Here is a 67585-nt window from a genome sequence, read left to right as displayed (position 1 = left end):
GACGTCTCCCTTCCCCCCCCTACCCCAAGTCCCCTTCGTTTAACTCTTCTTCCCTCTCTCTTATCACTAAAATGGTGCAAGTCCCACACTTTTTTTTTCCAACTTCTGTCTTAAAACAACTTGGAGGGAAATGGTCATATTTTATCTGTATTTTATTAGTGTTTGATTCTTCTATTAAAGTTTTAATCGAGTTGTAGCATGTCTTCTTGTCTATAAATTAAGTTAAATCATATAAGAAAATATCTATTTGATGACATCTTTCAATTGCCACTTATCTCTTGTTTGTCATATTATAGCTTTATATATTAATGCTTGTCTTACTATCATTTAATTTATCCCCTAATTACATATTAAATAAGCACAGTTGACTCGCATTTAATTAACCTTCTATTAAAGGCCAACAATTGTCAAAAAAACCAAAAATAGAACTATTAAAACCGACAATACCTTTTCCTTGTGTGGTGGAAACAGAGAATTATATCAATGAGATCTTAAATAAGCTAGCTATTTAATTAACTAGCATGCTGTCTATTTAATTGCTTTCACTCTGAATTTTCTGTCATCTAGAGGGAGGAAACTGATCCGCTTCCTCATCATAGCTAGTTAGATTATAGACAAACCCGAGTATAGAGTATATATATCCGTATCTTATATAATTGGATTGAATACCTATTATCATTTTTAAGCAATAAAAGCAAATATAATTGGCAATTTTAATGCTAAAGTACGTATCAATCACTAGCATTATTAATTGAACTGACTCGGATTTCGGCTAGTCACCATAACAATATGTCTTATGAGAGTATCAGCACAAAAGTATGAACAAGGAAGAGAAAGAGGAGGTCAGCAAATATTTATAACAGGGACGTCAGGAACCGTTGGATTTTGTCCCCAAGTTGCGATGCTTTTTTCACGTAAGCTGCCAACTCATGGCTGCACGTGCATAACCCCGACACGCACTCTCATGCCTACCCTTCCCCCTCCTCGCGGTTGAAAAGGGTTTCACAGGATGGAATATTCCCTTCCCCCCCCCCGACTCCCCCCGGTGGCCATATCTATCTTCTGCCATTCCTCTTCCTTTCTCTGGCCTTTTAATTCAAGCACAGACTTGCACAGTTCCTCTACAATTCCCCATTGTGCAAGGAAAGCACTGTAGCCTTGCAGCTGAAGCGAAGTGATCCAATGCTTCAACATTCACGTTTCTCTCCCTGCTGCATTCCCACATGCAACCTTAGAAAGTTATTAAACTTTTAATCATTGGATTTCATCTCCTTATGTTGAAAAATGTATCTCAACGACCCTAAGTAAATAAATGGATTATATTGATTATATCAACTAATGTAGATTTGAAAACAAAATATATATTTGAGAATTACTTTGAGAAAAAAAAAAAGAAACTGACTAGTTGATTTGTCTATTAATTGATCGAGTGAATATAAAATTAAATAACTTTTTATATTATATAAATAATTAATAAATTGGCGTGTCACATGCCTACCGATGATTTTCAATTAAATTAAAATGAATCTAATAATGCAACCAAAATTAATAAAAATAAGTTGGAACATATATGTCACACAAAGGGTTCTTTCAAACCTTTTTAGATCTTGACGTACTCATCTTGACTTATCCTGCCATATTGCCAACAAGTAGTGGAATTAGCCATGGAAAATTTAGTTAAGCATGAAATTGGCATGATATTTTATTCTCAATATTCTACTGTTTAATTTCATTTAGAATAAGAAGATGATGATCACTTGGTAAGTGGTCCTTTCCTACATCACTTCACTGAAAATATTGTCACTTGTTACAAAAGTTTCATCCTTATATATATATATATATATATATATGTATGTATGTATAGTGTAATTTAGTGATGACGATGCCTCATCAACTAAATTGATTCCATATTGATTCAATTGGTGAAGCTGTAGTTAAATAAAAAATAAAACCTAACCGTGATGAGAACAGAACGAATTTTCATTATGTAATTAGCAAAGAATAAGGTGCTTAATCTCTTATTTTTGGACTGTTTGAACACCTAGGTAATCAATAATAAACTACCCTTCATTAATAGGAAAACGGAATGATTAGAATTAAAATGTTTGCGATCTGGTGCTGATTGAATGTGTTAGCTTTTGAAATTATTTATTGATAAATTGAAATCAAATTTAGTATTGTATGTATTCTATAATTTACATGTTTTTAGATACTTCGGTTACTATTGTGTACCAACAGGTGAATACTTATACGGTTATTTGTGAGCAGTTTAAATTTTTATCAAATTTTGTACTGTTATTCATTTCAATATATCTATTTAGTTTTTTTTTTAGAAAAAAAACTCTCTTGGGGAGTATACTTATTATGAATGTTACTATTTAATTACAAATTTCATATGTGCTTTTTTTTTGTTGAAAAGCATTCATATTTTCTGTTTAATCAGTGAAAATTATTTGTGAGAATGAATTAAGGGGCTGTTTAAATCACTTTTTTAATCATAATAATGGTAAAATATATGTAAATTATACATCAGCTGTGGTGGCAGGTAAGAAATTAGAATGAAACTGCAAAGAAGAGGGTAGCTCTAGGTAAAGAAATCGAAAAGGGTAGCTAGGGAGGGTGTTTAGGAGTGGAAACAAATCAATCATTTGAAACCGACAATGGGATTGGACTGCATCGTCCATGGTGCTGTATGTTGAATCAGAAACCAGGGCGTGTGGGCGTGAATGAGATGAAAGAGGAGAGAAAGCTAGCGTGGGTGGCGCTGACAATGCCCAGATGCCACCAACAAAGACCGACTCCCACAACTCACACCCTCAGAAAAGAAAGTTGCAAATGAATCACCCCAAAACCAAAACCAAAATAAAAAAAAAAAGCTAGCTGCACAGGCGGTCCTTCCTCCATTCGCTCTACTCGGGTCCAGTGGGAAGCAGGAGTCTGTATTTATGGCTAATGGGAAGAGATATTAGGTGTTTCTTTGTCCCTACGCCACACCACTACTCTAAGACTCTATTCACTTACATCCTACATAGCCCACACCCCAAATCCCATGAACCCATTTGATGCTTTTCTGTCGGGTTTTCCAATTTCTCTTTTTGCCATGTTTCGTTCCAACAGAACCTGTCTGGTTCCAAGACAAACTGGATAATCTAAACCATGGTTTTGATGATTAATGTCACTCTAATTTACATTCTTGTCTTAATTTTTCCATGGAACAGAGTCCTTGACACATTTATTTATGGTCACTTGGATCATAAATTTGGAAAAGGTTTCCATTATTGTTGTAGTAATAGATTAGAAGTATCCTTGAATAATTCTGATTTAATAAAAGCTTAGTTATATCTAATCTTATGGAAGCCGCACTTAGATATTGGAATAACTTACATGTGCTATACTATTATTAGTTGGTATCTACTGCTAAAAGGTCTTTTATTGACTTATCATAAGCTAAAATTTTGCTCAGATACTAATAAATTATTTCTTTAATTTTGCTTCTTTAAAATAAGTATTGGATTTGGAGATTCAGAGAGATTAAACGAGTCTTGAACTCATCACTATAGAAGAAGTCTTGATCTCAAAACCAAGCATGAATTTGGAGGTAAAAAGAACAAAGACGATAAGTAGCAAGAAAGAATTCGATGAGATTTTGGATATGAATATATATATATATATATATAACATTGCAAACTATATAAACAACTTTCCCTACTTGTGTTTATATATATAATATTTGTAATTAATACATTATTAATATATAAATTCAATATATTATCAATAAATTAAATGTTACCATCTCGCTACGAATAAATTTAAATATTCAAAATCTTGATAAATAAATATTCATAATTTTGTATATACATTGTCTTAAATAGCGTTTACTATGATTTGACAGGCCAGGAATTGAATCTTCAAGCTATACCCAAACTCATTTGAAATTTTGATAATACCACACATAGATCTATAGCTAGTAAATTAATCCATTTGGTGCAAAGAAAGATGTCTAAACCCAGTCTAATCCCTTTAGCTTATCATGTTAGTGAGGATTTAAATTAAGCTATTTCATATACAAAGTAATTAATTTATAGGAACAGAATTAAAAGGGTTGGTGATTGGACGAAGGAGAATCTAAATGAGAATGGTCCTCTCCGGAAGGACCGGTCCGCCTTATCCTCCTCTTCACGTTACTTTCGTCCCTCTCATCGAAATTAGCCAAACCCTTCTCTCTCTCTCTCTCTCTCTCTTACAAACAACCCAACAGATGAAAACTACCTTAATATTAAAAACATGTGGTTCATTGTCCCCCCCTTCAATCAATATAAGCCAGCAAACTAAGATATATATATATATATATATATAACTAGAAAATTTGTACGGTTATAGTAAAACAAACCATCGTTTTCTTAAGCGGTCATCGTGCCCTTTGATCATCTCCTTCACCTAGGTAAGGAAATCCAGGTTTTGTTCAACAACAACAGCTTTTGTTTGTGATATCTAAGCATTTTTACCACCTCTTCATTCCATCAAATTTTCAATCATATATAGTTCATTTCATATTGTGCTTTTACATGTGTGTATGTAATAATTTAAAATTGTATTGACATAAATTTAATTGATATAATGTTTGATGATTTTGATTAACTGATTTATATTTTAAATTGTCGGTAACATTTGATTGATTTGTGATTCATGTCAATGGTTTTATGATTAATTTTTTATAAAATTTTAAATTAATTTATTTGGAATAATTTTACCGTCAAGTTTACCAAATCCAAAACAGCATAGAGTTCACGGGATTTATGGAGGCAATTTCATTTAAAAAAATGAACCAACCAGTTGAATCTTGTGAAGAGAAGAAGAAGTTTAAGTCTTCAAAAAATTGAGACATAGTCTTCCCTTTAGAAAGAAGATGAAACGAATGAAAGAACCTAGAAAAACTAAGGGAGCTTTGGTCTAAATGCAACACTAATATTATTTTAATCAAACCCCCTTTTATTAAACAAATCAAAACCCATTATCTTGTCCAAAATTAACAATTATTTAAGTAAAGCTAATCCATCAAGAGAATGGACCACCTCAACGGGAGAAAAAAAAATGGGGGCTTTCACTTCCATGTGAGGGGCACCTATTGCTTCGAATCTAGCATTTGTGTTTGCATGTTCTCACTCTCTAAGAAGCCGCTTTATAGCCAAAGTGGCTTGAGATTGTTGCACCCATTTTCTTTGTCCTCCATGGGAAGGCCAATTGAAAGCTCTCATTCTTTAGTTAATTAATCGAACCACATCGAGCACTGGGAATTTTTTAGGGGCTAATCAGCCGACCAAAACTGAGGTCGCCATGTGATTTTGATGGCGATTGTTTTGGAATCATTGTTGTCATCTCTTTACCTGCTCGTATGACCTCTTTCAATTCAATCAACTAAGTGCATATGGTATAGCATAATGTCAACGGTTTCATTTCCACATTGATTGCCAAATCCAGGGTTTTTTCATTTCAACCTATTGCTTCGCTTTGAGCAATGATTTTCATATGAAATTTTTGTTCAAGGCTGGAAGTGACCCTTTTTCAGAATTCATTCTCTTTCCATTTCTCCATCTTAAATCTTGAGTTTTTCAAACCTTTTTAACATGGTTTTCTAGGATCTAGCTACCTTCGGAACCCATAAAAAATGGGTAGGGCAATCAATTAATTATGATTTTAGCATCCTAGAAACCTTTTTGGTCTTAATAATTTCTGCTAGGACAAGGTATCTGAAGTTCCTTTTGATTAATTTACAGAACAATAGGTTTGCAAGTGAGCCTTTTTAAATCACCAAAATGGTAATAAAAACATTATCCATATCTAGAAAATCAACTCTTTTATAAGGCAATGAAGTACAACTGAGAGGGGGGTCGGGATCCTTATATAAAATTTGGTTCCAACATATAGGGGAGTGCTGATTACTGTTAATTAGGAACCTTCTGCAAATAATATTTTGATTTCGATTGGAACAATTTTGGTAGATGGGCACTTGGAAAAATGTAGTTTTAATATTAAGAAAAAGATGGTTATAGCATGCACATTGATGTGTGATGCTCACGCTAAGAGAAAAATTGTCTCTCCAACGACAAAGTTTAATGATAACTTTGAGAGAAGTTATCTTCTTTTTTTTTTTTCTGCTGTCTTTTGCATTCTTAAAAGGCTATAGAGAGAGCATTTCTTTTGCATTCTATCGCTGTTTGACAAGGAAACTGAATATTTTAACAAAAGAGAAACAGCATGATTGCTTTCAACATGGCTATTGCTAAAACAGTGGAGAAAAAATACAGTTTTCGTGCCATGGCTTTCGACAACTCATTAAAATATGGGTTGAAACCAGCTTGGAGGACACTGAAATGATGGGCAATTTTAAGGAAGCAAATCTACCCATAAAGAGGGCTTTTGCCTAATGTTCTCAAAACAATACCTAATCTCTCAACTATGTACCTTGGGTTTGAACAAGACTTCACGGGGGTAGAGCAAAATTAATTGGCAGCAAAGTCTGAAAGGGTTCCTATGGGTTTTAGCAGAAATGCTTAATTAGTTAAGCATTGAAAAGTCTACTTGGAAAGTACAACTAGTCAAGGGTAGGCCGGTTTAGCCCAAATGTTCATGTTAGGCTTTAAGGCCAGGCCTAGTTGGCTATGAGCCACAACTAGGAATAAACTTTTTAGCTCTGTGATTGCAAAACCTATGTCCATAAAGCACATCTTACAAAATTTTTATTTTTTAACCAAATCCATCGAGCTCAGACTTGGAACTCTCTTAAAACCTAGCTGAGTCCAATCTCTTAAAACCTTTTTGGGCTTATGGAGTCTGGCCGTTGGCTCAATTGGATTGGGCTAATGGCATCGGACCCTTGCTCAAGAGCTAGCCAAGGTGTTTCGAGTCACGCCTACAGCATAGGATATATAGGTCAAGCGTTGAGCTCCAAATTCAAAGCTTTAACCCACAAGCAACATTCATGCAAAAATATCTAGTTGGCATTTTTGAATTGGAATGGATAAGATGTTGAATTTGGTTGATAGAAGGTTCCAATTTCCAACTGTTTATGAGCTTAGAAAGGACAGCGAAGTGGGGTGATGAGAAAACCAATCAATATATTAACAAATGGAAATAGAAAACGTGAACATTTCAAACTCATTTCTTTGTATTTTTGCCAAGGATAGTGTCAAGAATTCTTGGGGTTGTCACAAAAGTTGCTGTTTCTCGTGGCATTGCTACTGTGCAGTGTAGCTTTGCAAATTAACCCAATGACAAAACTTCCGGAGAGGCTATGTATGGACGAGACAAAGGATGGAGGACCCATACCCAAAAACTTGTCTTAAGCTTCTTGTGAGCAGTGTGGGCGTCGATGTTGATGTGAGGATGACAGAAAGGAAGGAAGACAAGGAGCACCATTGATACCGGTAGAAGGAACAATCCAACAAAACTTCTTACAAACTTGAAATTTAAGGGTCTACTTCAGTTAAAATTCTGCCCCCTTTGCTCACACAATCTGCTTCAATTCTACTTTAATCATATGGCTATGGTGTTATAGACAGCTCTATCAGGGACCAAAGCTAAATTACAGAGCTCTACTTTCAACTCATTACGTTTAGACCAAGCTTCAAATGATAAGGTCGTAGTTCTAGACAGAACATTAAAGAAAAAGAATTATAGGTACCTGGAGAATTTTCATGATTAAGCTTTATTGGCTTTTCTTCAGCTTCAAGTTGTACCTGCGGCCATCATTGATCGAAATTCTTTGAAGTCCACAAACCCATCTCCATCCTTATCAACACCTCTGATCATGCGTTTGCACTCTTGAAGGCTACACTTTCTGAATCCAAGGCTAATCAGAACCTTACGCAACTCTTTGGCAGAGATTAACCCGTTCTTGTCAGTATCAAAGATGTGAAAAGCATCCATGAGGTAATCTTCCTCGCTATTGCTACAGATTGCTCCATCCGTGTTAACTGCATGCATAAACTCATCCAGGTCGATGAAACCATCTCCATTGAAATCCATTTCTCTGATCATTCCTTCGGCTGCTTTGAAGGCTGTAGACTTTTCATGTCCAAGGCACAAAAGCACTTCACGGAGCTCTAAGGAAGATATCTTCCCATCCCCATTTGCGTCGATGACTTTGAATACTTGTCTAAACTGACCAGACAGTTCCATGGCCCCAAATGACGATGTTATCAAATCAAAACTTGACGATAACCGGCGAAGGTTTCTTCTCTTGCATCGTTTGACATGAAGAAACAGTTTCGCTCTCTTGTACAGAGAGATCCAACAGGTTTTGCAAGAACTTAGCATAATCCAAAGAGAGAAACAAAGAAAATAACTGGTAAAAAATGAAATGCAAGTTATGTTGGAGCTGAAAGCTATGGCTGTTTCAAGAAGCTTAGTAATTTGTCACATAGCAATCATTTTATGGGGTACAATACCATGCACAAAGACCAAATGATCCCCTTCTGGAAAGGATATTCTCTTTACCTTTTATCTTGAAAATTCGATAGAGAGCAAGGGCATGGATGGAGGATCAAGGATTATGACAGTCTTCCTTTTAACTTTGCGTTGATCAAGTCTTGTCCTGGTGGATGCCAGCTGAATTCATAATATAGCACAACCGAAAGGGGCCGGCATATTTCGTTTTCAACTACCCTTGTGTTTGTTTTTACACGTCGTGGCCTCCGCAGCAAGGGGAGCGATTGGCTCCAGTTCTTTTTTGGAAGGCAGCCTGTTATGAGTTCCTGTTTTTGTCCCAAAACTCCTATCCATTTCTAATGCATTTGGTGAGGAGAAATGATAGTAACTGCTGCTTCTCTCTTTTCCTGATGATTTGGGATTTCACTAATCCCAAATAAAGCAAAGACAAAGCTCAGATTACCCCAAGTTTCTGCACAACACTAGGCAAGCAATCTTGGAGAAATTTTGTTTGTTCGATTTGTAAAGAAGCTGGGATCATCGATTCCCAAACAGAACTCCTAATTCTGTTCCCTAGTACCAACAACGGACGACAGCATTTCTAAAAGTACATTTCCTTTTCCTAGTCTCTATCTGTCCAAAAGAAAAAATCTAGAAAGTTTAAGTTAAACAGAAATCACCTTTTTTACCTGTCTCCCTCATTCAAGATAAGACTTGTCTAGAACGGCAGAAACTGCCTAATAGTTTGCTGACCTTTCGGGGCTACCAACCTCAAAATTGAAACAAGAGGTGGTCTTCAATCTCACGTATTTAATAAGATAACTTTTCTTACAGAAAAATTAATGTTCTCAAACTCATTTAAAAGGAAAAAAAAAAATATTGTTTGACTACCATACAACACAAAATTCCCTCGATGATGATATCTATAAAATTCTGAAGAGTATGGCTGTTCTCTCACATAAACTACAGCATGTTCAGAAGCACTAGCCAATTCAAAAGCAACTCTAAACTCTTCATACACTGACAACTATATTTCCGGTGAACAATTATTATAAACTAAAGAAGAAAATGGAAAACTATGGAGTTAGATAAGAGGAAAAGAGAAACATATATATCATACATCCAAAACAGAGTCAATATTTCGCCAAGATCAACATGATCGAAGCAAAACAGGACCCACTGTGGAGCTCAGCATATCACTGAGAGCTACCTGGACCTCATTCGAACCATGCTCACAACTTATCAAGCTCGAAAGAAGTGGGAAGAACAGAGGTAAGTTCTTCTCGAACAAAGTGTCTCCCAAGCTACAAATGGCCTGGAGAGTCGCCACAATAAGAGGTGCGCGGGCAGCCAATTCCCTTCGTTTTCCAGAACCTAAAGGAACCATCCATTGGGTTTGCCCATTGAGAGATGTTTCAGAAGTCTGTCCAGAGCAAGCAGTTTCTATATAAAACAGTAACACCTCCTGGCAAAGATCAACAAGATGTGACTCGACTTCAGCCTCCTCATACCTAGGAGGCCTATCCAATATCAGATTCTGCAAGAAAGTTAGGCAAAATTGATACGACTCATTCTCAAGACGCAATAGTGGAGGATCCTGCATTTGGGTCATGGGACCAAACTCTTGAAGCTTGGAACGTAGTATAGTACTGTTGTTGATCCTGTGAGCATGGGATGCAACATCATGCATTGCATCAAAGAGGACTAAGGTGTTCTTAGCTGAAAGGTGAGTTCGATACATGTTGTAAATTTCCATCACCGCCTGTCAAGAGAATAAGAACAGCAAAATCACACCCAAGAGTCACAGTTAGACCATTTCAAACTCAAAATAAACATATTTTTTAGTTAGATATTCAGGCAAATATAAAGGAAATGAAAAAATGTAGGGTCAATTAACACTTGCTTATTTTGAAAATTTGCAATTTCAAATACAATCCTCAGAAAAATCAGCCTATGTTCTATTACTCAGACAATTTGATTAAACCTTTATATAAGTCCAAACGCTGGGGAGGAGGAGGCTTACATCCAGGAAGTTAAATCGGATAAATCATACTAGATCCAAAGCCATAGTCCAAGATATGGAAAGCAATCCATAGTTGCACTACTTCTCTTTCCATCAGCATAGGATACACCCGTAAATTAATTCCAACAGCAAATTGTCTTAAAAGGACTAAAAAGATTTAATTTCAGACAGTTTCAAATATCTTTACACAATAACTTTAGCACTCTAATTTTAAAAATCCAAAGAAAGAAAGAAAGACAAATACCATTCCCAGCACATCCATTTTTACTGACCATGAAAAAACCTCGTCTAAGTCCAGAAGGAGTCAAAAAGCACTAGAAGAGACAAGTGCTCAAAGGCTTGTTGTTTATATCACAAATGCCATTAAGCATTAGCAATACCTTTTGCAAGTCTGAATACTCCCTCAACTCCAAAATGATATTAAATTAATTAAAGAAACAAAGAAATGAGAGACTGTATTTCCATTCTATTTCTTTACTACTTTATGATATGAGAAAAGGCTTTCTAATCATTATTCAAAATTAAGATGAACAGTCTACCTGTATCAATAAAAGCTGAACAGCAGCTCGGCACTTAGCATCAGATAAAGAAGAATAAAGACGCTGTGTTCTCAGGCTCTCTGAATCACCATGAGGTGTGTCAGAACTAGTAGACACCTCATTACTTTCGCCATTCAAAGCATGTTCTTTGCTTCCAACCATGCTATCTCCACTAACAACGTAGGAAAAATCGGGAAGTGTTGCCTTAGCTGCTTCTTTTAAAGAAGAAACTACTTCCAGCCACTTTTCCTCAGAAAAAAGATCACCAGCATTGCTCATCAAACGGACAAATGCAGCAATACCAATACCAGCTAGGCTTTGGTGGGGACGCTTGATGAAACTTACAAGTAAAGAGAGAACCTTTCTCAAAAGTGGATTGACAGTATTATAAAAATTCACAAAAAGATCTACAACTAATTGGAGTGCCAATGTACATGTCTCATAGAGCCATGCATCCTGATCAAGTTCACCCTCATCATTAACAATTCCCTGCTCAGGTGAGTCACCACCTGATGGATCAATAGCATGACGCACATAGTCAAATATTGGAAAAAGGACAGATTCGAACACCCTTTCCCACAAAGGCAGTGAGAAGAGGTGACCATGGTTGCGCAAAGTTTCAAACAGCACTTGCAAAGCACTCTTCCTAATTTCTGGCCTAGGGTCAAAGCTAAGTTCTGATAAACCTGCACAGCAAAATGTGATGTAAGTTAAGAACAGAATGCATTTCTAAAGTTTGAAGATATGAAACTCAAGCAAATTCAAATGCCTTGTAACATTAAAACAACTAGTTCATTTTTCCTTACCAGCCAACAAAGGAAACCAGAAATAGAGATGACCATCCTTATCCATTAGCTCTCCATTATCTTGTCTTCCATCTTTTCCCTTGTGAGGTGAAGATGGAGAAATCTTCCCAGATTCCTTATCCTTATTCTTTGATGAAGAGCCAAGATCCCCTTCTGCAAGTTTGGTCGCACAGAAACGTAGAAAAGCAATTGCATTGAGACTAATGTCTTTGTTGAATCTACTATTGGTGAATGCAATTAAGCAGTTCACACAATCTGTGAATGTGGTTGTTTCAGTTTCAGTAATGTATGGGAAATAGTCTCGAATAATCTTCTCCATTATTTCAAAGGCTAGCAGTACAATGTTTTTGTGGTCGTCATAAGCTGCAGTAGTGAAAACCTGAAAAAGATTCAGCTCAGTAATAAATTGATTAAAGATTAAGGTGTCCAAAGCTAGGATCAATATGATAGTTATTAAAAATTCAATACCATGAACATGCTCTTCCATCCTGACTTGACATGATTGACACGAGATAATACCATCTGTGAGACACATCTGATGATTAATTCTCGGATTTCAACAGCACTACTCTTACGCATAACAATGACAAAAGGCTTCATAAATTCATTCTGAAAATTGTAATTAGCCAACTCTTCTCGCTCCAAAAATTTCATCGATAGCTGCCGTAAAGAGTCCATTGCAAAAATTGCAATTGACAGGTTTTCAGAACAGCCAATGGTCACAAAGAAATCAGAAAGTACAAGCCAGATGCTTGACCATACAAGCCTGATCCGGTTCATGTTATAGTGCCTGTCAATTGATCACAAAATTTACAGTTAGAAACAATAAACAAATATACTGCACTAAGATACACCAATGAAAGAGAAGTGGAATGATTCTTACGCAATCTCAACAATCTTTGTAAGGCTAAAAACCCGAGGATCAGATGTAGATCGCAACTCCTCCATGGACACCTTGCATAGAGCCTTAACAAAATCTATGATAGCCTCACTATTCAATTTTTGACTACGTGTGAATATACGATTCATTTCAGAGCTTCCAACTTGTTCTAGCATGTTGAGATTAGAGACTAAATTGTTCATCTGTTCAGATGTGACAGCCCCAGCAGTATTGCCTCCAATACCAGCACTATCATATGAGCCCCTCATCACAGCAGCAGCAGCATACTGAATTCTTCCTGGTCCCTTCTTCTTTAAAACAGGAAGGACAGCTGACTTAGCTTGCTTAGATTTTTCTGACTCATTCTGAGGAAAGGCAAAGAAAGTGGCATCTGGAGGAGCGCCCTCTCCCAAGAGATGCAAATGCTCAAACCGGGACACACATGTCAAAATATGCTCCCAAGCTTCTTGTAAATAATTTCCATCTTCATCTGCAATTGTAACTATTGCCTATTAACAATGTAAATAGCAAATTCCATGTTAGATCCACAAGCAAATGGAAAGTTGTTTAGAGTTCAAAAATAAACTGTTCAGAAATTTTAAAGTAAATGGATCTCGTTAACGAGTGCATTAAGGCCACTTTTTAAATTCTCTATTCAAAGAATAACTTCATTTAATACATGAAGAATAATCACATTCAGTCTGGGCAAGCCGACCATTCATTTTCATCTCTATACCAAAGGTTACAATGAACATCAGCAATGGCTAAAACAAAATAAATTGTTCTTGCTGATGTGAATATACTGTGTCACATAGTTTGCCAGATTACAAGCATTTGAAAGGGGTATAGTAAAAAAGAAAAAATCACACAAATTAAAACAATATAGACTTTCTTGGAATACAAATAAAAAAAGATTACTACAACATATGCAGTGCAGATGAGCAAAATACCAACCTTGATTGCATCTATATTTTTCTGCTTAATATCTGCAGGAGAGTGCAGCGAAGTAAACTTTGCTAATGAAGTCACAAAAGCATCTCTATGAGTTTTCATGGACATCACAGCAGTGACGTGGATTGCATAACGGAAGCCTTCAAGACACAATGCTATCACTACTTCATCATCACTTTGGTCAAGAGGCACACTGAAGGCAGCTAACATAGGAGCCCAGCATGCCTCAACCATGAATCTGAGAATCACCACATCTGTGGCTGCATAATAAACAGACCTACATATTGCCAATAGAATGGAAATCAAGGGGTTATCAAAAACAAAGTTTCTTCTTCAAACAGGAAAGGCCACATTTCAGGAAATGTGTTGCTAACTGAGGGGGGAGAAATCCCATTAAAGTACCACAAGGTAAAAGTGAAAAATATCTAAATTAGAATAGAATATAATACTTGTAACATCTCAACACAGTAATAAAGCTTAAACCATTAAAATATTGAATGACAATACCATCAAAATTTCAGCCTATTCTAGAGACATAGATAGGATGGGTTAGTAGAGCATCAATATAAAAGCTTAAAAACCAGTTGATCTTACTCAGATTTGCGAGCTTTCTCTTTAAATTGTTCTTGCATGTGCCTGATAAGATCATCACTGGTCTCCATATGCTGGTCTTCATCACGTTTACGTATTACAATGTTCAAGATACTGTCCAAACCTAATATTTTGTTGGAGTTCACTGACTGCTTCTGTTGCACAGACAAATCATCTTCTTTCATTTTGATCTCATTTCTTGATATCCGTTCAAATAATGATCTCAAGTACTCTTCCGGCAAATCTTTTCCATCATCTATGCCACGATTGTTTCTTATGAAATCATCAGCTGACATCTGCATATTTCAATTTAGGAAAAGGGGGAACTTCATCAATATTCTTGCACTAATTGTCAATAGGATCAGATAGAGAATATATATGCACCTTGTTCTTGACCATAGGGTTATGAGCATCGGTATTGAGCATTATGACAGAGTAAGCAAGAACATAAGCTGTATCAGCACTGATGAAAGCCTTTGGGTTACATTTGCAGTACCGTTCAGCAAACTTTTCCATGATTCGATCAATCTTTTGTGCCTCACCAGGCAATCTAAAACCTTGCAAAAAGGCTCGGATTGCCTCATCAAACTCCATGCCTTGAAAGTCAAAGGAGTCAACATAGGCATGCATCACTTTAAGTGATAAATCCTCCCTTTCTCCAAGATAATCACCAATCAATGTTTTGTTCAGACCAGATGCATTTTTTAGAAAAGCAGCTATCTCCTCTGGGGAGTCACCAACCTTATTAGCTTTAATTAGAAATTCAATTCCTTTCTTAGGTTTCCGATTAAATAGCGATATACCTTCCTGCCACAAATTTTAAATTGGATGTCATGAATGATGATCAGCTAAAATGATGACAAAGTTAGACCAGTTTACCATACATCATCTATGCAACATACCTGAAGTTCAAGCTTGTAAGCTCGACGTTGCTCAATTGTCAAAACATCAGAAGCTTCACTAGAGGCTTCAGAATGAGAATCTGATCCTTCAACAGGCTCATCCCCATTCCCATTCGCCATGGGGACATTTCCAGGTTCAGGACTGTTCTCAACTGCTTCAGATCTCTTGGTAGAATGAGAATCTGGAATGCGCAACTGTTTGTTCATCCAGTCTCCCATTGATTTTAAAATAGCCACTAAACACTTCATAGCTTCGAGTTTCATGGTTGCTTCCTGGGGTGGCAACAGTGTTGTAGCTGTGCCAGGAGGAACACCTTGAGCTGTTTTCAGAAGTCCATTGACCATTCTGGAAAGAACCATAATGACAAAATGGGAAATATGCAAACGTTATTAACTTCTACCCAAAAAATATGTTGTTATTGTTGATAACATAATAAGAGTAGGGAACATTACCTCTCAAATATGTTTGATGAATTGACATCACAATCATAGTTGATAAAGATATCTACCAAGATCTGTGAATCGACACAAAGCTTGTCGAGAAAACGAAGAACTATCATCTTTTGCTGAAAATTAGGTTGAGCAACATTTTCCAAGACCCGGAGAACAATCATAGGAAAAAATACTCCAATCTCTGCTTTCAATCCAGCTCGAAACCTTGACACCAGACTAATAAAAATGGAGCAAGAAAGCTGGAAAACAATCATAAGAGTCGAAGCACTGTTTTTCAATAGTGACAGACACAAGTATTGCTTTATGGCACCTAAAAACCTGTACCACCACAAGCATATCCACAAGAAAAAAATTTCAATATCAGGACAGGTACTGAGCAAACAAAAAACTGAAATGTGTAAAAAGCAATAAAATATTACGTCATTTTTAAACAAGGAAATTGAAAATATTATATGTACTCCCCCCATGTTAAGGCATGGAATTTATCATTCAAAAATCAAAATAAAAATAAATAAAAGCAATCTCAGTATAAAAATACAATTAAATCTTCCACAGGAATCAAGAACTAAAGGTGCTGCTGCAATACGAATGCAAACAAAAATGTAAATGAAATAATGCCAACAGACAAATGCACCACAACTCTCCAAAGTAAACAGAGGTGAGGAAACTAAATTGGTGAATAAAAAGACACATCAATAAAACACCCAGAGCAATCAGCCAAATGTTCAAGGGTCCATGACCACAAAGATTACCTCATAAGAGGGTTTAAAATATCCAGTGAAATTCTACACCAGAAAGATTTACTTCAATGTCACCTTCTCAGTAAAAGCCATCTCAGATGTTTTAAAATGCTATTATGTTTTTGCCAATCCTCCAAGATCCTAACTAAGTGCCTACACCTTACTATTGTTTCTGGATGTAAAGTATATCCAGCACATATTTATCCTCTAGTGCATACTAAATACCTACATATGTAGCAAACTAATATTAAGAGGGCATATCAGGAGTTACATATCACATTTTCCATGCACTTAAAGTAAAGCAAATGAACAATTAAAGCCCTAACCTGAAGGAACTTTTCAAAATGCAAATTAGTATAATCAAATAAAATCAGAGAAATCTATGCAAAAAGGGCTCACTAAGATACCTTTCACTTGTTCTGAAAACAGCTCCAGCATTCTCCAACAAAATCTTCAACAACTCAAGCGCCACAATCTTCCCTCTCATCAACTGGGGATCTGCCAGAGCCTCTTTAGGCGGTGTCTTCATCGACAACTTGCAAAGTGCTCTAAACACCAAAAACGCATCCCTTCTCAACTTATTCCCAATCTGAACCTCCAAATCATCATCTCTCTCTACTTCCCCATCTGCCAACTCTCCTTTCCTCCCTTCCAGTGCTGTCTTATACATACTAATCTCCCAATATTTCGCATCCAACATATCCTTATCAGTCGAATCCAACAAATCAGCCGGATTTGTGGTTTCAACAGTGGTTGTTTCAAATGCACCATCGTGGCCACCTAAAGAAACCTTACTTGGCGCCACTGGATTCAACACTCCGTCAATGTCCTGCATAATTTTAGTTATAAAACCTTGAACAAACTGAGTCATTGATCCATCAGCATCTGATTTCTCAACTGGCTCCATCAATTCAGCCACTACAATAGGCTGAATTGGGACTGTTGATGAATCAGCCTCCATCCTCCTAAAAACAATCACTAACATTTGAATCAAAGAGGCTTTTGCCGTAGTTTGATTAACCACATTTTTACTCCCTAAGTAAATATCATAGCAAGTCCTCACAATTTGCAACAAACAGTCACCGTGAATTCGCAGTGAGATGGAAGTTACCGCGGATAAAAGCGTTTTCAAAACCAATAATTCAACGGCATCGTCGCCTAAATCGTGGCATTTACAGACGGATTCAATCAATTTGGATAAGAGCTGAGCCTCAGGGCCTCCAGTGGGGTCCGCTTCGCCGCGTAGGTAGCCATAGGCGATTAACTTCTGGATGCAATCAACGGCTGGATCGACGATCTTATTGAAGGCAGTGGCGCAAGCGTTGATCAGAGGGCTGAGAATGGTCTCTGATTCAGCGAGGGAATATTCTACTGGGCCGCCGTCGTGTAGTGGTCCAGGGATCGAGCTGTCGGGCTCCGAATCTGACGGAGAGACAGGCGACTTCGTCGGAGAAGTGAGTCTTTCGAGAAGAGATTTGCATTGGTGAGCGAGTTTCGAGTGCTTCCGCCACGAAGCGTTCTTGATGATCTTCTCTAGGGCTGGGGCTACCACTTGGCTCATGCGGGAATCGGCTTCCGCAGAAGCCATTCCCGAGTGGGATATAACACCTCACTCACCAACTCAGATCTAGGAAATGGACAACGAAATGCTAGGGTTCGTTTTATCTCTCTTTACTTGGGAGCTGAGCGAATTATCTGAGTCAGAAATGGAGTCAAGTCGACTCGGTGAGTCTACACGGTTGCTGGGGTTCGAATTGCATAAGAATTGGAAACGAAGAGTAAAAGGAATGAGGAGGAGATGAAAGGAGAAGAGTGAATTGTTTTGATACACGGGCAGAGGGCTTGAGATTCAGATCGAGCTTTGGTTTGTTTGTATTTTATCAAAGTCCAAGTTTGAAAGCCAAAAGACTTAAACGCCCTTTCTTCGCAACGGGCATGAGCTGCAATAAGTGGAGTTAACTTAAACATGTTCAATGGTGAACAGTGATATTACGACATGAAGGAGGGCAATTCGGGTATTAAAGGATTGAGTATATCATAATCTTTCTGATCATCGGCGGGCGACTCTTGGACTAGCTTCCCGGCTATTTCCTATGAACAAATGTCAATTAAACTCATAAAACAATATAAATAATAGCAATTAAAGTAATGAATAATTAATTAAACTGTAACATTAATCGTATTGTAATTCAATGTATTTATATAAAAGTAAAATATATTTTATTATTTAAAAAACTTATTACAATTATTTAAAAATATTGTTTCCTTTAATGTTAAAATATGTTTGTTTATTTAGTATTATTTTAATTATTTTTAGTATTTTTACATTAATATATATGTTAAATAATAAATTATTCTTCTTGTAGTTAGTTAATTTTTGTTATTAGTTATTCACTCTAACATTTATTAAGTTTGTTATTATATTACATAATTCAAACCTAATAAACCTTCTAATAATCATTACATTTAAATATAATTTCAACTTAACAAATTATTTTGAATCAAACCACTCCTCAAACTCATACAACCTACCACAATCCAACGTAAATAAAAAATAATAATTAATGAAAATAATAAAGACTCCCTTTTGTTGAATTCATGGCTTTGGGCAAAGTCTTTTCCTTGAAAGGTTACAATAATAATTTTCTATGACTTGAGGGTTTTTCCGTGGAATAGTATATTGTCATGTCACTTTGCATTTACTTTTCATTGCAATATATATGCTTTGCTTCAACAAATTGGATAAGCATATGCCTTATGAATATGATGACATTTTTATGAAATTGGGAAGAGGTTCCCGTCTTTTCAACCTGTTGTCTTAACCATGAGTTTCTCTTTTTTCTCTCTTTTCCCTGTGGAATGATAACAAAATGGATAGCGATAGCTTTAATTGCCACCTTGTCCAATCCATTGAAAATCCAATGCTCAATGTTGAAGGAGCCTTTGGGTTTTACTCTGGGCTTTAGCCCATTGTGTTGTTCTTCCCTGAAAATCCCAGAACTTGAAAGACATCCGTTCGTCCCATTTACTTTTATTTGTTTTTTCAGGAAACTGTGAAGCCTTCTATTAGGTATTTGCTTTTGAACTTTCTTTAGTTTTGGTTGTAATGATGGTCACCTCTGCTCGTAATATGCCTTCTTGTTCTTTCTCAACATACCCATTTATCAACAAAATCCAGAAGCAAATTCACCCACAATCTTGGGGAAACAGAAACCCGTTATTATTCCAGGAACGACCAGCAAAATTCAGTTCTTGCAAGGTCAAAAACCAGCTAGAAATGGCCTCCAGCAATGTAGAAGAAAGGGGAAAACCAGAAACAAACGAAGAAAAGAGAAGGTATAACTGGGTTGAGATTGGTCCCGATATTGCAGAAGAACAGAAACAAGCAATTACCAAACTTCCATTTAAGATGACCAAGCGATGTAAGGCTTTGATGAAACAGATTATTTGTTTTTGTCCTGAAAAAGGGAGCTTGGCGGATTTGTTGGCTGCTTGGGTTAAGATTATGAAGCCCAGGAGAGCTGACTGGCTTGTGGTTCTTAAAGAATTGAAGATAATGGAACATCCTCTTTATTTTGAGGTATGGATGACATCTATTAATCAGTTACTTCATTTTCTTTTAGTTTAGTATGATATTAGTGAGAACAATTGCTTGAGATTCATGTGAATTAGTTGAATTGTACTGATTTATCAGCTTCCTTGAAGTAATAAGAAGTATAATGTTAGAAAAGTGTACTTTCCATCGAAATTGTCAGTCCCAACTCTATTCATTACATAATTCTGAAATGAAATGGTTGTCCCCTTCGCCTTACTTGCTTGTTGCTTTGCTCAATCCTCAATTGAGGAGAGTGGAGAAGAGGGCATTAGGAGAGCATTTGCAAGTGTAATGTTTCTATGCATGTATGGTTAGTGGACTGGAATAATCTCTTGTGTATACAGTACTAGGACTGGTTATTGGTCTTTAGCGGTACATTGACCTCTATATGATGATGGTAGTATCAGCCGGTTAACTTAATTAGATATTATAAATTCGAATTGAATCTCAATGGCATGTTTATGAGAAATAAAAACTACTTGTTTTCCATTACTGGTTTGTTACTTCCTTGGGTTCTGAATTCAAAGATCCATATGTGCACATGCCAGTTAGAAGAAGGAAATGATGTTTGTACAGCCTATGTTTAATCCATGTCTCTTTGTTCTTTATCTAGGTGGCTGAGCTTGCCCTACTTGAAGAATCTTTTGAAGCCAACATTAGGGATTTCACTAAGATAATCCATGGTTATGGGAAGCAAAAACGGCTGCAAGAAGCTGGAAACATTCTTGTTGCCATGAAGAGAAGAGGTTTCATCTGTGATCAGGTAACTCTAACAACCATGGTTCACATGTACAGCAAGGCTGGAAATCTTAAGTTGGCTGAAGAAACCTTTGAAGAGATTAAGCTGCTTGGCCAACAACTGGATAAAAGATCATATGGCTCAATGATCATGGCTTACATCAGAGCTGGCATGCCTGAACAAGGAGAGGTTTTGCTTAGAGAAATGGATTCTGAAGAAATTTATGCTGGAAGTGAGGTTTACAAGGCACTACTGAGAGCATACTCCATGCTTGGTGATGCCAATGGTGCACAAAGAGTGTTTGACGCCATTCAGCTTGCAGGTATTTCTCCTGATGCTAGGCTGTGTGGACTCCTAATAAATGCCTATCAATTGGCGGGTCAAAGTGACAAGGCACATATTGCTTTTGAGAATATGAGGAGAGCTGGTCTTGAGCCTAGTGATAAATGTGTAGCTCTGGTGTTAGCTGCTTATGAAAAGCAGAACAAGCTTAATAAGGCCTGGGACTTCCTGATGGAATTGGAGAGAAATGGAATTGTGGTTGGGAAAGAAGCTTCGGGTATACTTGCTCAATGGTTTAAAAAGCTTGGGGTAGTCGAACAGGTTGAACTTGTCTTGAGAGAATTTGCTGCCGAAGAAACCGATAGCAAAGTTCCTGCCTCCTAATTATCTTGTTGCCAAGTTCTAAGAACTGGATACATCCTGAAATTTTCCTGACCCTTGGCATCTTTTAACGGTGATGGTTTATTGCCTGATTTTAGCTAAAGAGATTTGCCTGTGTACATATTACTCTTAACAACTTGGTTAATGTCTCGGTCCGAAACATCTGGATTGTTGTGATCACTATTAAGAACTTGGGCCTAATCTGCATAGCATTTTCTGTCGATTGTTCTGGACATTTGGGTCCGGTTAAAACTCTTCATGGGTTCGCACGTCTCTATCTACTTAGACCGACTGGCTGGAGAGCTGAAATGGGTTCGGTCTAGTTTGGGCTCATGTTTCTGTGTTTAAAGCTTTAAACCTAAGATCAAAATTATGTCACTTATAATTATAACATTATTCAATCACAATCCCGAAGTTTCTACTTATAAATGTGAATTTTAATATTTTTTGTTGTCATTATGTGATTATCATGCTATAATTAAAAGAATTGCTGTTGAAATATTTTCGTAATTGATATAATTTAGGCCTCCATAAATAAGACTAAAATTTGAATTTCACTGATATCTCAAAAAAGGGAGAAAAGGAGGAGGGAAAAAAAATATGGCCAGATTAGTTATTAAGGTTACTTGCCCAGTGAAATATAACAGGAAAATGAAAGCTCCCTTGCTAGCTAGTTTGGGTCAAGAGAGATTTTTCAAGGCAAGTAGACACTAGGGGAAAGGGTCAGTCTTCACTTTGAGAGAGATTGTGATGGTGAAGCATCGGTGCATGGCAAACAACCATGTTGAGGAGACCCTTGTCTGTGGAGGAGTTCACGAGCCAACGCATGAAGATCGCCGCTACCGGTTAATGATGATGAGCCGCTCCCTCCAAATTGGCGTGGATCGATTTGCCTCTGCTGCATGCCCCATGAATGTTGCACCACGGGATCAAAAAGTGACGATAAGTCGTACGTGGCAGGCACGGTCGAGACTGATGGGAGGTCCGATATGGAGAGAGGAGGTGGTGCCATCAGCGTTGTTGAAGGCGGAGGAGGCGGCGGCGGTGATGGAAGCTCTAGCGTAGCTAAGTGGGCTTGTAAGTACGATAGCTCTGCTTGCAAATTCACCACCTGCCAAAACAGTCACCAAAAAAAAAAAGGAAAATGAAATAATGGGAATTAAACAATAAATTCGAGATAAATTAAATCAAGGCTTGGAGTCTTTGTTTACACTAAAAGGATGCTCGGGTTATGTGCAGGAGAACATGGGGTTGCGAACAAACAAAGCTTTCTCATGGCAAAGGAACAAGAATGCTGACTGCACAGAATTTCAATGGCATAATTGCCAAGCTAGTCAGCAAGATGATGATTAGTCATTGCTAATCCACCATTAATTACACACTTAATATTTTATCGGTCCAATTAAGATATTAAATAAGATTTGGAAACAATATGCTTCGTACGTGACAAATTATAATAGAAGTTTTTATGAACAGTTTCATCTATATATTAATTAATTAAACAAATAAGCTACAGCATCCAAGTCATTCCCTTTTTTTTTTGGTCATCGGTCGCTGTTGAAGAAAGAAGCAACTCCATCTTTTCAGGGAAGCGAGAGGTTTATATTTGCATTAATTGATCTATTTACTGTACTGGAGTTGGGAAGATAACAAATTCTTTAATGGGGAAGAGCAAACAACTTTTTGGCCCTTGACATAAACCCAAGCTTTCAAGAACAAGAAACTGTAGCTATGAAATGAACCCCAAACAAAATAAAAAGGAAAAGGAAAAGAAAACCGACCATTTCCTTAATACCTGCAAAATCCAGAATTTGCACAAAAACAAAAGGAAAAAATATATATGACTGGCTATATTACTTTGAGGTAACCGCCGACCAAATGATTTGTTAATGAGGAAACGTATCTTGATTTCAGCAAAGTGTGCAAAAAACCTGTACCCGAAGCAGCATGCCCCCCATACATTTTTTCTTCTTCACCGTAAGTAGGATTTCTTATCCCATCAAGTCCTTCTGAGATGGTGTGAAAAGGATAAGGGGTGTTTGGAGACTCCCTTACGATGGTTTATATGCTTCCTCGTTTAGGTCATGTCGAAGCCAATGCTATGCTAAAGCTATGTATAAACTGAGTCAACCTGATCATCCTTTGGGAAGATACATTACAAGAAGAGGCTTAAACTAGATTGATTCTAATCAAAACGAAGAGAGTCAATGCCCATTTCACTACAAAGACAAAGTTTTAACTTGAAAATGGAAGTTCTCAAAGGAAGAAAAGGTTCCGGGATTTACTTGAAAAAGCAGAGGGTAAAATTAGAAAGAAGACAAATAAGAGCAACAAACAAAACTAAACTGCCCTGCTAAAGGTGCCAAAGATGACAATCCTTATCAAAAGATTAAAAAAGAGAAACAAGACTGGTATTTACCTGTTGTTGAAGAGCAAAGATGTGAGCAACACAGCCATAAACAGGATCTCTAAGCCGAGCCTGAGCCTCGTAACATATGGTAACCACCGCATCAAGCCGTTTGTGAACAGGGATATGAAGAAGCAGCTTCGACACATTGCTCGCCCCAAAAACCTTATGAACAGCTGCAAAATGGGCTGCACCTTGCTCCGAGTCAAAATAAGGGGCAAAGATACAACCAGGCACACATTTCCTTCTCAAAAACTTGCACGCGCCACAAGGTCCACCACCAGCACTACTGCAACTGCCAGCACCACTCCCTACACTACCACCGCTGCTGCTAGGGTTTGCACTCATGATTTGGAACTCTTTTAATTTGTTCTTCCTTTCCTTTTTAAAGTAGTATAGGTCCCATCATTAGGGTTTGTGGGGTTCTTCTAGAAGTCGAAATAGGTGAAGAAGAAGAAGGAGAAGGAGAGGAGATGTTTTTTGTAGGGTTTGGTTTGGTGGGTGTTGGTTTTTTGGGTATTTGGGGGTGGTGATGGGTATTTTAATGGGGGATTTAAAACGCTAGAAGAAGTCTTTAAAGCCACGCGAGAGAGCAAACCCTCCTCCCATTTAGCTGCTTGCGTGAAGCAAACATGCGATAAGCCTAGCTATATTCTCAACTGTCCTTTTTTATTTTTATCTTTTTTTTCTCCATATATCTTCCTTTATCTCGTGAATTTTCTAACAAAACACATGCTCTTCTTCCTCTTCTCTTTTAAAAGCTCCCTCCCTCCCTCCCTCTCTCTCTCTCTCTAGTTTCATTTCATTTTATATATATATATAGATATATATATATATGTATAAACTATTATCTTTTTTTACAACTGTGCTTTCGCCTACATCTGAATCTGTCTTGCAATCAAAAGAGAATAGATTTTAGATGTCGAAACGTGTCATTGGGGTCTGTCTATTTTTGCCACTGCGTGTTTTAAGCTGCGTAGAGGGCAAAAGACGCCAACTCTCTTCCCCCCCTTCTCTCTCTCTCTACGTTGAAAATGACTCAGCCATTGCTTTCCTTTTCCATATAATAAGCCAAAAAAAATCCATTGGATTTTTTAGAATGACCCACAGGTTTATTTTTCATTTAATTTCGTCTTAACTATTTATAGCAGTTCCTAATAAATGATGGGAGGGGTGTTTTTTCCAACTCAAAAAGAATATAGAACTTTTTCTTTAATGGATGAGGAAAATAACCAGTAAAGTGATTAAACTTGGGGAACTGGATTTGTCTAATCGATTATATCCCTGTCAATTCTGAATTGGCTTGTGTTGTGGTTACTTTTACAAAGGGAAAGACATGATCACCCATCTCAAGCTAGCAAATTTCTTACGGCATAGATTTCAGTATCTTTGGCTTTCGATGTCAGGTAAGCTCGCATCAGGAAAACCTCGAAATGGAAGTGTTGATGAGAGCGTAATGAGTTTGATGATGACAAACAACAACAACAGTGATTTTGTGGTGGTGGCGATCATCATTCTCTTCTTTTTCACCCTTTATATTATACGGCTAAAAGGAACCAAAGAAAATGGAAAATAAAAAGCCTCCTATTTTTGTTTAATTAAATTTAATTAGCATTATTTACTTAAAATAGAAGATGCAAATTTAAAGTTTTTAAATCACGTATTACTTTCTTTGTTTTCCAAACTTTACCAATTAAGTTCGATTGACACTTTTGTAGATAACATTTATGCGTATTTCTTAAATAATTCCTTCTTGTTTGTATATATAATTTTTTAAAATCAAAACATAATTGATCAATAACTGATCTCATCTTGTAATTTAAAGTATATATAATATATTAATAATGCATAAATCATCTAACGTCATTGATATTCAATTTGATATTTTTTTTACAATTTAATGTCACATGTTTAATTATATACTATTTAACTCATTTCAAAAGATTGGATAGGTGGTGTAAAATTATGTAAAAAAAAAAAATTACCTTCCAAATAAAAAGTTGTAGTAACTTTTTTTTCAGTCTTGGTATCTCAATTGATGCTTAGTTTGACTCAATAACTTTATTTTCTTTTTAAAAAGGTGTATATGTAGCAGTAAATTATATGGTCTTTGGGTGATATTAAACCTTTGATAACTTATGCTTAGTAAACAGGATAAAAAAGAAAAATGAAAATTTATGTTTGTGGTGATCCTGGTTGATGAAAGGGATGGGAGCCAAAAAGCCCATGAAAAGGTCAAAACTCAATTTCGGCGTTCAAAGCAGCAGCATGAGCCATTCGAATGTGTGACCGCCACGTGTGAGTCCATGACAAAGAACGTAACGGCTTGGTAAAAGCATGAGCTCATTTTTTTTCAAGTGGGACCCATCCGCCGTTCACTTGAATGTAAAGTAACGTTCGTCTTTCTTCCCCTGTCTCTCAAATTCTAATTTAAAAATAAAATATAAACAGATTTTTTTTTGGACCTTTGAAAGTATTTCAATTGACTGAAAATTCAAAAAATATAGGAAAAAATTAAGATTAAAAAAGAAAAAAGAAACACAGTAAAAATCAGTAACAGTCCGTAACGGCGTGTCACCGCGCCGTCCGGCTCTTGTCCAATCCGTGTGTTGTGAAGAGGAAGCATTGACAGAAATCCTTTTCCAACCAGTAAAATAAAGACACTTGTCGTGAAAGTTCGACATTGATGACCGACGTATGACGTTCAAACAGTTCCACATGGTACGTCTCCTGCACCTCCTACGATGGCCACTCCCCGCTGTTCAGAAGAACAACATCTACAGCATTCAATCCTAGGAGTATAGCACTTGACCTTTTATTTTCCCCCCTTCATTCAAGGTTTTTCATTATCAATTTAAAAGATTCTTAATCGATTCAAATGGAATCATGGAATCATAGTTCAATAGTTTAATTTGTTCCTTTTAATAGTGAGAGATTTTAGATTCGAACCTTATGTCTTCCATCTGACATCATTTTTCTTCTGCAATTAGCAATAGTGCAAGTTAATTACTTGTTTTTTTTTTTTGTCAATGGATTGGGTATTGTATTGTGATGAGATGATTCTGATTTAATGTTTTTTTGAGCTGTTTTTTATTATATGGAAAGCTAAGAAAAGTAAATAGATTAATTAGTTTCATCTCAGTTACAATCAAAATAAGAAAATTTATGTTCATATATGCAGACAAACGTAGGAAAGAGTTGCCTTGCCTCTCTGTGTGGTAGCTTTTGATAATTAAATTGAAATCAATATTTATATATTTTTTTAAAATATTTTGACTAACAAATCAATATTTTTTAGAAAATAAACTATTCAAACACAAAGATTTCAACTAAAACAAGTGATAATCAACATATTATAATAAACAAGTTGATTATGATTATGATTTAACATGTAGGAAGTTCAAGTAACAAAGTTCCCACAAATTTTGGGAAAGCCCTCCACTGTCCAAGTAATCAAACACACATTAACGTTAAATTTCTTTAATAAATTGTCTCTCAAAAGTGTTAATCCATAGTTGTCTTGTAATTAGGCTCTGCCTAAACTTTAACTAACAGAAACAGTCTCATCAGAGCTCAATAATGTTAATTTATATTATTCTAATTAAGACCCCACAAGTTTTCCCACTCGTGCGGTCAAATACCTAGGGGGATAGGATTTATCTGGTTTAATTATGATTTGCTTTTACGAATTTTATGATCAAGGAAATGCATTATTAATTACAGGATGTCACCTTAAGATACGGCAAAGCAGCTGTCAAGTTTAATATATTAGGTTTAGACTTTATTATAGGATAAAAATTTCACATTATTAAAAGATTAAAACTTAAAAAAAAAAAGAAAAGTAAAAAGGTTTTGGACCAGGACTAATCATGCAATCTAAGGAGTACTTTTGCTTTTGATCTTTAGAAGTCAGGCTGGTCAAACTAATTAATGAAACCATGCAAGCTGATTTTTATATTGAGAATAAATTTATTATAATTTTAAAAAAGTGGGTTTTTTGTCATTCATTGTAAAAGATGTTACTTCATTATTTTTTATAATTTTGTTACTTGATAACATATGCTTACTCATATCAAATTGATTCTCATTTTTAAATATATATATATATAAAAGAATTCATTTTATTGCATAAATTACTTACAAAATCTACCATAGAACAGTAATATGCAGAATAGACACAGGGGGCAAAGCCTCCACTTGCACTTATCTACGTAAAAGAAACATAAAATTGTCTATTCTGATTGTATCCGAGATCAAACTAATCAAAATATCAACAATCCCTACTCTCGGCAAGATCAAACAAAGACCCTAAGGAGCACTAAACCAAATTCATACCATCACAACCGGCTTAAGTATATCCTTGTAAATAGATCTTTTTCAACTGAATTTAACCCTAGTTAAGTTATCTAAAATTAATAATTAAAGTAAATAAAAAAATAAATTGGAAAAACTTTTCGAGTAACTTTGAATTAATTACATAATTTTTATTAAATTAGTTTGGGTTAGATGAGTGTATGCTATCAATTCTAAGTTTTAGAAAAAATTACGAGGTGAAAATTATTTTATTTTATGATTCCAAAAATATCAGTGTTCTAATTTTTTGCTACAAACATGTAGAACCGTGCCAACTGTACTTGTACTGTAACCATCAAGAATTTGCATGACAACGAGGGGGTGGCCCCGTCAGCCTCCCGATTCCAGAAAGATCTGAAGATTTTCCATCTTCTTTCCTTTTAAGCAAATGGAAATTTTTGACCGATAATTACCCCTCACATCTCGATAATCAACTCGTTCTTGAGCAGTTTTTGCAAATAGTAAATGTAAAAGATTATGGATTAATTGGTTGATCTTATTAAGGAGCGGAGTTAACTGATTTTTAATAAGAGGTCAAAAATAAAAAATATTAAAATTAAAATTTTTAAAATTATTCATTACATTTAAACAATAATAAAAAACTTTATAATAAATAATAATTTTATATTATATGTAAATAAAATATAATAAAAAAAGTTACAAAAAAATAATATTTCACTATATTTCTTAAATTTATAAAATATAATACATAAAATATAAATAGTTAAAAATATATATAATTTTATAAAATACTTAAATATATAAATAATTAAATAATATAAATAAAAAAATAAACAAAAATTTTACTTTCTCTTAATTTCACGTAATAATGGTGAGTGGTCTTTATTCAAAATCACAAGTTCATAAATTTATTTTAAAAAATAAAGTATATTTCAATGATTAGTTACATAGAAAAAAGTAAAGTGAAAATAAAAAACAAAAGAGAAGAGAAAAAAAAATCCGAACGTACAGCTCATTAGTTACGAAATGATTTCTCGACTTAAAAAATAAGATTCAAATACTCTATTCAAATTTTTTTTAAAAAAAGAGAAAAAGTAAGAGAGGAAATAAAAGTGTGAATAAAATTAAAAATGAAGGTAAAATTGATTACTATTTATGAGATAATTTTATTATTTATTATTTATATTAATTATTAAATAAAAACTTATTTTAAAAATATTAAAAAATATATATATTAAAAATAAAATATTTAAAACTTTTTGAGAGTATCACAACCTCTATAAATATACTACTCTCCAAAGCTATTAATATATATATATATATATATGAGAACTAAAAATTTAAAAAAAATTTGGTGGCTATAACAATATGACCCTCCGTTCTTGATCTTATTTCCCTAGGAAGAAAGCTTGAGCCCTGCAGGTGAAAATATTTTCCTGTTGGATCCCTAACATGAAAAAGTGCATCGGTTTCCTGCATGTGCAGGTTCATTTCCCATCACGAAGCCGATCGGTTTACAGTAAACGTGAAATCTCGTGGCAATGATGCCTTGATAATATGTCATTCCTGCAGCTGGAAAAGCAGCAATCATTTCATCATTTTGCACCAATTTCCAGACTACTTACCACGGCAGTCACTCTCATGCACGCATCTACTACTCTACGAGCTTGTTCCGGGGGAAATTAATCATTATCCAGCTGCAAATTCCAGTGCAACTTTGGTCGAGGAAGACAAGGATTTATATCACTTAATTAATATAATTAATAAGTAAATCTGTATAAATCCGATTTAAAGGGTGTTTATAACTACTTGTTAAGATTAATTAAAATTTTCATTTAATATACTATTTTCACCGATCAAAATCAAGAAAAGACAATATATTAATAAATGAAATGATCCTAGCTACCTCCATCATATATTCTCTTTCTCAATTGGCTGATTATCACATGCTTGAGATTGTAATCAATTTTATTTTAAAAAAAATTGATCTTTGATTAATTCAGCATCCTCTTGCTAGTCTTAATTGGGTGGCTAACCAACTTTTTTTTATTCTTTTTGAACTATCTTATGTTCTTTTTTAATTAGATATTGGTCAATGTAAATCCATTCATTTAGAAGATAACCTTCATTCTGCGATGAGGATATGAATTCGTTATCTTTACAAATACCCAAGGCCGCTTCTTAATTTTGTAATCGTAGATAAAGCCTTCCAATGCACTCAAAAAGATTGAATATTCATAAAATTAATTTGTCCCTGCTGGCTGCTGATCAATACCCTTCAATTAATGGCATCTTCGCTATAGACCGTTTCAGCCTTAGTACTTCTTAAACTATTTTAGCAAAGTACAAATATATTCAATTATGATGACCATAAAATAAAGAATTTCACAACATGGTACGACTTACTGCAACAATCTCAAACAGGAAGGTGAAGTTCTAAGGGCAAAGTGCAACCTTAGTTTTTTTTTTTTTTATTCCCTCAAACAAGCAAAGTTTTATTGATATCAAACACTCATATAAGTTAAAAATTTTAAATATAAGATACAATCACTTTATATCATATTACAAAATATCAAAAAATAAATTAAAACAATCTGTCAATCAAAGAAATTCAAAAGCTCAAATTTCAAACAATAACTATCTATCACTGTGTTTGTACTCAAATATTTAATTTATTAATTGATAATAATTTATCTATTTAAAGGATAAATTTCAAATCTTTCCTCTAATTTCAAAATATATATATGTCATTGCTTTACATCACCAATATTCTTCTTCAAATCGTGAATTTCACTTAGATTTCCCAATTATACACCCAAGCCATATCAACTTATGAATCTGATTTGACAATAAGAGTGTTCATCTGAAATTAAACAGTCTTTCCCTGCGAGCATCCTCATTGGCACGAAGGAAAGCACGTTCAAATCAAACAGGTTACCATTAGAATGTTATTGGGCTTGATTACTGGCCCAGTTGCGGTCGTTATCTTTTATTATTATTATTATTATTATCATTTTTCCTTTAATCTTTGACTTTGTTGTTTATATATCCATACATTTGATGATAATAAACCTTTGTGCGAATTAATGTTTTAGATTTACGTTTAACTCATGCATCCGAAATGTTTTGTAATTTAAGGAATATATAGGAAATTGGAATCGAGATTTTTGATCAATATCTAGAGATATATTTATATTTTAAACTGAATATTATAATAAGCTAATTAAGGTCAATAGACACTCCACAATTTCTCCTAGTTAATTGACTAATTGAATAACTTTAATTAATAACTTCTTGGTATAAATTTTGTCCACGTAGCCAAAAACTCTAACCGAAGAGAGCCATTCTGAAAACTGGTAAACGTAACATAACAATAACATGATGCCTGCATTACACCATTTTGGTTACAAGATTCGATGAACACTTGAAGCAGAAGAAAAACAGCTCAAAAAGCAAAATCAAAAAAATATATAAGAAGTGAACATAGCTAATTAAAATACAACTTGGGTAAAATTTATGCTTTGGTAAGGTTAAGGTGAATTTGGTAAAATATATAGTAGGCGTACCAGGAGTTGTCGATGGAAAGAGCGAGTAAATTATATTCTAAGGAGAAGGCCAGTTTTCTTCCCTACTAACTTCAGCGTCTCGTGCACGCACCAGACAAGTGCCGAACGGCGCGGCTCTACTTTGCCAATTTTTCAAACACCACACTTTTCTCTTAGCCTCTTGTATTTATTTCTCCTTTTTAATTACATTACCTATGTGCCTATTTGTAATCAGCTACCGATGACCATATAATTGGACACAGCCTCTCTTAATACAATATGAGAATGATTAATATTATATAAATTTGGGTTTAGAGTAATTGCATTATGTGTCTTAAATATGTCAACGCATTTAAGTTTAATTCGCTTATGGCATGTTTAATCTGTTTAATTAATTATATAATAATATAAATTTGTATAATATGACTTATTTAACTTATTTATTATATTAATTTAAATATGTTAATCATGTTTAAAAAGATTTATCTTGTTATAATTGTATTATGTCATGTAAAATAAACATGTTAATTGTGTTGCACTGTGTATCAATTATAATAAACATATTTATGTATATGTTTAAAATTTAAACTCATTTATTTAAAAATGTTAAATTTTATTTATTCATATAATATTAATATTTTATTTAAATACGATACGATCAAATTTATATATAATTACACAAAGGAAATGGAGAATAAATTATTTTGATTGATACCAATGATTGGGTTTTGGAATTGGAGGTCGATTACCAATGTTAAAAGTTAAATAATCTGCCAATCATATATACCTATTCTTTCATCAAATTCTAAAAAATCCAATAATATATTGTAGTAGAAAATTTACTCCCTATCTCTTAATAAATTATGACTGCTTTATTTATCAAAAGGAAATTTCCTTAATTTTTCTTTAAAAACAACCAAAAGAAAAGAGGGGGAGGGGAGTGTCGTAAAGTGGAAAGCCTGTCTGAGGTCGGGAAATGAACTGTTTGAATGAGTTTTGCTGACCATCGTCTTGCTTAAGAGAGACGGCAGAGGGAACAGTGTTTCCGAATGCCTTTGAAGTTATGGTAATTTAAGTGAATAGCATGGCTTTTCGTGCGAGTCAGTGTGGGCTTGACTACTTTGCTAGGCCGTCCTTCAGCGTTGGTCTCATTCATGTTGAGTCTTGACCATACTTTTTTACTTTAATTTCGCAAATGAAAATCCTCCTATTATTAAATCCTCATTGCATCTCTTTATTAATTGTAGCATATATAGTAATTAAGTTCTAACATCATGGCTACTAAAATAAAATAACATTGACTTTGGCACTTTCCCTTGATAATTTTGTGACTATTTATAGCTACCCATGCATGAATTTTTGTTCCTTGAGATTTGCATAATTAATGTACTGGAATTAGAAGTTTGCAGAGGTTTTTTTTCTCTTCAGTAAGCCTTGAACAGGTCCTAATAAGAATACTAGTAACAGGAATAATTGAATTCTGAATGCGGAAATGAGGCGTGTATGTCATTTTCTGAGGAGTGCTATGCCACCATGTCGCTACATGAATTAGAGGGCAAGTGACATCAAACCGTAAAGCTGGACAAATCATTGCCAAAAAAGGAAGAAAAAAAGGTGACAAGCACGTGAAGTAAGAGAGAGAGACACGTTGGTTTGGACATATGAACACGACATCTCTCATTGAAATTGCTGGCCGGAGTGAAGATCAGCTCAAAGCTACAATAAACAAGTAAAAGCTCACCCTTGGGACCTTGATCATTCCCCAAATTCTAACTAATTTTTGTTCTATGAAAATCACTTCAATTCCATGTACCCAAAAAAAAAAAAAAACTCCATACGATGTCTTGGATAAATTAATATGAGAGAATGTGTAACGTTCTTATTTATAAATATGAAATTGAAATACTTTATCTGCAGTTAAATCAGTTTGGCTTGATGTAATTGTATTCTTGCCTTGTGAAGGGGTGAGTATATAGCTGCTAGCAGCAGGTAACATAACAAAAGTTGAAAAGAAAACAAAAAGGGTGGGGTGGGAGGGAGGTGAAGGGTGAAAACGAGCAGTGGTCTATTTTCGGTGAGTTTTTTTGCTGATGGGGGGAAGCTGAGAAAAGCTGAAGTTGGAGGTGACAAGAGGCAGAGATGATTGGATAGGATGTTTGTCCCACGTGGGGTTCGCACGTGGCAGCAACTGCGGCGGTTGGGAGTTGAAGACTTGAGACAGCCACTCACCCGCATGTGTGTGTTTGCTTCACGCAAGCTGCTCCCGCTACTACTACTGCTCCTTTGCCGTGGCTTTAAGGCTTGAAACAAAACCAATACACCCCCTCTCTCTCTCTCTCTCTCTCGTGCAATGCATACCCATATTTCTGATTGCTTTTAAGTATGAGTAAATTGAATCTCAACATTAATCAAGTATTTAATAAGAATAATCTATTTCAAGCATGACATATGCATGAATATTAAATCAAGGGACTATATATAAACATCTTCAAATTACCTGTTTATCTCACAAAATTCTCATCTTAAATAATTTATCATACATGTACATTACATTGCAAATGTAGAGTCATCTTAAATTTATATTTCATATATCACAAAGTATACTTATTAATTGCTATGAATGAGTAAATTCTATTTATCATATCGGGAATTTTAATTTTTCTCTCATAACATCTTACATTTTATTTTATTCAATTGGTCTTTTACGGATAAGTTGAGGTAACACTGCTAAATTTTTTATTAAAATTATTCAAATATTTTGAAATGTAAAGTGAAATTTACTGTGTAACCTTTTGTTAGAACAAAATAAAATTCCCAAAGGATTAATTAGGAAAAAAACACAATCAAGTAAAGTGAAGTTCACCTTAATTAAAATGTTAAAAGAAAAAGATGGGTGGGCTATTTTTCATAGAATATAATAATGGTGAGTTATATAATGGTTAAGAATATTAGCAATATAAACTAAGTTTAAGGTTACCTGGTTTTAGGAAAAGAGAATACGGTTTGTATTTGATCACAAAGGAAATATATAGATTTAAAAAGGACGGAACTGGCAGTCTTTTTTCTCAGCAATGACCCACCACCAGAGTAGCAGAGCTTTCAACATGTTTCTTATCTAAAACCAGGAAACAAACAGAACCCTCCTCTGTGTTTGCTCTCTAAATGCCCACAATTCCTCCTCTTTGTTCCTCTCTTCTCTTCTCTCTTTCCTCAGATGTCGCATATTAACTATATACGCTTCTGGTTCTGATCAAAAGCAGAGATAATCTCTGTAGAAAGAAGGAGAGAGAGATAGAGAGAGAGAGAGCATAGAGAAAACCATCAGAGACAGAGATAGATAGGGAGAGAGATGAGTGCAAACAACGGAGGTGGGCCTTGCGGTGCTTGCAAATTCCTGCGGAGGAAGTGCGTGAAAGGGTGCATTTTTGCACCATATTTTGACTCGGACCAAGGCACGGCTCACTTTGCTGCCGTGCACAAGGTTTTCGGTGCTAGTAATGCTTCCAAGATGCTGCTGCGGATACCGGCTCACAAGCGCGTCGATGCTGTAGTTACACTCTGTTACGAGGCTTTGGCTAGGGTTAGGGACCCTGTTTATGGCTGTGTTGGCCACATCTTTACCCTCCAACAGCAGGTCAGCTCCTGTTCTCAAACTTTTCTTTTCTTTATTTTCTTTCTTTCATGTCATTCTTCGCTGAGCAATGAGCATGTCACTATTTTCAGTTGGGGAAACAGAGAATCCGTAAACTCATTTAAGATGATAGAAAATTTTTCCTCAATTAGAGAATTTTGATTGCCAGACTCAGGTCTTAGGGTTTTGCTTTCCTTCCTTCTCTCTCTTGGGCTTCAATATTTCATTGAAGCCTTGGCAAACATGCTGGCATGCACGCACCTAACCATTTTAGAGTCTGTAAATTTTTTTCAAAAATTTCTTCCATTGAAGATATTGAATTGCTAAACAAATCTTAGATTTTCCCTTTCTATATATTTTCTTCTATCATTATATGTCTTCTCTGTTAAGCTTCTTCTTCTGCTAATTATTAGGAACGATTCCCTTAATAAATAGTGGTACTTGTTACTACTATATGTGGATTGTAGGTAAACTAGTAACTTTGTTGTTGGTACCTTTAGGTACAACTAGTAATTGCATGCACCAGTGGGCTACAAGTTTTCTCAAATAGAGCGGTGGAAGAAATCTGGAGCTTATAGTTTATAGCCCGGTCCCAGCTAATTTAGGGTAAAATCTTATACCCAGATTTGGCATAAGAAGCCAGCTGTTTCACAGCATAGGCCTAGTAAAACTCGGAATAATTAATCGAGACATGAGGTCGATAATTTCTAGGCCTATAACTTGAAAGTTCAATGTTCATGCAAACGTGTGTCTCGGAGGCTGTAGCCGTTCGGTAAAAGTTTGACAACGCGTATCATATTTTTTAGCAGAAGCAATCTAAATAGTCAAGGTTTTCACATTTGTTAACCCTGTTTATTTCATTAACACCAAATAAAAAAAATAAAGAAAGTTATGATCAATCGGTAATGACATTGCACTTTCCTAGCGACACAGCCATGCCGAGGAGTGCCCTGGGTACGGTTCTTTTGGCTTCTGTGATTATTAAACGTTAAAACTGCAAATGATCACGTAGGTTTTAAGCCTACTTAAATTTGAACAAATTTGTTTTTTGTTACCCAAGGTAATATTGTTCACTATAGTTTCTCTTTTGGGGGTAAAATAACAGTCCGTGAAACTCGGTCTAAAGTTTTGTACTTGGAAAGGTGGTGTGTTTTGGTTTGGGTAACTCGTTTTGGGAATTTTTAAGTTGAAATTGAACAAAATTCATGCTAAATTGCGTTTCACAGAGAGAGAGAGAGAGACAGAGGGAGGGAGGGAGGGAGAGCTGGCGGCTGTCAGTGGAGAGCTGAGCATGGCTAAGTGGGTCTGGTTGCTTGCCGGAGCCAACAAGCAAACTTAGCAACTCGAGAAATATTCAAATAGTTTTGGCTTTGACTTCGTTAGTTTTAGCAATATATTTTTTTTCTTCTTTATGGTAAGAGATTAAGAAAATGTAGTAATCATATACCTAAAAGGATAAATGAATTGTTACAATACTGAGGATTGATGGGTGTTTCTTACCCCTGTGGGTCCTACCATGTGTAGGTTCGATCATGGTGAACTTCCTTCACCAAAGTCTCTCTCTCTCTCTCTCTATTTTTCACGTTTCCTTTTTCCTTTGTATGGTGAGATTTACTTGTAGGGGTTTTCTTCTTCATCAATTGCCTTTCGTGAAACTCAATCATGCCTTATAGATAGCTATTTTCTTTCACCTCTTCATGAATTATGGTCCTTCTTGCTTTCTGTGGGTTCAAGAAAGGAAGGGTACGGCCCGAAAAATTCACAGCCAAAGTGAGCATAAATGCTCTTCTTTTCTTTTCTTTTCTTTTCTTTTTTTAATGGAAGATGGTCTACTTTCTATTTTGATGGGAGGAAGATGGTCGGTCTACTTATGTAAACCATTTTGACTACGGATTTAACCATACTGTTTCAACAATTAGGACACTTCTTCTTCTTTTCTTCCCACCACGTCCATTTGTTGGGCAGATGAACACAAAATAGAGATATGGTATGAGCTTTAATTAGGTAGGATACCATTATCTGCTTGCTTTTGACTACTTTAAACTCTTCTTTCAGAGAGATAAGACATATAATTAATTTCTTCGGTTTAGGAAAAGCTTACATTATAATTGAGCATAATGCATATTTTAATATGTGTAATATATGAATATTTAACACCCGATGAGGTTCATTTTGACTCTGTTCTGTCTGTTATCTGTTTTACCCCGGTTTCTCCGTTCCTCTGCGTCTTGCTCTTTCGATTTATGAACTTAGAATCATAGTTTGTGTTATACTAGAAAACAGAGATAAGAGTTGAATTTGGATTTATGTTATGATCGTAGGTAGTGAATTTACAGGCGGAGTTAGCCTACATTCAGGCCCGTCTTTCGACGTTGCAGCTACTGCCGCCATCTCAAGCCCAATGCCCTTCGCCAACGAGCCTTCATTCCTCATCAGAAGTAGGATCTGACTTGGTGTCTTCTTCTAACATGTCCATGAGCATTGATCGGCCTCAACCACAACAGGCTTCTATCGAATTGACAAGTTTTCCGAATCCTTTTGATCAAGAACTGGAGAATGAGGAACTTCAGGCTTTGGCCAGGGAGTTTGTCTCGAGATATCTCCCTGGCGTTCGATTCCGGCCTTCGACTTCCAGTTAAAACTTCTGATTGTTGTTAAACTTTGAATAACCTTCGTCCTGGATAACTACTATTGATTCTGGAATCAAATCATGAAATCGTAGGTTTTATTTTTCTATAAAAGAATATGATTCCGTCCAACGTTAGTGATAATGGTTCATGCCTTGCTGTGCTTCGAATTTAGGTATATTTTAACAAGTTACTTTTGCATCACCAATGCAATTAAATTCATAAATATACAGTTCGTGACTTCGTGTTCTACAAGGATTAGAAAAGATAAAGGAGGTTGTATTCTATGAGAACTAGCACTTCGTATTCTGTAAGGATTAGGAAAGATAAGGAGAGACTTTCTGCTATATTAAAGACGTTGGGAGTCACGGCCAAACTCATTAGTTTAACTCTTATACAAAGAAAGAGAGAAAACCTTGGGTCTTCTTTTCTATTTGATTAGTCCATCATGCAAGAAGAATTCGAAGCAGGTTGGGGTAGTATTGTGGGTGATCTTTTAAGATGCATTGTCGACAAGACTTCAATTCGAGATCGTATTCGGATGAGTGCAGTTTGTCGGTTTTGGCAAAATTCGCTCAAGGATGAAAAAATCAATTTTCCTATTTGTTTGATGCTTTCAGAGAAAGAGAGTAGTGACAAACGTAGTTTTAACAGTAATGCAGAAGAAGTCATTATTGAGCTCGATTTGCCGGAGATCCGAGGAAGGAGGTGTTGGGGCACTCCTTTTGGTTGGTTAGTTACTTTCGGTCTTGATCTTGAAATTCGATTGTTTAATCCTTTATCGAAAGCTAGTCTTTCCCTTCCTTCTCTGCGCTCCTTCGATAATGATTTCGACTATCCCCCAGAAGATTTGCGTTTATATTTTATAAAAAAAGTCTTCTTATCCTCAAGTCCAACTTCCCCTGATTGTATTGCTATGGCGATTTGTGGAGTGTCGAATAGAGATGAGACTTTAGTCTTTGCAAAGCCTGGTGATCAAGTATGGACTCAAATTTGTTTTATCTTTTCAATGGATGACATCACTTGTTTCAATGGTAATTTCTTTGTAGTTCTTATTACTGGGGAAGTTCTTATATGTGAGGACTTAAATGGACCATCTCCAAAACTCGTTGAATTCGCTGCACCACCTTCTACTGTTCATCTTGGTCATAAGAAGTATATTGTTGATTTGGGTGGCGATCTTTGCATGATTACTCGCGGTGTTGGTCGATATGATATCAGATATGATAGTGGAAGAGTGGAAAGAACTGATTTGACGGAAGAGTTCGAGATTTTCAAACTTGACATGCATACAAAGAATTGGGAGAAAATATTATCATTGGGTGAACACTCTTTATTTCTTGGAAATTGCTGCACTTTCTCCGTCTTGGCAGCTAACTATCCTAGATGCAGGGCTAATTGCATTTACTTTACCGATGACAATTTTTATTATTATCCTCAGGCTCGCGTCTCTGATATAGGCATCTACAATTGTGATAATACAAAGGATATAAACTATATCAACGATTACGAAGTGTTGGATTTGCGTTCTACATTCTCTCCTCCGCTTTGGATCAAACTAGGCTCTCATTGACAACACTTTTATTAGTAATAAGAGGTTTTTTTATGATGTTTTACTTATCAAATTTCTCAAAATTTTGATCAATATGATTAAACTATTGATTAAAGAAATCCCGTGTTGTTCTTGCCATTTATGCACTTGTGTATTTAGATTTCAGACTTGGAATTTTCATGTTATCTACGCATGTTCTATGTTTGTTGTATAGAATGAAATTGTTCCAACAGCAGTTGGGCTCCTTCTGCCTCTGGGATTGCTTTGGGAAATATAAGAGTTTTAATTTTGTAGAAATTCTATTTGTGGTTATTTGGGCCCTTGGACCCTTTGCGACTAGGAAAAGGCCAGTCTAATGAATCAAACTAAAAACTTTTTTGGTTTCGGGATATGGGCGGATTTGATTTAGTATCCCTGCTTGGTGGGGTTGGATTGGAGCATTTACAAAACAAAGAAGAATTAAGCTCTTGTTTGCAGCGTCTCCCTCTACTGCAGCCATCTCAAGCCCAATGCCCTCAAGAACTTGAGAATGAGGAGCTTCGAGCTCTAGGCAGGGAGTTTGTCTCGGAGATATCTCTCCGGCTTCGACTTCCGGTTAAAACTTCTGATTGTTGTTAACTACTATTGATTTTGGAATCTAATCGTGAAATCGTAGGTTTATATTTTTCTATAAAAGTATATGATTCCGTCCAACGTCAGGGATACTGGTTCGTGTTTTTGGGCTTGTTTAAGTATTGATGTGCTTCGGATTTATGTATATTTTAACAAGTTATTCAAGTCGTGCCATTTTTATCCCAGACTCAGAATAATTTGATTAAGCGATGCGCCCAATCGGTAGTAGTAAGTATTCTTGTAATAACCTGAAAGCAATTATGTAAATCAATGACACTAAGTGAATGCCCTGCCAAATGTTGGATGCCATAGCGTAAGGGAGTTCCATCTCATTTCATCTGCTCCATTGAGCCAACATCCTGCGCAAAAATATTCTCAACTGACCTCAAAAAACTCCTAATAAACCAGCCATAGAGCACATTGCCCTGTTTCTCATACAGGCTCGTAATATAACAAGCATGCTTCTAACCACCTGTGTCCTGGCAGACATGAGAATGTCACTATCTCATTCCCAGGGACGCTAATGAGCAAGCTTGCCTGCCACGATTGCAGCCTGAGAGTTCAGCATCACACTAGGAGGATTGCTGTCTTCATCCTCTTCAGAACTTTCAACTCCACCCATTGTGGCAATAAGTGAATCAACAACCAAGAAAGGAATGCTCTCCATATTTTGCACCTTGTCCAAGCTTTCAGGCTTCCTAATAATGGCCGAATCCACTAAATGCAATAATTCAGGAGACACATTTGGCATAGCAGCTTTTGGCTTAGGCTTTATTGGTGAACCAAGGGGACAATATCCAGAATCTGCATAAAAGGCAGAATCAAGACTAGTTGCCGAGCTTGACTGCTTAGAGGTATAATCTGTTTGTCTTTCAGGACCAGGGCTTGAAGTATAACGATCTCAGGCATTGAGGAAGAATCATACTGCATCCAATACGTCCTTGTTAGATGTTGAGAGTATTCCTCAAACCCGCCAGATGAGCGTCTCTCATAGTCTGAGTCTGAATTTGAGGATCGATTCAGATCCACCTGACCAACATGCATGAAAGTGCCCGGCAGCTTTATCTTGATTTTCTGAAGACACAGGCTCAAATTGGTCCTCATCCCCAATCAGAGATGCAGAATGAGCCCCTTGTGAAACCGCATTATCATTTCTTACAATAGCTTCTCACCATCAGTAACATTAACATTCTCCTGATAAGATTTTCCTATCCTATCCTCCACAACAGTAGCTACTTGAGGAGTATCCGAACCCCTTGCAGAAGTTTCACCAAACTTATTTTCCTCTTTTTCTTCTTCTTCCATTGTATTATAACTTTAAAGGCTTAGCAGATAATCATTTGAATTATTTACGCTAAAATCCACTTGCAAAAACGAAAAATCAAAAAGAATGATGAGAACAAACAGCCACTCCAATCAATTCTTAAACCACTATGAATCTCACAATTAAAAGATGGACAGCCATCAGCCAAGCTCGTCTAAATTTGTTAACCACTATGAATTGTTTGAGAAAGACATTGCTTAAACTTTCTTCCCTTTGCCGAGGTTTCTTGGTTCCCCCTTTTTCTAGTGATTTGGTCAGTGTTTGTAACTTAGTCAATTTTCAATTGAAATATCTGGGCAGAATCCGGTAGTGTTATGCAAACGTAACAACTCATTGCTTTGTTGGGATTGTGCCAAAAGCAAGGTCAAATATGTTTTCTTTTTTGAAAGGTAAGGTCAAATATGTTGAATTGGAAAAATATGACCTTATGCTGGATGGATTCATGTTATTGCACTCTGCTTTTGGCTTTCCTGAATAATCCTTTTGTATCTTTCTTGGTTGAGCATCCACACGCATGCATTATATGTTTGTTAATCAAAACTTTAGAAAAATTGATGTGTTTTGCTTTTGATAATCAGGCCAGACCAGGCCAGAATTTGCAAGATGTGAGGGCCAACATCTTCCCAATTAAAACAAGAAAAGTGAGCCCGGTAACAGTGCCAACTAGAAGAAAAGAGAGATCACGTTCTTCCTTGGTGGTTAATGCCCCAAAGTCTCAACACAAACTGCTATGACTGGAAGGAGAACAAAAGCTGTTGCCAGAAAGTCTGGTGCTCTACAGGTTCCAGTTTTTCAATAGAGAAGCATGTTACAAGAGAGAAAGACTAATTGTTTCATAAAAGATCTCGACATGAAAATGGGAGAAAGAAATGTAATATTGTACCACGTGGCAATATTGTGTTGGTGGCAAAAAAAAGATGCACCAAATTGAGACAGGAAATGGAAGCAGGTGATTTTTATTTTCTATTTATATATTTAGTTTTGCTTTTTCTTCTTTCTCTTCTCTTCGCCTTTCTTTTCTTCTTAATACCAAGTAGTCTCTACACCCATCATTCAAGTTGATTATCCTCTCCATCCATCAATTAGGTTAGTTGTTATTTATTTCTTTGCCTTTCTTGGATTGTTTTTTTTTTTTGCAACTTAATAAATCTTTTTTTGTTTTCAGCAATGGGGAAAGGAGGCAAGAACGAAAAGGTTGAAATCAAAGAATATTATGTATGCAGCTTGTGCGAGAGGAGTTTTGCACACCTCAATGGGATCATATCCCACATCAAAGACAAGCATAAGACAGGCGTACCATGCACCAGATGTTATCACGTTTCTGACTCAGAACTGGAGCATGAGATCCACAAAGATTCTGAATTTTATTTTCTTTACGTTTTCATATCTTCTTTTACTTTTTTTTTTCTTTGAAGAGGAACTAATGGAGGTGACCACAGAACAGCCCCAAAGCATTCTCAACATCTGTTTCAATATGTAGGGTTGTGTATTTGTTCTTTTATTATTATTATTTTCTTCTTAAGCATGATTGGATTTTCATTTCATTGATCCTTCACAAAAGTACCCTGTATTTGGTAGTATGGCAGCACTTCCCTGGACATAAGAAATCATTCCAAGGTGGTTGCCTATAGGATCAAACATCAAGTTTATTCACATCTTTTTGCACCACCCTGTTTCTCTCTGTTTACTTCAACATCTTTTCTCTTTCACTCTCTCTGCCCTCCACGTGGTCAACTTTGGAAACCCATTGGGACTTCCTTTTAAATACGTTATAGATGTCTGTGATGAGGGTTGGGTCAAGGAACTTTGCCACAAAAGCCCACACTTATTATAGACATCCCATCCTCAAATTAAAATCAAAAGCCCAAAGAAGTTGTAACGACCTCAACTCTTATGATCCCTTGGCCCATTTTCCGTCCGTCTGCACAAGGTAGTATCTTCGAGATTCAGAGCCCCTCGCTGTTATCATGGGCTATCTATCTCTAACATACGACACCGAGAGAGACACCAGAGATTTCACCCAACTTCTGTACAATCTCTGAATTATTGAGGCCCCTATTTTTATCCCTCACATTGAAAGCCACGGTTGCACCCCTTTCATTTTTTATTTTTCGGTCCTAGATGTGAACAAGATTCACTCTGCCATCTCCATCTAAACTAGGTAATTTAAGCTGCAGTAATGAGGTTACAAGCCTATTAATCAAATACCATAATCTAAGAAGGGTTTTACTGAGTCCCAACATACCAACATGATCTAGATGCCGGCATATTATCTCAGGCTCCCTCCTGTAACCAATCTTGTCCATCTTCATTTTCTCCATCACTGGTGTAGTCTTCATCATCAAGACTGGTCACAGATACCTCTCCCGGTTCCAAGGCATGACTTCCGCACTCTTTACGGCCATCCTCCAGGCTAAAGGATACCCTTCTTTCTCTACTTGGATGTCCATCTTCTAACCCAAAAACTCTACCACTATCTATTCCCTTCCCACTTCCACAACCGCAACAACCCAAATTCACCTTTACACAGCAAAAAAGAGCTATCGAATGCATGATGCACCTAAAGCATTCACTGATCATCCCTTCTAAAATTCATAATACACATTTATAAAATAATAACAAAACAAAAGGCAAAGGAAGGATGAAGAAACATACAAATTAGAAGCCCCTAGAAATCATCCACACAATTTGACCCATAATTCAAGCAAATGATTAAAACCATCAGTATGATCAAACCAACTAGTAGATTAATCAAACTCTTTGAAATTAGTAAAGAGACGTGAATCTTATAAGGTACTAATGAGTTTGAAGACAAGAGAAGATACAAATGAATATGAAAGAGAACTTAACGGAATATAAATGTTATAATGAGGGCCAGAGTAGAAAGATTGGACATACAATACATTATACATACAAGAATCTAAAAGATAGGTGATGAAAGAGTCACCGGTGTCCATTGTAAGAGGAATCCAGCCAAAAATCATGAATGTCCACAACATGTTAACAAATAGTTATAATAAGGTATGTGCAGACGAGCCCAATTGGCTATACTTTACAGAAACCACACACAACAAAGACACCTAAAAGCATGCAAGTTCCAATCTTCAGTATACATAAATGTACAATCCAGTGCCAGCTGTGAGAAGAGATGAAGTGGGCAATATAAATTCAAGATTATGTTAGAGTGGGTTAACCTGGCTCTTCAGCATTCTACACGATCTCCCCGTGTCTAAATCCACTATCACCACAATCTGTGCTGGAATCTAATCCACAAGGAGAATCATACCACTTAGGATTTTCTTGGTAGAAACTATCAACCTGAATGCCAACAAGACCTACATCTGTCACTATACCATCATCATGTCTCATGGGCTTGGTTAGTTTAGTATCTTCACAGTCAAGAATGCTCTTCTCATCAAAATCACTGCATTTCAACCACTTATCTGTCTTACAAGGCTCACTTATAAGATCCTTCTGGCTCCTACAATCCGTCCTCATTTGGTCCCAAGGAACAACATCCCCAAGTGTTCTTCCAAAACTGTCTTCATCGTCTTCAATCAATTCTGCATCCTTGCCATCCCCATATATTCGATCATGGTGGTGATCACTCCAGTGTGCCAAATCATTCTCCCCAACCAACATGTCATCTGAATGAGGCTTGTCAGAAAGCAATCCCATTGACTTTGGACCCTCTTCCCCTAAACGTCTAACTTTACTCAAAATTTCGAACAGCTCCCTAGATACTGAACCCAACAACTGACAAGGAATCTTGCCAATCCTCCCCTCTAACAAACCAATTTCAGCTCTTAACTCCTGCACCTGCTGCAAAATAGCAAGCTGCAACTCTCCTTGGTCCTTCCCCATCAACCCAAACCCCTCACTATCCAAATCCTCACTTACCCCATAAACCATATCGTGATCCATCAAAAACCCTCCCTTGTGCCCAACCACACGATGCATAATCCTCGCATTCCCATCCGATGGCCCTGGGTCATGCCCCGAATGCACCGCGTATAACTTAAATACTGCCATCCCTTCCTCTTGATATACAAATGTCTTATCCTTCTCATTATAATTTGCAATTGGCACTATTGCCCTAATTCTAAATCCACAACCACACCTCTTCGATGCATAAGGTTCCCTCTTCAAAATCCTTGATTTCTTTGCTGCAGGCTCTCCTGCTCGATGACAAGCATAATCCTTCACTTCAGCCATAAAAGGTTTATACCTAATATATTTCTGCCTGATACAGAGTACGACCTTGTGCTTTGCGGCCAATTGCTGCAACCTATGAGGCACCTCCTTCGCAGGCACATCAAAAGACTCTGTGTACTCAAAACGACGACGTTTACTCCTTGAAGCAGACCCCGAGGAAGCGTTGCATACAGGGCACGCCGCAACACAAACCCTAATGTAACTCTCGGGAATTCCATAGAACTTAGCACCGACGGTCCACACTTGCTTGATTCTCTCTATTGTCTCTTTAAGCCCCAAGTGCTTTAAATCGGCGTCGCCGTGGAAACTCATGACGATATCTTGCCATTGATTAATATGGGAAACGAATTGATTAGCATTATTTTTAAAGCAAAGGAATTCGTTACCCGAACTGGTGTCCACGTGTGAGGTGAGCTTGTCTTGGATTCGCTTCCAAGCAGTGAGGTAAGCGGTGTCCTCGTTGCGGTCCTTCCACACGGCGCGCCACGATTTCAGGACGGAGCGCGGCGTGGCGGTTCGGATCTCGGCTGGAGTCGCTAGACGCTGCTCGCGGATGCAGCGGATCATGAGGGAATGGGACTCGGCGTTGAAAGTGTAGAACTGAGAGGAAATGTGAGGGTCCGGGCTAATGTAGCCCAGGGACTGATTGGTAATTTTATGGGTGGTGTTGGTTAGGTCGGTTGTTGTCGCGGTGCAGGAAGGAGTGGGGTGAGTAGTCGCGGCGTCGTCGTTTTCAGAAGAGGAACGACTGGGCGAGTCGGCGGAGGACGAGGAGCGGAAGAGGACGATTTCGGGGAGGGAGAAGGAGGCGTCCGGTGCGTCATCGTGTGTGGAAATGGACGGCTGTGATTGCGTTTGGATCATCTGGTGAGGTGGGCCCAGATCATGGTGGTGATGGAAGAGACCCTCTTCGGTTTTGTGTGGATTCATGTAGTAGAATGGCCGTTGGGGAAGATGACGATGAAGAACGAAAGAAAGAGAAAGAGGGGAGGGAGTTTCCCAGTATCTTCGTATGCTTTTGTGTTCAGTTTCTCTCTGACATTTTTGGAACTCAAGGGTTTCCACTGTCTCTCTCTCTAAAAACTTTTTAAAAAAAGTCTAATCTTTGCCTTTACTCTCTTTCTCCTCCCATTTAAATTTTCCGAATTTTTGATTTTATTTTATTTATTTTTTTGTCTTGGCCCTTGTTTTGTTTCTGCAGCGTGCTCCGTTCTTTGTATTCTACAATTCTTTTTTTTTTCCTTTAAATTGGAAAGACCGGATTTTGATTGGATGCACTTTCGACAATGTTGGTTGTTAGAAGTTAGAATCACAAAGGTTGATGCCACGTCGGATTATTAACGCCCTCCGCCTCCCAATTAATTAAATTCTATACTTGATTAATGTTGATTTTTATTCACTTATGCATGCGTATAAAATACAAATAATATAAAATTTCATGCCTTTTTTTTTCAATTAATAGTATGATGAATCAACGATCAGTCGCGGAAAAGGGAAGAAAAAAAAAGTTTAAATAAGGTAAGTTGATTATCAAAATCTTTATTCTTATTATGGATAGTAAAAATAGTAATTATATATCATTTTCGTGTTTCAAGTGACAAAAAAAGTTTAAAATTTTTTTAAATCTTTGTATTTAGATGTTTTTGGTGTATAGATTTATACAACCTTCTAATGATTAGATTGATTTGTTTATTTTGTTTATTTTATATATATGAAAAATTATTTAATTATGATTGTAATTACTCATGATTAACGTAATTTCATTTAAAATATGTCAAAACTCATATAGAAACCTTAATCATGAGTTTAGATTCTAAAGATTAGGAAGGAGAAGATAATAAACTAAATTATCAAAATTATGACTTCAATTTTCTTTGAGTCTAATTTTTGTATTCTCTATCAAAGGGAATAAATTAAAGTATTCCTCATGTTATCATACAAATAAGTTCTTGAAATTTACGGAAAAAATAATGATCTAAATTTACATTTTCTCTATATTATTAAATCTCTTTATCACGACAAATAATAGGACACATCCCTATTGCTATGTTAGTTTTCTTTTTTTTTTCTTAAAAAAAGTTTTGAATATATGTTTTTTTATTTTTAAACACATAATATTTTTTTTATATTCAAATTGAATTTTCATTTTTTTATTTGCTGACAATCAAAAATATTGTCCATCAATATTATAAAAACCTTTTGAACTTATAAAAGGAATTATACGAAAATCAAATTTCTTAATATGCATGAAAATCAAAAAAGAAAAAAGATTTATAGGTGAATAGACTACCATATAAGATTAACTATGGGTTTCTTAATATATATATATATATAAATGTCACATTTCGATTTAAGAGACATGATCAGTGCACAGATTTAGATGTGTATGGTCCACTAGACCCAAACAACTTTTTAAATAATCATTTATTTCATAAATTTAATCAAAATATAGAAAACGTATTTCAACATATTAGTAATTAACCCAAGTACATCCTATGAGTGACATTCAACATTTCAAAACAATCCACTTTCATTGTATGTAATTATCAATTAAATTTGTATAATGTAACATAAATAAAATCTCAAGTCATACATTAGTCAAACATTAAGCATTATTTTTAAGTATAAAACCACACAATTGACGACTCAACGAACAGGATAACATAAGAGGGAAAGCGTAACCAACTAAGAACTTCAATGTCTTCAAAAAAGTCAACCAAAGATATACTAATCTAAAACGAAATAGAATTTGCATGTGGTGAAATATAAAATCTCAATGAGCAAAAATAGGAAAGGGGAACAAACTAAATTGAGAAGTATTTGCAAACACAATTTTAATCAAATATGCACACTTCTTCAAACTAATACTCAATCAACCATAGCATTCTTATACCTTGGGACATTATCATAGTTCAACAAAAGCTCTCAAATGTTAAGAGAAATAAATCAATTATTTACAAACTCTAAACCCCTTGACTTTGGGTGAAAATGTCAAATTTACAGCCAAGGTATCAATACCTTTGCCAAAGGTATCGATGCTTCTTCAATAGAATGTTTTCTCTCTTTAAGGTGTTGTTACCTTGGGTAAAGATATCAATATTTTCAATCCATAATGCTTTGCCTAAGTATTCAGTGAAAGCAGAATCAAAACTTTTGTAATAGTTATTGATACTTTCTCATTTATATCCAACTGTTGACTAACTAATCCAATTCCAAGCATCATTTAGCTAAAACACATGCTCAACATTAGGTCCTCGAACCATTTACACCACACATGTATCATTAACCAAACATCCCATATTATACAATAAGATTGAACCAATCACAATTCATGCTTTATGGTCTATGCATTATGTGACATGCTTATTTAATGATGCTTTCGAAACATGTTGTAACACTTGATCCAAACATGCAATGGCATGTATAAAATGTGACGAGATATGTAACAGAACAGGTTAGAGATATGTAACCCATAACAATATTCGAAACACATCAAGGGTGTGTGACCCATCCAAATATGTTAGGGACATGTTAGATGCTGATATTCAAAACATGTTATGAACATGTAAGTCGTAATGATGATGCACTCATGATATGCTAAAACTCATAAGCCACAAGATTACCATTCAAAACATACTAAGAGTATGTGATTCCAATTACAATTCATATAATTCATATTTTAGTTCACAAGTCAAATAATCAAAAGTTCAAAACATGTTAAAAGGCATGTAATTCAATTATCAAGTTCTCAAAACATGCAAAGGCATGTAACTCAAGCATCATTCACTATCCCAAACTCGATTCACATTTTGAAGGGCAAAAGCATTGAAAGGTTTGTTCCCCACAAGCCATTTTTATACATGTATAGGTATACTTCTATATCATATGCATTTTCAAAACCATATTTAAAACATGGTAGCAATCATCATTCATTCCAACATTTCATGATTTCATCAAAAGGATTTCTGATGCTATTCCAAACATTTTTTTGTATTTATATATCAAAATACCTTAAGAACACTATAACCACTCACCTACTCTAAGTGTGCTTTATCCTTTAGCACTTTTTGACAAAGACTCGACCTTTTCACAACACCAACTTCTTCAACAACACTTATCCGTGATAAATCTACTATTAATACGTTGTTTTTTAAGCATACCCTTCACCCATTCATTAACTTCATTACTTGGCCTCTAATGTGAAAATCAATAGCTTAAAATCTAACCTAATTATGTGTTACACTACAATTAGTTAGGGATTTGAGTAATTTTATCTTGGTGAGCTTAAGAGTACTAAAATCACTCAAAAAAACATAAGTTTTGGATAGTAAAACGAATTTCTTAGAACCCATAAGTTTTGAAAATCAAAACTAGAAGTTTAGATGTCTAGAATGAGGAAACCATATCTTCAAAACCTTTAGAATCAAAATTTGCACTTGGGTATGATTTTCAAATGTTTGAAATAATGGTAAGTGATGACAAAGCGTTGAGAGGGAAGAGAGAAAAAGAAAGGCCAAGACTAGAGAAAGAAAATGTTTTTACCATTTTGGGAAAATTTTAAAGTTTTATGATTTTAAATATTAATGAAAAGGTTTTATTGCCTTTATTTTTTTTTCTAAAATCTACAATTGAGGTATTGATGCTTTTAGGGTAAATATCAATGTTTTTGTTATGGGTTTACATGCTTATCGAGTATCGATACGTTAATCAACAGATGAATTTATGGGTTGCAAATATCAATACCTATGAGCAGCTATCAATACTTTTGGTCTATAATGTAATTTTTAATTTAAATCAAAGTCTTTATACCCTTTCTAAGTCCCACTTTTCAAATAAGCTTCTTTTGCTATCAAATCATTACTTTTCTAGGTTGTAAACGTTTGTAAATGTCATTGAAAATCACAAATTTACATGCACACCAATCTAAATATGTTTTCAACCTTTAGTTAAGGGTTGGGGTTTCACATACAACAACTAAGGCTATAACTTAATGCCATTAAACTTTTCCAAAATGATAAAAGTTTGGTTCAATTAAACTAACTTCACTAATGTCACGTATTATTGTAATTTGTGATACATGTTTTATTTTTTTTCTTAGGTAATAATGGCATAATAACTCCTAAGGAGAAGCGTGCATTACTAATACAAATTGCAAAATGTATTGTCCATGTCAAGATAGAAAAAAAATCACATACTATTTTTCCCCTTATTGCTTAGGAACCATTTAAACAAAAATAGATAAATTGAATAATGCTCCTTGGAACATATGTATTCCTCACCAATTAAATCGTACTTGCCTAATTGCACCAATTTACAACGTAAGAGAATATCTTTGAGAGAGATTGACAAAGGTGACGGGAAGGAAGAAAGAGGGTCGAGGAAAATTTTGAAAATTTAAATCATAAATTTAATTTAAATGTGTGATTCAAATCTCTATTAATTAATTTGAAAGGTAAATTTATTTATTTATTTTTTTACCTTAGATTTTCTAAATACAAATTAAGTTGAATATTTCTCACTTGTGAAACCAAGCCACTGGATTTATATGTTAATTTGAGTTTTTTTTTTTATATTTTTATTGTCTTTTTTTTTGAAAAGTTATTATACTTAATTAAAAATAATTAAAAGTGATTTTTGAAAATTACCAACCCTAGTAATTGTTTCCAGCCAGGCCCAATGTATTAGAATGGGAAGGTTTTGGACCTTACGGTGCCTCCGCCCAGATGTGAGCACGAGTGATAGTTATTTTTCCGCTCTTTCTAGTTTGAAAGGCGCTGGACCTTCTTTGACTATTTTTAATTGTTTTATGGACACGCCCTTTTTCTCATCAATTTGCTTTACGTGAGAAGAAGATTTCGATTTGCAAATTACACCTATCCCGCATTTCGAAATTCAAAAACGTCTTTATGGGTCGTTGGACCCACAAGTCCGATCCCCACCGTCGAAAAAGCAAAAGGTTTCACAAAAGAATTGTTCGCGCCCCCTGATTTCGCAAACGCCTAGGTCGGCCCCACCTAATCCAATGACGTGTCAGCATCAAGTTTTGAATACTTATATTCCTAACCCCCAACATAACGGCTCCCTTTCCGCGCCCGTCTTTTCCCTCTCATAATCTCTCACTCAAAATTCAAGCGTTACATTCTCTTTTAGGGTCACCGCTCACCAGAAATTCTTGATTTAATCAAATCCAATCATCATCTGCGATAGGATCTCCAATCGTCGATCACCTTCGCACGGTACTGAGCAAGAACACTTGCAATATCGAAAGTTCACGGTAATTTTCAGGTTTGCTTTTGCGTCGAATCTAAGTTTACTTGTTTCTCTGTTCAATTTTAGCTTAATTATCATGGCGTCCGTTTGGTTGACGAGAAAATGAAAGAAAAAGTGAAGAACGATTGTTTTAAAGTGATGCATTTTATTACTCGATTGATAATTGAGTAGAGGGATCAAGGATTTCATTTTTTTTAGTCTTTTTTTCGAGAAAGAAATGATAAATCTGCAGAATATAGAATAAGGAAAGAAATGTATGTAAACAATTTATTTAGGTTTTTTGTTTCCATTTCGAATTGTTGGAAATTTTCGCTATATCGCTTCATACTGCGATTTTTGTTCTTCTTTGTGAGACTAAAAAGGCCGCTTCTTGCTGCAGAATACTGCCGACTCCATGTTAAATCATAAAAGTGAGCAGTTTGCGCGCATTGAAACAACGTGCGGGTCGTTGCTATGTGAATTGCAGGTTCTCCTAGAGATCTCTCAAAGCATATCTACTGTTGCGTCTTCGTTTGACATAACATATTTTGAATGTTATCTTCGCTTTATTTGTAACAGAAAATATGGGATGAAGTTGGGGAGGCTGATGGCGAACGGGATGCAATGCTTTTAGATCTCGAACAAGAATGCCTCAAGGTCTACATGAGAAAAGTAGACGAGGCAAAAGAATGCAGAACTAAATTGCAACGAGATATTGCAATTGCCAAGGCGGAAATTTCAGATATCTGTGCTTCCATCGGGGAGAACCCAGTGCATGTAAGTGCGGTTAATTAGTATTGCAATCAATAGATGAGCCTATAGATGCTCAACAGTCAACATATTTGTATTAGTTAATTTGAATTTAGTGAGTAATTTTGTGTTATTGGGTATATATATTCAGCGTGACTTGAAGCCTGGGGGGAACTTGAAGGAAGAGCTTGAAGCCATTGGTCCGTTGTTGGAGGACATGCGTAGGAAGAATGTGGAAAGAATTAACCAGTTTATTGGAGTTATAGATCAAATACAGAAAATATCTAACGAGATTTTGGGGTTTAAAGAACAAGATGGAAATAAGTTGCTCGTTGACGACACCAACCTGTCTCTAAGAAGACTAGAAGAATTACACAGGGAGTTGCATGAACTTCAAAATGAGAAGGTAGGTATCCATTATGATTCATTTATTCCTTTATGGTGACAACACCAGCAGTAGTCTTGATAATTGAGAGCTTAGCATTAGTGCATCTAGATCGCTGACAAGTCACATGTAGTGTAGGATTTTCTGCAGTTACATGGGCGGTACTATCGAAATTATGCGATCTTTTACTAATTTCACTCAACATCACTTGCAGATCAATCGTTTAAACCAGGTGCAAGGCCACCTAAATACTATAAACTCACTGTGCACAGTTCTTGGTATGGATTTCCTACAAACAGTTTGTAGGATCCACGCTACCTTGGATGATTCTAATGGAGCAAAAGATGTAAGTAACAATACAATTGCTAGGTTGGCTGCTCAAATTCAAAGTCTGCAAGAGCTAAAGATAAAGAGAATGCAGAAGGTTAGTACTAGTATAATATAGTTACCTTTTCATTTTCATGTTTTAATACCTTGAACATTTGTTTCTGCTTGGTACTTCTGATCCTTTGAGCCACTTTACCAGATTCAAGATCTTGCATCTGCCTTGTTGGAGCTTTGGCATTTGATGGACACACCGGCAGAGGAACAACGCATGTTTCTGAATGTTACCAGTAAAATTGCAGCTTCTGAACCAGAAATTACGGAGGCCAATATGCTCTCCATTGACTGTATTAAAAATGTTAGAACACTATTTTAGACTCATGATTTTTTAGTCCTTCTCAATTGTACTTGTTGACTTTTACTGCTAATTATATGGGGAATGAATTGTATGAGCGATTTTGTGTAGGTTGAGGAGGAAGTTTCTAGGCTGGAGCAGCTCAAAACAAGTAAAATGAAGGAAATTGTTCTGAAAAAGAAGGTCGAATTAGAGGATATGTGCAGAAGGACTCACATGGTATTGGAAGCGCTTATTTCAACAGATTATTCGATTGAAGCTATGGAGTCTGGTAAATACCTGAGCACAAACCATTGCTTGTTCTATCATTTGTACAATGTGAAGAAATTTACTTCTGTTATCCTGTCTCGTGACTTTTCAACAGAATGATTAATGGGTTACTGGAGATTCTGAATAATAGATGCGCAAGAGGATGCATTTTTTGTTATACTTGGATTTCCAATTTTTGAGGAATGTCTTTTGATTTAATTCTAAATGAACTTTGCATGAAAGGGCCATGATTCACGAATACTCTCTTTGTTATTTATCTGAATTGTTTTTCAGGTGCCATTGATCCTCTGTACCTGTTGGAACAAATTGACCTTCAGATTTCAAAGGTTAGAGAGGAAGCTTTCAGTCGTAAAGAAATACTCGAGAAGGTGGAAAAGTGGTTGGTGGCATGTGAAGAAGAAAGCTGGCTGGAAGAGTACAATAGGGTTGGAATCAAACTTACCTTGTTTTTGTGAATAATATACAGTCCTGTTTTTTACACCTAGGTTGAGGACTTTCATATTGTCCAAACTTTAGGATGACAACCGTTATAATGCCGGAAGAGGTGCACACCTCAGTCTGAAACGTGCTGAGAAAGCTCGAGTAGTTGTTAACAAAATTCCTGGTAAATTTCTCCACCAAACTCATTTTCTCTGCCACAAGTGTATGCAGCAAACCAGCTATATAGCAGTGAAGGATCTAAAAGAAATTCTTGATTGTCCAAAGGTTTTGTGTTGGGTTTAAATACTGGCCTGGTAATGTGTTCACGTCTTTAAAACTGATCTATGTTACTATTTATTTATTTATTTTTGTTTTGGTTGGCTTTGGTGCAGCAATGGTGGAGGTTTTAACTTTAAAAACCACAGCTTGGGAGAAAGAGAGAGGAAATGAGTTTTTGTATGATGGAGTAAGCACTTTTCCTAAATACTATTAAATTTTGGGACAAGACTATGCATCAAATCAAAAATTGATTTGGTCAAATCTTATATAAGTTGTGCACTTTGGCTTAATACTTGATTTGCTCAAAGTTAAGATGCCATGGCGTTGTTTTTTCTTTAAATACTTGTTATAGCCAATTGCCATTTTTCTGTTTTTCTAGTAATTGCTTTCTTCTAAGTAATCGTATGATGATATTTTTAATTGTATTTAGAGACGACTTCTTTCTGTGCTCGAGGACTACAGCAACCTAAGGCAAGAGAAAGACCTAGAGAGGCAGAGGCAGAGAGTATGTGCTGTGATTCGATTAATCTTTTAGGCCTTAGTTTGATGGTAACAAGTTTCTCATCTTAACCAGTGCTTGAATTTTTGTGTTTCAGGACCAAAAGAAACTTCACGGACAGCTGATAGCAGAGCAGGAAGCACTTTATGGCTCAAAACCCAGCCCATCAATAAGCGGAACGAAGGCTCCGAGAATGTCGACAGTCGGTGCCAGTGATAGAAAACTCTCTCTAGGTGGAGCAATGCTGCAGCAAGTAAAGCCTGAAAAACCTGCTACTCGTCTCCATCCTAATAAGAAGGCTGATTATTTGAATCAAAACAGCTTCCTAAATCACCAACGATCCAGTGGCTTTGCAGCTCACTCTGGTTAGAAGATGAACAATACTGTTTTCCCTTTTCAGGCGATTGATTTCGTTTTAGCCATCGAATTTTAGACATATAACATTGGAAACATATTCTCTGCTTCTCCTTTTGTAGTTAAGAGAAACTCTGAGGTTCCTGGTCGTGTAATAAAAAAGCAACCCTTAAGTGCAGCAAAGGTGCGTGAGAATGAGTCACCAGCAGTTCGAAAGCCTCTTTCTCCCGTTTCTTTTGCAGTGAACTCCAATGCCAACATTGTGAATTTCACGGAAGATCAGAAGAAAGTGAAGAACGGACAAAGACTAAATCCTGGCTGCCAGACACCAACGGGAGTACCTGCCAAGCCAACCTTGATTGGTGACGATGAAAACAGAACCCCGAAGGCAATGCCGATTCCAATGCCAACAACTCCATCAACAGTGTCAGCTCCTATGCTTATGGCAATGACGCCAGCTACTCCAGCAACTCTGGGTGCTTACAAAGTTGAAAATGTGTTGGAACGAGTCCAACAAGTTGAATACTCGTTTGAAGAGTTAAGGGCTGGGTTTGTCCTATCCTAAGGCCCCAGTAAAACCCCAATGTGGCGTGCGTCAAGTGGGACTGATCTCCTAGTCAACCTTTTTCAAAAAACGAAAAAAAGCAAAGACTTCCACTCCCCACTTGCGTGGTAACAAAGTCAATTTGATTGGCTTTTTTAGTGTCAAAACCCATTTGACTGAGAGTGTTGATTTCGGATCATGCTTTGGACAATAGACAAAGGTTCGATGAATTGATGGTTTTGCAAATGTATTGAATGTTTCATCAGTGACAATCGGGCACTTGTCAGGAAGGACGGCCCTCGATTCTTTTCGGTGGAGACATTTATTTGGCGCTCAGACCAAATCCAAAATTTCCAAATACCGGTCAGTGTAAGTTGGGTACAGCTTATCTTAAACAATCTTTTAAAAAAAGATTCAAAGAGTAGGGGCCCCGCTGTACTGATAGGCATGTCGCACTCCGTATCCACGTGGCTGTCTCTCGGGCAGGCATACCTCGGACAAGTGTAACATAACTAGTCCACCAAACTTAGTTCAGGATTTTCATTTGACTGTCTCGCACATGACGGGGGTCTCTGCTGAAATTCACCAGCCAATCAGATTCTTGCATCTGTGACAAGAATTTTTCCATGAGTTTTTAATTCGAGTCGTGTTATACAGCTTGCCATCAGCCGCGGCTAGTTTGGCAAGGCATTTTAATTTAATTTAATGAGAAGGATGCTGTCTTCACATCTACTCGGCTTCTTTTGCCTGTAACCTGAAGAGGTAACGAATTTTAAGGCCCTTTGACAAACTGACGTGGAAATGTTGACTACTGGTCTTTTTTTCTGAGTTTGAATATTGAAAAGGCAAACGATTTTGCCAAATTCTAACTACATACTCGGAAAACTTAAATTCGGGTAATTATTAGGTAAGGGTAAACGAGTTGGATCCAAATTTATTTAATGTGACATAATTGAGGAACCCAGCAAATGGGGATTCAATTTAAATAAATAATAAAATATATATTTAATAAAAATTGGATCCAAAATTTTCAAATTTCTTTTTAGAAATTCCTGACTGTCCATAAGGCGCAAAAATAACCTTACAGAAGGCATCGGAGTCGCGTGCCAGAGTATCCAATCATATTCTACCATCAGCTATCTGCTTTTCACCCTCAGGTGACGCAATCACTACTCAGTCACCAACCTAGTAATTACCAGATGGAAAATGAGAAGAAATTCCAAAAAACAAAAAGAAAGTCCACACTCTAGGGTGGCATAAGCGTCAATAAGAAAAAAACCAAAGGGCAAAATGTAAGATGCTCATACTTTATTTGCCGAAAAAGACAAAAAGCAGGTCAGCAGCAATAAAAGGGTCGGCCCTCCAACGCCAACTTTGCAGCTTAAAATAGAAGACACAGATAATATTATTTTAGGAAAGTTAATTGCTTTACTTTTTCTCCTACTTAATTCCCCCATCTTTTTTGACTAAATTTACTATTTTACCCCTTTTTAATTCAATTTTTCAAAATTCAATTTTCCCCTCACGGACGTGAAATTCCCCCTTAACCAAAATTTATGTATCGGGGTTATCAATTTTACCTACTAATTAATATTATTTTAACCCCCTTGTTATAATATTTTATTTATTCATATTTTGTATTTTTCACTTTTTATTTTTCCCTGTGTTCTTTCAAAGTAAGTCTCTGTTCAGACAAGGGAAAACACAAAAAAAAAACCGGCCAGCGGTTTTTCTGAAACCAGTGTTTGTGTTTTTTTATAATCGAAAACAGTTTATATTTTTCTCAGCAAACAAACAGTTTCTATTTTTATTCTTTATTATTGTAGTTTAGATTTATATTTTTTTGGAAAAAAATTCTGTTTGGTTGGCAAGAAAAAAGCGTTTGAAAGTACTTTGCTTTCGGTACTGGAATAATGTGAAGGAGTTGAGAGGAACAGTGTCATTGAAGAGTTTTCTGGGCTGTACTTATAAGTTACAGGTCATGATCTCTACATTTTAACATCTTTTCACTTCAAAGTTTGTTTGTTGTAAAAAAAAAAAATTCCTTCCCTTAATGATTTTCTCTTTTATCATTTCTTTAAGATGAAAATTGAAGTTCTTATTTTTGGTTTGAGTTACAGTTTGATTTTTTTTTAGAGTCTTAGAACAAATTTAAGTTAAGTTAATCTGGTTAGTTTTTGGAATGTTTTCATGTTTTAACCATCGGCAGTGTTTCTAGTTTGATTATGTAAGTATTCTTTAATTTGTGTTAAAAGACTTTGATCTTGTGAAGAAAACAGAAAGCAAAGGTTTGAGTAAAGTAGTTTCACTTGTAACTGTTCATTAAATTTTATTCTGTAATGTTTTTCCTGAGGATCTTTGTGTTTAGAAGTTTTCAGCCTTCCTAATCTCTTAAAATTGCAACTTGGGTTAGAAGATGGTGGAGCATTCTTTTTTAAAGTAAATTTATTTTGTGTAAAAGTGTAAACTTTCATGAAAATTTTATCTTCTGACACTGTTTTACATCTTTTCTTGTTTCTAAATTTTTAATGAATTTCAAAGTTAGAGCAATCTTTGTTTCAGCAGCAGGTCAAAGAGAACACTGAATTTATCCCAAATAACTATTCTTTTTCTTCTTTTAATCAGTAGTTTTGGGTTTACTTTGGGAACATTGTGTTCATTGTCAGTTTTCTGATTTTGATTGATGGATTTCTGTTCTGTAGGTGGTTGGCTGTGACTCTGTAAGTTAGCTGTAGTTATTGTGAATAGTTTCTTTGTGCAATATATGCATGGAGTCAAATTCAGGAGTTACAGTGATAGGAGCAGAAGCTCCATCAGCTTATCACATGGCACCAAGGACAGAGAATACTAACCAGATTGGTGGTGGCTCAACGACAGTGGACGCCTCGCCAGTTAGTGTAGGCTTGACTGGAAGTACGGAAAAGAAGAAGAGAGGTAGGCCTAGGAAATATGGACCAGATGGGACAATTGCCAGGGCATTGTCGCCAATGCCTATTTCCACATCTGTCCCGCCCGGAGGAGGTGAGTTCTCTAGTGGAGGAAAGCGGGGAAGAGGGCGAGGCAGTGGTTACCAGATTAAGCATCAGAAGAGAACGGAAATGGAGAATTTAGGTAATAAGCCCTTTTGAAGAAAGTTATTTCTTACTTAATTCAAATTTTAGCATGTTAGTTTAGATTGAGTTTTGCTATGTGGATTTGCTGAGGATCGTACAAATTTCATGTTATAAATTTTGTATGGATAGTAATGTTTCTGGTTTCGTTTTTGTTTCTTGGAGTATGCTTCAAACTAAGTCCAATTGGTTCTGCACTAGGGTTTTGAAACAGATCTCCTGATTTATTTGGAATTTTCTGAATGCCTCTTCGAAAGATTCCATATATGAAGTCACTCCCTAATAATACTTGTTAAACTTTTTGTGGGACCTTATCAAGAGATGCTCTTTTCAGATTTGGAAGTATAATGCTGGTTCTGTGAATAAAAAAGTGGCCTTTCTGTGGGGTTGTTGTGACCGTGTGAGGTTGAGGAATATTCTTCTTTTGGCTAAGATTTGTTTCTGCTTGCCTTTCCATCACGGATTTTTCAAGATGCTCCCAATGATAGAAACAGAATGAAACCTGTTAACCCAGCAAGATTGCTTGATTGGTAATGTCTTTTACTTACCAAGGATGAGGAGACAGAAAATATGTTTCTATTCCTGAACTTCTGGAATCTGGCTTCCTGAAGCATTAACGGGCTTTGTTGCATAAATACATTGCTTGTTCCGAGTTGAAATCCTTTGTTGACTTCATGCCAAATCTCAACCATGTACTAGATCTATATCGTTAGCTTGACAAACAGCGCTAAAGTAACATTTTTACCTTAACAGCAAAATTCCATATTTACAGATGTTTATTAATTGTTTTGTAGGCGAATGGGCTGCTACTTCCGTTGGAACAAATTTTACGCCACATGTCATCACTGTCAATGCTGGTGAGGTATGTTAGATAGGGAAACAGATAGGAGAATAGCTTTGTAAAGCTTTGAGGGAAATATTTTTATCATTCATTTCTATTATTGTCAAAGCTGTATTCTGGGTCCATTCTTTTTGTGGCTGTTAGTGATCTTTCAGATTGTGGTGGATCTTTTCCTTGTTCATAGATCTAAACCTTAGTCCTTGACACATGGCTACTGACAAATCTTGAAGTCTATTTCCAACAGGCTGAACTATTACAAGAATTAGTAAAATACTAACATCTAATAGGTTATGCTCAGAGAATACATGGAGTTTAATTTTGTTTTGTGTTTGGGGAGAATTTGTTGATCTCTAAGGTGTTTGTTATCGTAGTTTTGCTTCTTGAACTATGAGATTCACATTAAAGATAATTCTAATGGTGGGATTTTTATCTATTCTTTTCTTTCCTCCATGTTCAGGAGGGTATTCTTCATCACTGAATCTACCTTTTTCCTAACTTCATCGTTGATTTTCTGTGGTCTTTAAGGATGTAACGATGAAGGTGATATCATTTTCTCAACAAGGACCAAGAGCTATTTGCATTCTATCTGCTAATGGAGTAATTTCAAATGTTACACTCCGTCAGCCTGATTCTTCTGGGGGTACTCTGACATATGAGGTTAGACAAATTAGATATTACCATCACATTCCAAAATATGTGGAGTTTCAATAATATTTATAGTTTGTATGGAAAGTTTAGTATTTCACTAATGTATGCAAAGTTTGTTATTTATTAAAAGAAGTTTGGTGCATCTATGCTTGTGTTTGATTCTGGGATATGAATCAAGGCTTGTTGCATGATGTGCTTCAAACAGGGTTTGAAACGATACAGATATTTTAAATTGTAAAACATGTATGATTTTAATGTTTGCAGGAGTGTTTTTGTGTGTATAAATTTGTCAAGCTATTGAAGAAGATATGATCTGTGAAGAGATAATTCTCTGAACTGGTACTCTTATTAATTTTAGAGGTTTATTTATGTCTACGAATGTTCAGAATGAGCTGGTACATTGAAAAAGATGTATGCTGTTGAGAATTTACTTATAATTCTCTGGTGTAACTTGAAGTTCTACCCAGCAACCATTTTGTCATGACCAGTTTCAAATTATCAGTGCTTTTGACGGAGTAGCTGATCATAAGCAGATGATTCATATCATTCTCCAAGACAAATGCTACTTTGTTGTGTGAAATAGTCATGCTACAAAGATAAAAATGTCACATAAAGATCAAATTGTTGCTGAATACTCATGAATTAAAATATCTAAGACATACTGTTTGAAGGGACAGGAAGGGGCATAACTTGCAATTATGATGAGGGATTTTAGGATTAATCTTAGTAACCAGCAGCTCATCTGTATGGGAGGAAGAAAGAGAGAGAAAGAGATTTGTTTGTTAATGAACTTCTTATGGTGTTTTGATTTTCAAATTCTTTAAAAAAGGAAAATCCGTCATCCTTATATTTTCTTGTAGGGTCGCTTTGAAATACTTTCCTTGTCTGGATCCTTCATGCCGACAGAAACTCAAGGAGCAAGAAGCCGCTCTGGTGGGATGAGCGTGTCTTTGGCAAGCCCTGATGGCCGTGTTGTAGGGGGAGGAGTTGCTGGGCTTTTGGTGGCTGCCAGTCCTGTACAGGTAAGTGGTTTGGGTGTTAAACTTGCGTTTATATTTTAGAAGCAGTAATATGCTTAATGTGGGCGCTTCTCCTGCTGCAAGTGATGTCTGATTGATTGTCTATTGGCTCTCATACTGGTACTAGTCTGAGCAGCATGCTGAGCATCTGAATAGACGCATCCTTGCCTACGAGAACAAGAATTTGCATGAGTCAACAAACATGCATGAGACTTGCGTCAAAGTTTTCGAAAAGTGGAATTGGTCTTTGGTCATTCTAACATTTCCAGACATTTATGTGGTTTCCTGAACAATTTAAGGAGAGTCTTTGAGTTATGTTGAAATGAATGCTGGTCTTGAACACTTTGCTTAATGTTTTGTTGAGTTATCAGGTTGTGGTAGGCAGCTTTTTACCGGGCAACCAGCATGACCAAAAACCCAAGAAGCCGAAAAATGAGTCTGTACCAGCTACCGTCGCACCAAACTCGACTGTAGTTGCTGAACCTGCTTCAAATGCAGAAAAAGAGGATGGCATAAGTGGACTTTCACAACAAAATACAAGTGCCCTGAAACCGAACCTTACGACCCCGGCCTTCCGAAGAGAAAATTGGGCCACCATGCAGGAGCCAAGAAATTCAGCAACTGATATCAACATTTCTTTGCCCGCAGGTTAATTTGATAAAATCACAGTCAATTCATCTCAAGAGTCTGACTAGATCGATTCCCTGATGTTTCTTCACAACCGGTGGAGTGTATGTGTTATCGAATGTTACTGTAGGATAGAATAGGATTAGCATCCCTGATATCCGGCTAGGTTTATTATTCCAGGCGAGGAGACATCCCTTTTTCTGATTGATGAATTTATCGATGACAATTAAGGAGTAGTGAATTTTTAGTCTTCTTTTCTTAATCTCATTTCATTGATAAAACCCATGATTTAAAAGATTTTTAACATCCTTATTTTCTTCAATATATTTATGGAATTTTGGCAATGGCACATGCAATGATATGAAAATGATCTCCACTGGTAGTGACTGACAACTATTTCCACCTACATTTGGTTTATGGTTGAGCAACCCACTCAAAGATTTGTACGGTATGCAGCTCAGCACCTTTGCCTTGTAATGATGCAAGATGGGTGACGTTCTTCCTCCGTGAATCAAGAGGGCCTGGAGGTTAAAGAATAGCATGACCATCAATAAAATCAACTACCAAAATGATCCACTAGCAAGACTTTTCAAAGGATAGATTTCCTAGACTTGTTGTAAATTGATGTGTGTGTGTGTGTATATGTTTCTATATGTTATTATCATCTGCTCCAATTATCAAATGAGACCAGACCAGATTAGACGGCCAACGATTAACTTGTGCAATTAAATGAGGCTAAGATGAATCCAAAATGTTGTGACTGGACATCTGACCCACGTCGAGAGTAAATTAATGAGAAAGCGAGAGACTTCATGGGTTTTGGATAAATCTACTGCCACATAAATAAACAGATGACAAGTTGACTAACTCCAGCTGCTAGGTGCCCACATATTTTAAGTCTCAAGTAACCTTTTCTTTAAATATTCTGCAGCGTTCCACAAGATTCAGATATCCAACCTACATTACGTCACTTTCTTCTTAAAATTGCAAAGTGCTGTAACCATTCCCTTTGGTTTCCTGTTCCTATCACAATGTGAACGCTGAGAAATGTCCTTAACAACATTAAATAACTGTTCATTTTGGTTTTAAAAATGCCGATTATTTGACCGAAACTGACATATAGGTAGGTTGTAGAATTGATCATAACCACAAACATGGAAGTTTCGACAGAATGTGATTGCTGAGAAATTTCCTTGGCAACCATTTACCTTATCCTTTTTCAATTCTGGTTAGCAAACCTTTCCCACTGTTTAGTGATTGAAGTCTCTCAATAACATCACACACTACAACTGTGCCATGAAAGAAAGATCTCCTTCCGCTTGGAAAGAGAGTGAAAAATATCCTCTTTGGGCATGAAGGGAGCTAGGTTTCCTGCCTTTTGGTTTCTAAGTATCCCTTTCATGATCTTCTTCACTTTGTTACTCTCATCAGTCCCTAAGCACCATGAACTTCTTTTCTCCATCCACGACTTCATCGATGTACCAAAATCTAGGAGTAGAGTAGCTGTGTTTGTCATGTTCAACGTTATCATCATCACTGTCTTTATAGGACGCCCTAAGCCATCAGATCACTATCAAGACGCTGGTCGTCATCAGCTCACTTCTCCTCCAGCTTTGGAATATGAAACAGATACAAAAGACGAAGAAAATGATGATAACTACCATGGCAGCGATGGCAGTGACATCGAGGATCTCGACGGGTATCATGGTTATGACGGCTATGACGAAGACAATGATGATGTTCTTGATACAGAAGATGAGGATAGTGAAGAAGACGAGGAAGATAATGATTTGGAAAGAAGAATAGAGGAATTCATAGCCAAGGTCAATAGGAAATGGAGAGAGGAGTTACTTACCGAGAGCCTTCTCTGCATAACAGCAAGTTAATTAGTCTCAACTCTCAAAGCTAGCTTTCCCCATGTTCATATAATAACAACACATCAGAAAATGTAGCTGGTTTTCGTAAATTAATATTGGGATCAACAAATTGTCCAAAATATGTGTATTTAGAAATGTAGCATGCATATTATACTTGTACCATAATGAAAAATGTACATAAAACATTAGCTATGGTCGATCTTTAACTTATTTATCTTTTCAGAACTTAATTTTAAATATTTTTTGTGCAATTGTAATATATCGAAATAGTTAATTATCTTAATTCTTTGTTTTTTTATAAGTTGTTTAAACAGACATTTTGTTTTGATATTACGAGAATGATACCTCTCTTTTTATTGTAATTTGATGTGAATGACTTTGTTGAGTGTAGTGTGTGATTTCTTTCATGGTCTGTTCACAAAGGTATATAAGCCACAAAATCAAATTCCCAAAGGAAATTCCAACAATTCAAAACACTTTAAAGTCATAAAAAATAAGTGAGTAAAGGGAGCTATATATTCCGATATAGATTTACAATCAAATGAGAAGTCATCTTCAGTTGGAAAAATTGAAAGAGGAACATGGAAATAATTCAGTAAATTAACTTGCTATTTCTTTATTACAGGGCGGGTCAGCTAGGGGTTAGGTCAGGTGATCCCCAGTCCTGACAGATATACAACTTGCTTAAGCTAACGTGGGTGTATCCAAGTATGAAAATAACTAGAATTCAATCCTATCAGCCAATCTTTGTACGACCCTAAATAACTATATCGATCATACCAGTTTTTGGTAGGTTTAGGCTGCTTGTTTCATATAGTCTGAAGTTTACTGCAGAAAAGTTTATACTTAGACATAGATTAATCAATTGTATCAGTAGCTTTACGATTAGTTTATATAACTATTTTGTTTTCTGTTTTCACTTTTTGACTATTCAAAAGAAATTTTCATGTTTCTTTTCAATTCACCATTCACCTAAAACAGTTCTCTAGAATATTTGCTTGGACTGCATGTGCCATGGAGCATGATCCTCTTTTGACTTCCCATTTTTTCCACTTGTCTTTACCTTAATGTCCTAACCAACTTCGCAGCATCATCACTTCCTGAGCGGATAAATCTCCCAACTTTATCCACAAAATTCTGCATATTCAAACAAAAGATCAATTAATCCAAATGAACAGTTGGTAATGCGAGGCCTAATTACCCCTAGTTTCACATTGCCTTGTAGCTTGATCAGCAGCTGATTTTAGCATTGTTTCTGCTAACACGTTAGGGGGTGACACATTGTTTTTTCCAATCAATTTCTTGACAGCAAAGGCGGCAAGCCTAGTTGCCCCCCAAGGTTTGAAATCTTTTAACCTGTAAACATACGGATCCTCCAAAAGGATTTGAAAAGTTGGTAAATTGTAAGCTCATTCATGTCTTAATCTTTGGTTAAAAAGTTTAGATTTGTTTTTTGAGTTAGCTAGACTGCTATTTACAGATGGTGGCCATCATGCCAAGCTAGCTTAGGGCTTCTTCGTTCATTACTTGCATGTAACTCAAAGGTTATCGAATTGTACCCATCGACTATCTGACAATAGCAACCCCAATCCAGTAGGCTATACTATTTGTGGGTTAATATCTAATGTTGTCAGCTCTGTTGCGGACTCTAAATGATGATCCAGGGCCAGTTCAGCCCACCTAAGCCCAATCTGACAGCATTTATGGACCATTTGGAAACCAACAGATCCAGCTCGAGGCTTCTCCAAACTCAATCTCTCGGGCCTCTCGCCAGCCTCTCGGGCAATACAACCTCTAGAGTCTAGGCAGAGGCCGAGCTAGCCTCTTAACATTTTAAGCTTTGCTGAGCAATTCATACTTCCATGAACCAAAAATGAAAATTGAAATTAGCTTAAGATCCCATTCTCCATTAAATTTTTAGCTTAAAATCAATTGATAATAGTTAGTGAGATTTCTGTTATGCTTGTGTATTTAAAATATTTTCAACTTAAACTGATATAAATTTTTTTAATTATTATAATATCAACAGGTCTTTCATATGATAATTTACTACAAAAACAAAAATAATAAAAAATAATATCAAATTCAATTTCTCATGATTTTTAAACATAAAATCAATTGATAATAAATGAAAACTTACGGAACAGGGCGATCAAAGCCGGTTCAGTAATTATCATTTCCTACAGTCAAAATCAACCTGAAACGGATTATGAAGAACGGAGTTGCATGGTTAGCATGTACCTACGTAGCTTGAAAAAGGCCAAAATGCAATTCAACTATAACCAAAAATCTATGTCGTCGCGTTACCAAACTAGAGAAACAACTAAAAGGGTTACGAGATAGCCGAGTTTGATAAGTCGTTGCTTCTTTTCCCAGCTCAGCTGATTGAAGATCTCGGTTACATCAACCAAGTGCTCTCCCCTCACGTACCTGTTCATTGAATTACAGTTCATATCAGATTTTGCAATAATTTGCCGAAAACACGACGCAAAGTGCTAAGGAATTCAGAGAAATGAAACCCCTTTTCTTTGTTTTTGAGGGTAATTTGGTTAAGAAAAAAAGAAATTATATATACAAAAAAGGCACTTACAATCTGAAATTATAGTATAAGTTTGGGAGAGACATGAAGAACATAAAAGAATGTCCTGTCGTTAGACAGACCAAACAGAAAACGGCTTGTACTACGAACTCCGGCATCACGGCCATGTTTATCCGCGCCGCCGAGTCATAAGGGTTAATGTAATCGAATTCCAGATCAGCGAAACAAATCAGCTGCAATGCAAAATGCCAATCATCCCAAAATTAACGATTAAAGCTTGGAAATGAGGATTTAAGATTAATTAAATTGTGATTAAAATGAAAGGAGAAACCACAAAAAAAAAAGGGTTGACCTGATAACCAATAATGGAGAGAAGAGATACGAGGAAGAAGAAGGTCATGAGCCATCCGAACAGATTCGCCATGGCCCTTCTTCCCCTCTCTCCCTCTCTCTCTCCCTCTCTCTCTCTCTCTCTCTCTCTTGCAAACCTTAATCTCAGTTTTTATTTCGTTTTATTTTAATGTAATTCCACTCGGATTGGGTTTGGGTCTGAATGGGCCTAAAACCCAACCAACCCCCTATAAAAGGCTCCTACCTTTATTTTTCTTGTTGGCAAAGCTAACCTTAAATCTGAGGAAATAATAGTCCTCCAAATTACAGTTATTTTCTCAATTTTTTTTCCTTCTTTGTCGACCTGAGTCATTCTCTGCTTCTTTCACCATGACCAAGCAGCAAGCCAACTGGAGTCCCTACGACAACAATGGAGGGTATGCCAACCTTAAAAACATGTTTTCTTTTTTAATTTTTGTTATTATCGTTCGATTTCGCTGTTTATTGATGTTATGCTTATTTGGTAAATTTGTAGATCTTGCGTTGCGATCGCTGGAGCCGATTACTGTGTTGTCGCGGCTGATACTCGAATGTCTACCGGTTACAATATTCTCACCCGCGATTACTCC

The 67585-nt window shown here is 36.1% G+C and overlaps 11 protein-coding genes across 12 annotated transcripts in view; 6 read left to right on the top strand and 5 right to left on the bottom strand.

The window, feature by feature from the left end:
• Positions 1 to 6945: 6945 nt before the first annotated feature.
• Positions 6946 to 9191, bottom strand: LOC110414403 (calmodulin-like protein 3). The gene has a single exon (XM_021425576.2). It carries the CDS (start codon positions 8314 to 8316, stop codon positions 7726 to 7728), a length of 591 nt encoding a protein of 196 aa, XP_021281251.1. The 5' UTR covers positions 8317 to 9191; the 3' UTR covers positions 6946 to 7725.
• Positions 9192 to 9322: 131 nt separating this feature from the next.
• On the bottom strand, positions 9323 to 18168 carry LOC110414402 (brefeldin A-inhibited guanine nucleotide-exchange protein 2-like). Its single transcript, XM_021425575.2, has 11 exons — positions 16720 to 18168; positions 15573 to 15890; positions 15120 to 15465; positions 14602 to 15024; positions 14221 to 14513; positions 13630 to 13903; positions 12679 to 13184; positions 12264 to 12585; positions 11796 to 12174; positions 10990 to 11675; positions 9323 to 10189 (listed from the first exon to the last, which is right to left on the bottom strand). The coding sequence occupies exons 1-11, from the start codon at positions 17898 to 17900 to the stop codon at positions 9578 to 9580; spliced, it is 5340 nt and encodes a 1779-aa protein (XP_021281250.1). The 5' UTR covers positions 17901 to 18168; the 3' UTR covers positions 9323 to 9577.
• Positions 18169 to 19060: 892 nt separating this feature from the next.
• LOC110414421 (Tetratricopeptide repeat (TPR)-like superfamily protein) lies at positions 19061 to 21705 on the top strand. The gene is made up of 2 exons (XM_021425602.2): positions 19061 to 19892; positions 20521 to 21705. The coding sequence occupies exons 1-2, from the start codon at positions 19419 to 19421 to the stop codon at positions 21310 to 21312; spliced, it is 1266 nt and encodes a 421-aa protein (XP_021281277.1). The 5' UTR covers positions 19061 to 19418; the 3' UTR covers positions 21313 to 21705.
• A 139-nt stretch (positions 21706 to 21844) lies between these two features.
• On the bottom strand, positions 21845 to 24314 carry LBD18 (LOB domain-containing protein 18). Its single transcript, XM_021425603.1, has 2 exons — positions 23729 to 24314; positions 21845 to 22420 (listed from the first exon to the last, which is right to left on the bottom strand). The coding sequence occupies exons 1-2, from the start codon at positions 24062 to 24064 to the stop codon at positions 22040 to 22042; spliced, it is 717 nt and encodes a 238-aa protein (XP_021281278.1). The 5' UTR covers positions 24065 to 24314; the 3' UTR covers positions 21845 to 22039.
• A 10355-nt stretch (positions 24315 to 34669) lies between these two features.
• On the top strand, positions 34670 to 37984 carry LOC110413741 (LOB domain-containing protein 31-like). The gene is made up of 2 exons (XM_021424683.2): positions 34670 to 35209; positions 37528 to 37984. Exons 1-2 carry the CDS (start codon positions 34925 to 34927, stop codon positions 37843 to 37845), a joined length of 603 nt encoding a protein of 200 aa, XP_021280358.1. The 5' UTR covers positions 34670 to 34924; the 3' UTR covers positions 37846 to 37984.
• A 144-nt stretch (positions 37985 to 38128) lies between these two features.
• On the top strand, positions 38129 to 39545 carry LOC110413740 (putative F-box protein At5g55150). The gene has a single exon (XM_021424682.2). It carries the CDS (start codon positions 38282 to 38284, stop codon positions 39404 to 39406), a length of 1125 nt encoding a protein of 374 aa, XP_021280357.1. The 5' UTR covers positions 38129 to 38281; the 3' UTR covers positions 39407 to 39545.
• A 4000-nt stretch (positions 39546 to 43545) lies between these two features.
• LOC110414356 (uncharacterized) lies at positions 43546 to 46718 on the bottom strand. The gene has a single exon (XM_021425489.2). The coding sequence runs from the start codon at positions 46464 to 46466 to the stop codon at positions 44532 to 44534; it is 1935 nt and encodes a 644-aa protein (XP_021281164.1). The 5' UTR covers positions 46467 to 46718; the 3' UTR covers positions 43546 to 44531.
• A 4913-nt stretch (positions 46719 to 51631) lies between these two features.
• Positions 51632 to 56195, top strand: MAP65-4 (microtubule-associated protein 65-4). Its single transcript, XM_021424461.1, has 13 exons — positions 51632 to 51810; positions 52186 to 52272; positions 52365 to 52562; positions 52687 to 52941; positions 53135 to 53344; positions 53447 to 53602; positions 53711 to 53870; positions 54143 to 54294; positions 54386 to 54473; positions 54682 to 54755; positions 54999 to 55073; positions 55165 to 55432; positions 55544 to 56195. Exons 2-13 carry the CDS (start codon positions 52201 to 52203, stop codon positions 55984 to 55986), a joined length of 2151 nt encoding a protein of 716 aa, XP_021280136.1. The 5' UTR covers positions 51632 to 51810; positions 52186 to 52200; the 3' UTR covers positions 55987 to 56195.
• A 1419-nt stretch (positions 56196 to 57614) lies between these two features.
• LOC110414311 (AT-hook motif nuclear-localized protein 1-like) lies at positions 57615 to 62472 on the top strand. 2 transcript variants are annotated; one of them, XM_021425426.2, is made up of 6 exons: positions 57615 to 57943; positions 58668 to 59076; positions 59870 to 59937; positions 60442 to 60573; positions 61425 to 61586; positions 61955 to 62472. In XM_021425426.2, exons 2-6 carry the CDS (start codon positions 58734 to 58736, stop codon positions 62234 to 62236), a joined length of 987 nt encoding a protein of 328 aa, XP_021281101.1. In that variant the 5' UTR covers positions 57615 to 57943; positions 58668 to 58733; the 3' UTR covers positions 62237 to 62472. The 2 variants fall into 2 exon arrangements, with proteins under 2 accessions (XP_021281101.1, XP_021281102.1); XM_021425427.2 differs by lacking the exon at positions 57615 to 57943 and adding an exon at positions 57972 to 58192.
• Positions 62473 to 64790: 2318 nt separating this feature from the next.
• LOC110414233 (protein cornichon homolog 4-like) lies at positions 64791 to 67092 on the bottom strand. Its single transcript, XM_021425313.2, has 5 exons — positions 66979 to 67092; positions 66678 to 66859; positions 66395 to 66517; positions 66228 to 66284; positions 64791 to 65224 (listed from the first exon to the last, which is right to left on the bottom strand). Exons 1-4 carry the CDS (start codon positions 67048 to 67050, stop codon positions 66251 to 66253), a joined length of 411 nt encoding a protein of 136 aa, XP_021280988.1. The 5' UTR covers positions 67051 to 67092; the 3' UTR covers positions 64791 to 65224; positions 66228 to 66250.
• A 140-nt stretch (positions 67093 to 67232) lies between these two features.
• PBF1 (N-terminal nucleophile aminohydrolases (Ntn hydrolases) superfamily protein) overlaps positions 67233 to 67585 on the top strand; it is a 2922-nt gene continuing 2569 nt past the window's right edge. The window contains exons 1-2 of the mRNA XM_021424450.2: positions 67233 to 67393; positions 67492 to 67585. The exon at positions 67492 to 67585 is cut by the window's right edge and continues 14 nt beyond it. Coding sequence (XP_021280125.1) covers positions 67347 to 67393; positions 67492 to 67585 — 141 coding nt within the window. The 5' untranslated portion in view covers positions 67233 to 67346. The remainder of the gene's footprint in view (positions 67394 to 67491) is intronic.

Source organism: Theobroma umbraticum, unplaced genomic scaffold (assembly GCF_002168275.2).
Source record: "Theobroma umbraticum cultivar Fairchild unplaced genomic scaffold, ASM216827v3 scaffold_4.1, whole genome shotgun sequence".
Lineage (NCBI taxonomy): Eukaryota > Viridiplantae > Streptophyta > Magnoliopsida > Malvales > Malvaceae > Theobroma > Theobroma umbraticum.
The sequence above is the reverse complement of the archived record's forward strand: the minus strand, read 5'-3'. Positions and strand labels throughout refer to the sequence as shown.

Excerpts from the sequence above, each read along its gene's own strand:
- LOC110414403 (XM_021425576.2), bottom strand. The coding sequence starts at position 8,316 with ATGCTAAGTTCTTGCAAAACCTGTTGGATCTCTCTGTACAAGAGAGCG.
- LOC110414402 (XM_021425575.2), bottom strand. The coding sequence starts at position 17,900 with ATGGCTTCTGCGGAAGCCGATTCCCGCATGAGCCAAGTGGTAGCCCCA. Across the intron at positions 13,904-14,220 it reads GAGAAAGCTCGCAAATCTGA|GTCTGTTTATTATGCAGCCA; the intron begins GTAAGATCAACT and ends GGCAATATGTAG. Across the intron at positions 12,175-12,263 it reads GATGGAAGAGCATGTTCATG|GTTTTCACTACTGCAGCTTA; the intron begins GTATTGAATTTT and ends AATCTTTTTCAG.
- LOC110414421 (XM_021425602.2), top strand. The coding sequence starts at position 19,419 with ATGATGGTCACCTCTGCTCGTAATATGCCTTCTTGTTCTTTCTCAACA. Across the intron at positions 19,893-20,520 it reads AACATCCTCTTTATTTTGAG|GTGGCTGAGCTTGCCCTACT; the intron begins GTATGGATGACA and ends TTCTTTATCTAG.
- LBD18 (XM_021425603.1), bottom strand. The coding sequence starts at position 24,064 with ATGAGTGCAAACCCTAGCAGCAGCGGTGGTAGTGTAGGGAGTGGTGCT. Across the intron at positions 22,421-23,728 it reads TCTTTGCTCTTCAACAACAG|GTGGTGAATTTGCAAGCAGA; the intron begins GTAAATACCAGT and ends CTGTTTTGGCAG.
- LOC110413741 (XM_021424683.2), top strand. The coding sequence starts at position 34,925 with ATGAGTGCAAACAACGGAGGTGGGCCTTGCGGTGCTTGCAAATTCCTG. Across the intron at positions 35,210-37,527 it reads TCTTTACCCTCCAACAGCAG|GTAGTGAATTTACAGGCGGA; the intron begins GTCAGCTCCTGT and ends TTATGATCGTAG.
- LOC110413740 (XM_021424682.2), top strand. The coding sequence starts at position 38,282 with ATGCAAGAAGAATTCGAAGCAGGTTGGGGTAGTATTGTGGGTGATCTT.
- LOC110414356 (XM_021425489.2), bottom strand. The coding sequence starts at position 46,466 with ATGAATCCACACAAAACCGAAGAGGGTCTCTTCCATCACCACCATGAT.
- MAP65-4 (XM_021424461.1), top strand. The coding sequence starts at position 52,201 with ATGTTAAATCATAAAAGTGAGCAGTTTGCGCGCATTGAAACAACGTGC. Across the intron at positions 52,563-52,686 it reads TCGGGGAGAACCCAGTGCAT|CGTGACTTGAAGCCTGGGGG; the intron begins GTAAGTGCGGTT and ends ATATATATTCAG. Across the intron at positions 55,433-55,543 it reads TGGCTTTGCAGCTCACTCTG|TTAAGAGAAACTCTGAGGTT; the intron begins GTTAGAAGATGA and ends CTCCTTTTGTAG.
- LOC110414311 (XM_021425426.2), top strand. The coding sequence starts at position 58,734 with ATGGAGTCAAATTCAGGAGTTACAGTGATAGGAGCAGAAGCTCCATCA. Across the intron at positions 59,938-60,441 it reads TCACTGTCAATGCTGGTGAG|GATGTAACGATGAAGGTGAT; the intron begins GTATGTTAGATA and ends GTGGTCTTTAAG. Across the intron at positions 61,587-61,954 it reads TGGCTGCCAGTCCTGTACAG|GTTGTGGTAGGCAGCTTTTT; the intron begins GTAAGTGGTTTG and ends TTGAGTTATCAG.
- LOC110414233 (XM_021425313.2), bottom strand. The coding sequence starts at position 67,050 with ATGGCGAATCTGTTCGGATGGCTCATGACCTTCTTCTTCCTCGTATCT. Across the intron at positions 66,860-66,978 it reads TCTCCATTATTGGTTATCAG|CTGATTTGTTTCGCTGATCT; the intron begins GTCAACCCTTTT and ends TTTGCATTGCAG. Across the intron at positions 66,285-66,394 it reads TTAGTTGTTTCTCTAGTTTG|GTTGATTTTGACTGTAGGAA; the intron begins GTAACGCGACGA and ends AATCCGTTTCAG.